Consider the following 71312-nt stretch of genomic DNA (forward strand, 5'->3'; position numbering starts at 1 on the left):
AAGTTCCTTTGAGCAAGAAACACATTTCAGTACAAAGAGGTTGATAGATTAAAGAATGAACACACAAAATGAGTATTACAATTGCATGATGTGAGAAAGTGGATAGGTTATTGCATATTTATATAGGATACTACTCAACTACAAATATGTTTAATTTTGTAAACGTTTTTTATATATGAAAAGTTGTGCTCTTTCAAGTTCCAGAGGATTAACACAATCATAAATTATATGAAAAATTTCCGTTTTGTTTTAGGAGTATTTAATTTTAGTTGGTCCCTTTTAATTTAATTTTTCATTTTTTCATTTTTTAGTATTGATATATCCTTTTGTAAGCAATTTTATTAGATGTGCCACATCATCACAATGAAGGCTTTGGAGCAACTCAACCTTCCTTTTACTAGTAAAAGATAAAAGATATGTAATTGATTAATTGTTGATAAGTGTATTCAATTGTGAGGGATTTTTTTTTCGCTACAACATATGAAGCCCCGATACGATACGATATCGATACGGTGATATGGAAAAAATTTCAAAATTCCCGATACGATATGGTCATAATACGTTATTTAAAAATTAAATTTAAAATTAAATATATATAAATGCACAATATACAAACATAACTAAAATCGATAATGATAAAAGATTAATATTCAAATTACTCAAATTGAGCAAACAAGTAACAATTACATATCTTAAGTTAAGTACTACCCAAAAAGGGGATATTTTTCTATAAACATGGAGTGCTTTATTCATAGAAAAATAAGAGAGTCGAGATGTAGGGAATCAATTAGGATTTCCCACCGACACAAAGCTAGGGTTTTAGAAAAAACAAAAGGGGTTGTCTTATGATATAACTCTAGGGTTCGGCAAAGGGGATTGATTACACATTGGGAAACACTTATCAAATTGAGTCTCTTGGCCACAGGAAGAGATTCGGGATTTGGGTAGAATTAGCATTAATTCTTGTAACCCAATTGAGAACTCTTTGTAAACCTACTCTTTGATAGTGGAACGGAGGGGCTGCTCTCTTCCTAGAGTATGTCATTGTTGGACTGAACTGGGTAAACAAATATTGTGTTCTTTCTTCTCCTTTATCGTTTTTATCGGTTGTTATTATTATTATTACTTATTCCGCTTGTTATTGGTTGTCGTTCTATTGCTCCGCACATCAAGTTCTTTTATTTGTGTGATTTTAGATGAATTCACAACAATTGGCGCCCACTGTGGGGCAATTGGAACAATTTGAAGTGAGCACCATGAGTTCCAAGTGGAAAGCAATTTGAAATTGTGGAAAGTGAAGAAGGAAACAATTTTAATGTTCGGGATGATGGATAAAACATGGAGTGTTGTTATCCGGTGCCTCGAAGATAGAGAGTTAATGGAGATCGCGAAGAAGGTCGACCTGGAGAGGCGGTGATAATAATACTCGACATCAGCCTGGAGAGGCGGTGCTAAGAATACTCAAGTTACGTCTGAAACAACAACGTTATTATTGTGTGGTGGTGCTAGTGGAAGTTGTGAATCGGTGGAGTGTTGAGTCATGGGCGTTGGATGCTCCTATCACATGTAGTCAAAGAATGAATACATTGAGACTCTAGAGCTAGTTGAAGGTGGAGTTGTTCAACTTGAAGACGGGAAAGCTTGAAGGTTCAAAGTATGGGTTCAGTTTGTCCTACGAAGTTTGACAATCGTGAGTTTCTTTACACGATGTGAGGTATGTTTCTGAACTTAGATGCAAAGATAGTTGGTTCTACTATTGGTCATGCATCTATAACAAGTGGTGATTCTCATAATATGATTGAGTTGTGGGACTTCGGGTGGACCTGTTAGTGACATGCGTAGATTATTTTTTTTTTGACAAAAAGTGTGAGTAGCTTAAAAATTGCATTTTTTTGTCAGTTACATAAAAATGTCGTAGCATTGTGAAGATCATTTAATATTCAGAGTGAATTTCTTAAAAAATGACCATTGAAAATGTTCTTGGAATATATTTAGTGTAGGTTGGATTCAATTCAAGTGGAATATATGTTGGATTACCAAAAAAATTGTCTACATGAAATAATTGAAATATGCAAATAATATAAGAAAAACTGAGAATAGCCAATTATATTTGTGTGATCTTCCGTTTCAAAAATATTTGTGTGATCTTTTTCTTTTTTTATAATGTATATATTTGTGTGATCTACTAAATATATATTTGCCCCATGCTTATTATAAAGTCATTTATACATAGATTATAAAAATATAATAGCACCATATATTTCCATTAATATATGTTGTGAAACAGGGGAAAATGATTAACAATATTATTTGGTATTTTTTGGTCAAAAAAAAAATAATTATTTGGTCTATGACACAATAATTAAGTTAAGTGGCTAGCCTCAAGTGGATAATCAAATTTAGCTACGATAAATTTCTGAGTTTTAATTAGACTTTACTTATCCGACAACCGATTTGATAAAAGAAAAAAAAAAAAACACTATTAAAATTGTTCTAAAGAACTACTCAAAACTTAGTTGATTCAACAATTCAAACCTTCGAGAATATGCTTGCATAATTAACACTTCCAAGATTTTGTTGCGTTGGAAGAATCTGTGATTCATTAGTAATTTCATCTTCAAACTCCACCCAAACTTTGCTTATTTTAGTCTCTAGTGTCCATGACAAAAGAGTTGGTGTTGTTGAAAAATTTAAATCAACTTTTTCTTCATCTTTTTTTCTTTCTTTTGATGTTACTTCCAACTCTATTTCTTTTGAGATATTTGATTTAGAGACCTGTGAAGCTTCAACTTGATTTTGTTGACAACCAAATTGTTCTAATTCCATTATATGATTCATACTTATAATTTGAACAAAAGGGTATTCCAAATTCTTGTTTTCAACTAACTTTTTGCAAGTTTGATACAAATCATGAAGCTTTTGACTTTGAATAGAACCTTTCTTGAGTATTTCACAAGCTAAGCCTCTAGCTGAAGATTCTAAATCAAAAAACATGTTGACAAGAGCTTCAATGCCTTCACAAAATATCATGTAAACTTGGAAACTTTCTTTCAAAGTATTACTCATAGCAACATGAGCAAGACTATGATGATTATTTGACCTCAGAATATCATATGGTAAACATTCCAAAACCTTATCAATAAGAATTTGACATTTAGGCAATATTCTAAATGTCATATCAAATGATTTCTCATCATATCTTCTAAATTCTAACCCTTTAGACATAATTGGTTCAAGTTTTCCACCTTGGTTAATGAGCCAACTCATTCTTTCTTCAAGATAAGATGAATACTTGTGTAAGAAACAAATTAAAGGGTTAGAAAAATTCTTTGTAACACAATACCTTATAATAATTTGTAAATGGCCAGAAACATGTGATTTGCATAATTCTTGTTCAAATGATCTATTTCCTCCTCTAAGAAGTCTATGAATCAAGACAAGAGTCTTAAAGGCAACAAGATTGTCCTTAGTTTTGTATAGGCGGCGCGAAATCCTTTCGGCGAGAAAAGGGATTGACCCTTTTGAGTTTGATACATGGAAAAGGATTTCATGCATGTATTTGTCATCAATTGTGCTATTGGCATGACTAGTTGCACGAAGGATTGCAATTTCTATGTTGGAAAATCCATCATGTTGTTGATGGTTATACATCATGGCCTTGCCAATTGAAGCTTGATCTTTCATTGTACCAAGAGCTACACGTAGTTTGCTTTGTATATCCATAACCATTCTTCTTCTTTTGAAGAAAAAGAGAAGAAATTCAACTATATGCTAGAAGACTAATTAATGGAACAATTTGATGTGGAGAATTAAGATGTTATAGGAGTATGCACATATAAAGGTGTGTGGGGGGGAGAAGAGTGAGAAACAAAGAGGCTTTAATTAAAAAAATTGAAGCATAGGGCAAACTAATAACAGAATCAAATCTTTCATATTTTAATCAAAGAATTTTTTGGTTTTTTTTAGGGTATCTTTCACGCACAACTATAGAGACATATTCTTTCGAAACTTTATGTATATTGTTAAGAAGTCTCACATTGGTTGTGAGTGACTGGATATGAGTTTATAAAGTACATCACCTTACAAGTCAATTTTGTAGGGTTGAGTTATGCTTAACTCTCAATTTTAAAATGGTATCAAAGTCTCTCCAAGATCTGTTGGGTTGTCTGCTATCGGGTCACGTTCAATAGTGTTGGACGTGAGGGAGTGTATTAAGAAGTCTCACATGGGTTGTGAGAGTGCCTGGATATGAGTTTATAAAATAGATGCAATGATCACCTTACAAGCCGGTTTTATGGGGTTAAGTTAGACCTAACTTCCAATTCTAAAATATATTTAAGAGATGTCAAATCCAATATACACAACTCAAACGCTTTAGATCCAACTCAATACAATGCCCCCGCAGAAATTTCTCAACATTTAGTGTACGTACGTAAGTTTTATTGCTAATCTATTTATAAAATGAAAGGAATCAATTTGATATTTTAAATAGAGAAATGTAATATGGAGAAGAACATTCATCATTTAAAATAGTTTATAGATTGTTGTTTTATTATGTGACTAATTATTGTTTTGCTGTGTACGAACCAAATGCAAACTATAGAATGTGATTAAAATAGTTTATAATTGCTTATGGTATATCAAAAGGTAATAATACTAAGTGCAAAGTCAACGGGTATAATCGAAAAGCCTATTCTTGCTTTTGTTCCTTTTGAAGTGACTAGAAATGAAAGATTAATAGACAAATGTCAAATTTACTTTCCTAATCGTTATTTTCCTAACCACATGATCATAAAGGACAAAAATATAAAAGCAAGGCACTCACCAAAGATGCTAACTCCCCTAAATTAATTTAATTTGATTTTTTCTGTTTGGTCGTGAGGGGATTAACATACTGGTACTTCAACAACTATACATAATATAATTATATAAGTACTTTGACACTCGTGGATGATTGATTAGTTAATTTATATTTGATGGTTAATAGTTTATAATTGATAATAATCATTTGGGTTGGTGCATTGGTATTGGCTTGGAACCTGGGAGTATGCTTCTCTTGAGATCTAAGGTTCGATTCTCTCTTGTGTCAATTTGGGTGAGCTAATTTAACTTCTTTAAAAAAAATAATTTATAGTTGATAAATTAATGAAGTGTTTTGTAAGATGGGCGGTTCAACTAACCAATAAATATAGAATGACATAAAAGTATATTCTTAATTAATAATAAAATTTATATTTGAGATAATAATTTAAATTTATTAATGTAATATGTTTTTTTATACATTATTATTAAATTAATTTGTGTATGCTTAAACTTTATTTTACTTTAAATTTATTTTTATTTTAATATTATATATTTTTCACCATAAAGTGTATATATACATTTGCCAACTTAGGATACTAGAAAATTGAACATATGATAATAAAAAAGGTAAACATATATAATAATAAAATATATTCGATACACTTATGTAAATTTTACAATAAACATATTTAAAGGATTCAGAGCAGAGTGTTGTATACATAAATGAAACATCCTTGTTGATTTTTATTAGATAGAAAGAGATGGTTTGTAACTTTTTATTTTATTTTATGGAAGATGGTTTGTATTCTAAGTAAATAGTTATTTTATTTTAAATTAAAATAAATTATAAAGGATAAAAGTGAGTTTAAAGAATAAAAATGAAAATATATATATATATATATATATATATATATATATATATATATATATATATATATATATAAAAGCTATAAACTATTTGAAATAGTGTCTGAAAATTAAGTTATAAATAGGTAAAATAAGTTATAAGTTCTTTATGAAAAGATGGTTACCAAACAGATTTTTTAGCTTATAAGCTATAAGACATAAGCTAAAACATATTAATATATGGATTTAATTTAAATACACCGACGGTGTAAAATAATTTTACACCGTCAATCAATACCAACCATGTTTTCCGCCACATCACCCCACTTCACCCCACTTTCTTGATATGACATGGCAAAATGGTGGTTGTTTATTGGACGATCGTGTAAAACTATTTTACACCGTCGGTGCATATCAATTAAACTCTTAATAGATCTCAATCGTTGATTTAAGATCGGATGGTTCAGATTTTAGATTTTAAATAAAGTTTTATAAGTAAATGATATCAGCCATTAATCATAAATCAGAAGGACCACAACCATTGCATTCCCATATTATGCTCCCCTCGTCTCCGTCATCCACAGTGGCATGAGAACATTGCAAAGTTGATGGCAAATGTCGTCATTATGTACTAAGTATGAATTGAGCAGATTAAGAGTAAAATAGTTAATATCATGTAGCAATTATTTGAAACAATCCGTTGTAGTGGGCATATGCTTGCATAATTAAACAAGGTATACGGTATATCCTTATTTATTACAATAAAAAATAAATAAATCTTTTACAGCTCGTTTAATCTGGTTCGGGAGTCGGTTCTACCATCAAGTGATTTCAGACTCATTTCGATCGCAGTTGTGGGGAACCGGATTGTGATCTTCCCTACCAAGTTCAACGTCAATCACCACCGAACCAACTAACGATTGGTAAAAAAAAATGTCTTTTTTGTTAACGAAAATATCGTTCTTATTTAATTTGTGACGAGAGATGAAAAAATATATTAACCTCAAGTGGTTAATAGATTTTGTTTATAGTACGAATTATTTTGAAAGAAACGAGTTTGAATACTAGAAGTAACTCATTAGAAGTGGTTAGGCATGGCAATTGGGTGGGGCGGGAACATATTTTGCCCTTTCAAAAATTCATAAAGTTTGGGTTTCCTCATACCCGTCTCAATTCTCAATGAAGATGAAAATTAAAACCTCAAACTCATACCTAACGGAGAGTTACGTTTTGAAATTGATTTTTATTTATAAAAAAAAGGTAAAAGTAAAAAATTATTTTGTTTCAACAATATTTATGCAAAGAAAATAAATAGAGAAAACAAATTGTTTACTACTCAAATTACGAATATGAATGTTATCATCTATTAAAGAAAATGTAATCTAGAGTTTGTTTAAGAGTTTCTAATTTAAGAGTGATAAAATGTAATTTGATATAAACGGTGCAGGTTCAAGGCCGTGTTCGGGATGGGTATACGATTACTCATCTCACCCTCATCTTTTAAAATTGGAAAAAACTCAAACTTAAACCGAAACTTAGTCAACTCAAAATTTCTCTGTCAAAATCTAAACTGGACTGACGAATATCCATATGTATGGGTTATTTTTTGAAGTGGTAAAAGGATGGGCTTGTAGCTAATCAAATCAACTTGTCAAAATCATTAAAGATTGAATTAATAGCTATCAAAATCATACATGGAATAATAAAGTTTGGCCAAGAAGGATTATAGTGCATATTTAGACTCTATACATTAATTAATGTCATAACTTGTAAGAGTCAACGAGTAAAAAAAGTGAAGAATGATGGAAAGTGAAAAAAGAATCTTATTCTCTAAGAATATGATTCTGTTGCATCTAACTCCCTTGCCATTCGAAACATACAAAATAATTTGACTTTGTGATGAAATATTTCATATCATCCACAGGTTCACCAATATAATCATGCAACTTTCTTATTGCTTTTGGTAGAAGAGTTAAAGCCCCACCCACCGGCATAGAGATCCAAAGAAGAAAAATTTCGTTTCAAAATTTTATTCTCCCATCGATTGTTAGTTAGTTCAATGGTGATTGGTGTTAGATTTGATAGGGAGAACCAAGGTTTGATCCCGCAACTGCGATTGGAAGGATGTTGAAACCATTTGATGTCAGAACTGACCTCCGAACCAGATTAAGTGGTTCAATGGACCGGATACCGGTAGTGAAAACAAAACAAAAAATCAAATTTTTTTAAAAAAAAAATTAAAAAATTTGGATTTCGTGTACTCACTAAAATCAGGGCATGCCTCCAAATGTATTTACATATTACCCACTAAGGATGTTATCACACCACAGCCCGGCCTAGACACATGTGCAACATGTGTTGTGGCATAGGACGTCCTAAAAATAAGGCCTCAATTTTTTTAAGAGTAGTAGTATTAGTAAATTAGGGGTGCAAAAATTAATATATTATACAGCAAGTAAACTGCAAAAGCCCAATTGTAAGATTCATTATCTCTTTTATGGAGTTGTAGTTTTAATAAATTAGGGAGTGCAAAATTTAATGCAGTACTTAATTGACGAATTTCCTTCAAAAAATGTTCCAAAATGACTCGTTTTAATTAGTTAGAAAATATTTTATTGTTATTGATTAGACTATGACTATTTTAATGTTAATTGCAGTGATGATTATTTTTTTTATGCTATTTGTAATTTAAATCATGGATAATTTTTTAAAAAAAAAATTGCATTTTATTTATTAAAGGGCCACTTTTTATATTTACATATGGCCTCTAAAAATTCAAAGTCGACCCTACACCGACAACGGAAGTTGAATTTATATGTCATTGCAGAATATGAATTAATTTCTTATCAACCGTAGCAATCTTTGTTGGTATGTATGTTAATTTTCTGCCTCGAGGATAGTAGTAAATAGTATGGTCATGCCATAATTTCAATTTAGGGTTTAATAAGATGCACCTATAAAACAAAATATCCAAGTCAAAAGAAAGAAAATTTATGCTCCCATTTTGTCAACAAAATAAAAATTTATGCTTCCTCTGAATCTAACCCTTGGAAGACCTTGAAAGCTAAAGTTATATCCAAATTATTTTTTGATAAAATGTGATATTTATCTAGTTATGTACCAAAAAAAACTTTCCAATCAGATACAGTATGTATGCTGTTGGCAGCTGCGAATATCCATGGATGTATTTAGAATTCTTTGTGTCAATTTCCAACTTGATATAGTGCTTAATAGAGAATCTGTACCATCAATTTCAGAGTTGACAAAGTCCTGAAAACCAATAAGCAGATATATCAATGTTATACCCATGAAAATACTGTAAGGAATTTTCTTTTGCCACCTACTTTTTCTCGCGCACCCTATAAATTTATCAAAATATCCTTGTTCGCTATTTAAGTAACGGACACTCCAAAAAAAAAAATCATCCTACCTGTCCTTTCAAATGAAATGGTGACTTCATTGGTGTCGCTTTCCTTTATTTTTGTCAAACTAACACTGATCGTGTAGTTTTTCGGTTTTAAGGATGAGAAAGACTATGAGCTTCTACTTTCGAGAAACATAATCATCATTAAAATTGTGGACAATTATTAAGTATTGATCCACTGCGAACCATGTATTAAGGTGGTTCACCGTAAAACTTACCTGTTCAACATCCTTGGTATGCGAATGTAGAACTTTATCTTTTTTTCTGATTCAAGAATTTATCATCATAAGATGGCTATTTGACCTTGTGAAAGGTGAAAGGTGAAAGGTGAAAGTTGAACAGTGTCAAGTTAGTGATAATGATCTAAAGAGTGAAGAGAATCATATTTAGAAAAATCAAAGCAGCTATTTTCTATCAACCTTTGTAATCCAACACCAAAAAAAGGTGAGGAAAAAAAAAATCAAGGTTTCTTCCCCATGAACTCTAAATTCATATTTACAACAGCTGCACATTTACTTGCAAGAACTCAGACAAAAAAAAAACAAAGAGAAAAAATTAATAAAGAAAAATTCAAAGCATCGTTAACCAAAACATTGTGATTTGCTAAACATGTTAAAAAAATAAATGAGAATCTTAAAGTGCTGTTCATGCATTCATGGTGAACAGTATCACCATTGAAAAATTGGAAGAGAACAATTCAGGGGAATATTATTAGATTACATGTATGTTTCTTAGCCACTAAATTGGGGTTGTATATTCATCTTGTGAGTGGATGCCACTATAAGTGTATAAAGAAATTGGATTATAATCAGGAATTAAAAAGAAATCTTGTTGAATTCAATAAAGAATCGTTTAGATATGCTTATTTGAACTTGTATATGCTGGCATAATGAAAATGTTTGTGACAATTTATGAAAATAGCTTCTGACATGTCCATATGTTTTCAGCTTTTTCTTCATTTTTTGGTATATTTTTCAGCTTACTATAAATTCTTCAGGACATTGGTTAAGCTAGAAGAGACCCGCGTCATTTCATCTGAGCACTCTTGGGTGGCATTGAAGCAATTATCCTGTTAAGAAAATGATAAATATAATTTTCATTTTTATAAAATCTATAAATATCAGCATCTTGTGTTACAATTTGCCAACTTTATGTTCTGCAGAAACAGTGAAAATAAACAATACATAGTGACCACAGAGGCAGTGAAATGAAAAATTTACACATAGCTAGCTATCTTGAACAAAAAATATACACTCCAAATTGTGACTTCTATTTTAGGTTACCATCTTGATATTCCTTCAGGCACAAGGTTTATCCAACTCGAGTGATGATCTGAAAATTCACCTCAAACCTTACTCTCGAATCTCGTCAGCTTCTATATCATTCACTTTCAACCCCTGAAATTGGGTCAGGTTTACAGGCTTCTACTTGAGAGGCTTCATACCCTGTTCACTCCAAAAAGCAGATTCTCAGTTACAGTTTGTTAGATAAAACAAATATAGATCTTTCTCATGAAGCTGAGAACAAAATGTAACAGTACTTCATAAAATGATAAAAGCAAGCATTATAGAAGGATTCTTGTCTTTTCTTTTTCACTGTAACAGAAAAACTCGTATTGTATGTAATTCAAATGTAGCTTAACTATAAACATTATGGAATAAGTATAAGGATTAAGGAAGCATATTTCACAAGGATATTTTTATTCGTTTTGGATAAGAAACAAAGAAGGGATTGCTTTGCATTTCCAAATTCAACGACATTTCCCAACATTCCTTAGAAAGAAAACAGCTGTTCTTCAAATATGAAAGTTATAATTTTCCATCAAACCCCGAGTGTTCTTGACACTGTATGGAAATCTGAAAGTTGTAATGAAATCAGCAACAATATAATGGTTGAAAACAGCCATTTCTTTTCAAAATATGAAGGCACGAGAAATCCTTTATAAGGTACTTTTTAGTTGTATATGGTGGATCTGGTTACTTAAAGAGTTACTAGAGCACAGAATTATAAAAATAAGAGTTGTTTCCTACAATGAACTCTGTTTGACGTAAGAACATTTTATAAACCAGACCAGATAAGTTCACAAAATCACAAGGTTCACAACTCAACACACAAAGATGAGCATACCAAGTATAAAACGATGGACAAATTGACAAACAAAAGGTTCAAAATTACAAAAGACTTAACGACTATGGGACTAGGTTCCCCTTATTGAGCTAAGTGTTCATCAAATTGGGGGGATTCATTTACTCTGTTTTCCAAGTAGTTCAATGTAAACGTGCAACAATAGATTTGTTCATGATAGGAGCTATAGGGTTGAAACTCAATACAGCACCAGTCTCCTCTTTTGCAGATGGATTCGAGTTTGGATATAAGATGCATCTACGGAATCAAGTGCTATAACTGTGAGGTGAATGTTTAGAGGTTTACTAGCACCACACTCTTTAGCACACTTTTCAACACACTCTTTAAGTATATGAGTTAATCAAGTGCTATAACCTAGAGTTGTAAACTAACATGATTCTATTAGTTAACAAGACAATGTGACAATCATAGTTTAGCATCAAGTATATATCAAAGAAATCAACATCCTTTTATTGTTGTGATCAGTTACTCCGTCTGGACTCAATTATAAGCAAAAAAACTATTTACACACAGATTAAGAAAAATGGTTAACCTCATTTAATTTTCTCAATGTAATTAAAATTGAATCTCCTAAGCTACTCTTTCTTTACGTTCAATTTTGTATGAGAACTTGTTTCATTGAGGATATTTTGAAAATAATAGCATTAAATACGGCAAATTTAGTTACATTTTATTTATATTTTGGTCAATCAACTATGACTACTTTTTAGTTTATATTCGAGTCCAAAGTAGTGTTACATATTGCATATCCACCCATTCATGATGTTAGGAGAATGGATCATGGTAGTCAAGATCGCGATCTCGAATGTAGGATTGCACGCTTCTACGGTCTTGCTACCCCTTGTTGTGTTTGTGTATGGTAAGAAACGTAAATGGGTGGGAGCGGCTGAGATTGTTGTGCAAAGACGTAGGAAAGGCAGAATCGTGCGATTCTTCAGATCCTATTCATCTTCCTCGCAAACCTGGGTTTGGGGGTTGGGTTCGTGACCCGGTTACTTAAAACGACAATTAACCTTCAAAAACCCTAAACAATCACATTTTTGTTTAGCTCTCACGTGGGAGACAGTTAGTATCTCACCCATTATACCAATAAATTTGTGGAAATCTTCCCAATACACCCACTAAGCAGTAATTTGTGTAAACTTTCCCAATACACCCAGATTCATTGCACTCCCTCTCTCACGTAGTCTTTGAATACTCTGTTTTTTAATGGTTTTGACATTTTGGCATTATGAATCTTATAATCCTAAATTTGAGTTTATTTAAGTATTTTGGGTGTGTTTTAAAGTATTTTTTACTAAACTATGTTGTTTTATATGCATATGTATGAATCTATATGCAATATATGAGTTTGTGAAATTGATAGGAACTTACGATCCGCTTTACGATCCCCCAATTCACCATCTTGCGACCCCTCCCCAATCTTGCCTAGGATCTCGATTCTGAATACTTTGGAATGGATGATAATCAAAAAACCTCTCTCAGTCTAGCTACAAGAGTTTCAAGGATCTGCGGCTATACAAGCTAAAACTAATTTTCTCAACTACCAAAGTCAATCAATCACTGAATAAGTATATATTTTGTATACAAAAAGGAATCTAAAACAAAAATGTAAATTACTACAGTCAATACATTGTAGAACACTATAACTGTATGTATTAAGTGCTCCAAATAAAAATCATAGCCTCTTGGTTTCTGTCAAAACTTTAAGTATGTATTAGGAAAATATGCTGCAAATTTAAAATACTTACTGTTCACTAAGAACCCCAAAAAAAACATACTCCCTCCATTTCAAATTACTTGTCGGTTTAGAACAAAAAACAAGAAATTAAGAAAGGGACAAAACTTAGGTCCAGTACCATAAGTGCTGTTGGTACTGTTCCCCAATCAAATTATACCAGCTGTATTGTTTTATCCACGTCACTTTTCAATCAGTTTCTATTTTCACGGAAAACAAAATAAACGAGAGATATGCACCGATTGAGGGTGAGCGGCCATGGAAAGTGGATTGAAGAGATGCAAAACCTCACATTGTTGCCATCTAGATGGAAAGAGCAGTTTTCACGGTGGCGGTGGCAAGGTTATAAAAAACATTCATGGTGACAGTGTCACTCATCTAAGAATGGTGGTTATAAATGTGATTTGAAAGATTTGTGAGATTGTGAAACAAAAGTGTATACATGATACTCCCTCCGGACACAAATATAAGCAAAAATGCACTTTTTAGATTCATTGAATAACAGATGTATCTGGACTATAATATAGACTAGATACATATGTTATTCAATGAATCTAAAAAGTGCATTTTTGCTTATATTTATGTCCGGAGGGTGTAGTTGTTAATGATTTGGGATTCCATGATGCTTGCTATAGAAAGTTGGTCTGTAACAGAATTGGAAGATAATAAATGAGATTCATTCACGATGCTTGTTGTTTCTCAATTTCAAATAGACAAAAACAAAAACTGTGAAAACAGAGCCGCTTGGAAAGTGACGCGGATATAGCATTACACGTGTTATAATTTGATTGGGAACAGTACCAACAGCACTTATCGTAATGTACCTAAGTTTTATCCTTAAGAAAGTGTATTTTTGCACCTTATCTTCCTATTATACCCTTATTTTAATTCACCAATAATTTTTTTTTTTTTTGCACACACTTTCTGTTTCCAAAAAAAAATATAAAAAAAAAAAAAAAAACTTTAGTTTTCCAAATATATATTAAATCTTTTACGGTTTCAACAAGTACTCCTAAATATTTGGAATTTACATGAGGGTATAATAGACAAAATATAACCTTAAATTATCAAAACGACAAGTAATTTGAAACAAATTTTTTTTTCTAAAACGACAAGTAATTTGAAACGGAGGGAGTACCATTTATTTATCAAATGTGTGCCCATAGAATGCATCAATACATATTCCTCTAACCCTCTGTTTTGCTGATTTGTTACTATTTAAATACTTCATCAAATCAAAAAATAAATAAAATACTTCTTCAAATCACATTATTAGATAATCATTTTAGTATGTATATATATAGACACAATAACAAGTTCATTAAACATGAAGTGATGAGAACCAATTAGGTTTATTGATTAGTTCAATAAACATCAGAAGGTATACCTTTGATGCTCGCAGATCATTTACTTCCTTTCTAAGTGAATCATCAGATAGGATTAACCGAGACACTGCTCCAGTAGATAACCTGGAATATAATTAGCAAACACCAAAGCAATTATAGAACTGTTCAAATAGCAAGTAAAAGATTAAAATAATATTAATAATAATACTACTTAAAGCATATATCAAATACCCGAGATATTTTGCAGCATCTGCAACGGATCCCTCAACTGCAAAAATGAGATCCAAAAGAGCTTGCATTCCCTGTTGAAGGACCATAAGTAAATGTAGTTAAGTTGGATATGGGTTTTGAATTTTCAGTAATAGGTTATTATACAAGGATATAGAAGAAATAAAAAATAAAAAAAAAAAAAAAGGGAGAGAGACAACTGGGTATACCATTGCAAATTTTGGGTTATTGGGTCCAATTTGCGAACCAATATCTGACCCTCTTATTGATGACTTGGGAGGAAGGATCTGAAGAAGCTCTCGAGGTGCTGAATAAGCATCAAGATCCACTGGTTTCCTGACTAGCTCGAGAAAATCACAAGCTCTCTATTAGAATTAAGACAAAGCATTGTTTACTATAAGTAAAGGGACTATTTATCTCAAAATACAAACATTGTTTTACTAAATTGAAGCTGTGTCTGGTGTCCGACACATGTCAGTATCATGTCTGGCATTTGTGTTAGTACTTCACAAAGTATGACAGCTCAAGCGGTAAGACTGTGAAGTGTGAACCATCTATATCGCCAGTCTAATTATCCTTTGTTACATAATACATTTTCCAGTTCAACCATGGTTCAACCACCAATTGTAGTTGCCTAAACCAATTGAACCACAAACTGTACCTATAGCCATATCAATCTCCGGTTTGGTATTCCAGCATAATATTCACAATACAAGATCCAGGACCACAAAACGAGGGAGAGTGCCCCCTTAAAAACATAATTCAAAGTAGGAAAAATCCACGCACAAACCAAGGAAAACAAAGTCAATAGAGGTATTGATACATCCTAATTACAAAAGTTAATTAAGTACTCAACTTGGATACACCAGTTTATGCAGTAATAATTGGTGAATAATAAGCACTAAAAGTCTAAGGTTACGACCCAGATCAAACAATTACTACAATCAACAATTACTACAAGTTAATCAAGGAAAACAAAGTCAATAGAGGTATTGATACATCCTAATTACAAAAGTTAATCAAGTACTCAACTTGGATGCAACAGTTTATGCAGTAATAATTGGTGAATAATAAGCAAAGTCTAAGGTTATCACCCAGATCAAACAATTACTACAATCAACAATTACTACAAGTTTGTCTGTTGTTTTGAATCCAATTTGCTGAAATTAATGAGTTAATCGATCTTTGTCCTACTAATTGGCATCTACAAGACTAAAAGCATGTTTGGATAATGTACCTTATCTCTAGCCGTATAGAAGCCCACCTATCCAAGGTGTAGCTTTGTGTTGACCGCACGAAATCACCATTAAATGATGATTTCCAAACACACACTAAAGTGACTGCACCATTTTTCAACGGCAGCTAATCTGAGACCCTGAAGTTCCCAGTTCCCTTTGTTAGTATTTATTCCTATCCTCCACTTAAAAAAGAAAAAGAATTCGTCACTAAACAAAAAAGATATTTTTCTCTCTTTAACATCACCATTATCATTCTTAATTGTTAATTTTCTTAATGTTATTTTTTTTATAATTAGAAGAACAAGGAAGGATACATCATAAAATGGTAAGATTAGGTAAACTTTGGTTCCCAATCAATAAACCAATGTTTTGAAAACCAACCAGTTTTCCTGTTGGTCCAATCCTATTTGAACTGTAATCTAGTCAAACTAAACTAAATCAGATTGAATCAACTAAACCACCAATTTGAATTGTAAAATGGTGAAACCAGGTCAAACAGAGGTCAAAGTTGTCAAATATCAGCCATGGAAAATTGCAGTGACGGAATTTCTGACAACTGCCATGGTCAATTTGTGTAGGATTGTGATGCCACATTGTTTTAAGACGGATATGGCCGCTTAAAATGGCAGTATTTTGACTTTCCAGCTTCCGCCATGGTCTGCCATCTGCAACTGCAATGGATAAAACACTGAGCACTTTTTTTTTTTTTTGGGTTTTTAACCCTCTAGTTCCCAGCGAAGGGGGCCTAGTAATCCAGAGTTCGGCCGCAAGTTAAGTAAAGTCTGGCCAAGAATTGTTCCCACCAGGAATCGAACTTGGGTTCTCCCCAACAATTCGGCTTAGGGGAGTTCATTAACCACTTGAGCCCAATGTCTTGGTTAACACTAATCGTGGTTTACTCAACAGGATTTTTTTTTTTTGCATTTATATTTACTCCCCTAATCGCGGAGTATTTATTAGTCACCTAGTTCAACCAATTGAATCATAACCTAAAGGGTCTCACCAGTTCAATCTTAGATCCGGTTTTTAAAACATTATGACAAACTCAAAATGTAAGTTGCAATGTGGCACTTCTAATTATCTATGTTTAGAATCTGTTCTGGACTAGACTAGCCTGTCTCAGGAAGAGAATCAATTCTAGAGTCAAAACCAATTATACTCATGGCAACCAAACGAACAATAAAGAAACAACAAAAATGGGAAACAAAATAGAAAAGAATGAAAAACCTTTGAGAGCTATAAGAGCACGAAGTCGTTTAATAGCAGAAGCACGGTTCATATGCTGTGACCGATCCTCAGAAGCCTAGAAATTCAATAAATAAATAAATAAATAAAATTAATTAAGTCATAATCTAAAAAAAAAAAAATAATTGAAAATGAAAAAGGTAAAAAGAGATTATAGAACCTGAGCGATGATACCAGTGGGTAAGTGTTTGAGTCGCACAGCAGATTCGCGTTTGTTACGGTGCTGACCACCGGGACCAGAGGTTTTGAATGTTCCCATTTCACACTGTCGCATTAGGTCATCGTCGGTTAGGTCTAGGTAACCGCCGTAATTGGTGGTGGCGGTGGTGATTGTGGTGGTTGTTGGTGTTGTTGTGGAGTAATTTGAGATTGGGTGAATGTTGTTGAGGTTTAGAAAGGAAGAGGATTGTTTGGATTGAAAAAATGGATGATAATGAAGAATGTTGTGAGTTTTTGTTGTTGTGAGTTTTTGTCTGAGAGTGAGAATGAAGGTTGGTTTGAAGAGGATTTTGTGTGCCATTGAATTGTTTGTTTCTTCTCAATTCACAAACAATTTTGTTTTCAAGTCGCAGCAGACCTGTATGATGAATTGATGATGGTGCCACATTGATTCTGCCATGTGGCAACTAACGTGGAAAGCAGTGTTATTAAACCAAACATAGCAACAAGCTATAAAATCAAAATCGGATAAAGCACCGGTATCCGATCTACCGGACCCCTAACTAGGTTCGGGATCAGTTCTGTTATTAAGTAGTTACAACATCATTTCAATTGTACTTGCAGGAGATCAAATTGTAGTTCTCCCTACCAAGTCCAGCATCAATCAGCACTAAATCAACTAAGTTTCATTACAATATTGTTGTTTATTTCATTGCATCAACGATGCTTAATAAATATACAAGTAGTGTACGATCATTATCCTATATATGAAAGGAAATAATGTTGTTGACTATATATTATGGAATGATTCATTTCTTTAACTCCCCCTCTCAAACTTGGTCACTCACTGACATCAAAATTGTCTCTCATAATGTTGAATCTAGTGTGAGCGAAAGACATGGTTAGATGGTATGTTATTTGGTCTGCAATAGGAACATAGCCAACTGGGATTTCATTGTGAATAACTTGGTCACATATGTAGTGGATATCTATTTTAATGTGTTTAGACCTGATATGCATAACCGGATTGGAGGCTAGTGCCTTAGCACTCAAGTTATCACACCACAAAACTGGCTTTCGAAGTATTGGTACTTTGAGTTCCCTTAGTAGTGACTTCAGCCATGCTACTTCAGCTGCTAGATCAGCTAAGTCTCTGTATTATGATTCAGTACTTGATTGGGACACCACTTTTTGCTTTCTTAAGCCCACGACACCAAAGTTTCACCAAGGAATACACATTGTCCTGCCATGGATTTTGTCTATCATCTATGCTTGTGGCTCAATCTGAATCTGAGAACCTTGTTATGTCAAGATCCATTGAAGGTTTGATGTGCAAGCCTAGGTTTGTGGTACCATGGAGATACCTCAGTATTCTCTTTATTTCTTGTCCGTGATCTATTTGTTGTAGAGCTCATGTATTGGCAGGAGCTTGTTGACTGCAAAGGTTATATCAGACCTTGTGTTGGTTAAGTGTTGTAGAGCACCTATAACCTGTCTATAGTGTGTAGGATTGGACATTGGCTCTCCTTCTATTGTGAATTGTCTTTCGGTTACCATTAACGTAGGATATGATGGTGCATTTTCCGTGTTGAATTTCTTGAGTAAATTTCTTATGTACTTTGTTTGTTTCAAGTACGTCCCACTGTTGTCTCCATAGACTTCTATTCCCATAAAGTAGTGTAGATTTCCAAGGTCTTTTAGTGAAAAGGCAAGATTAAATTGACCGATGAAAGCTTCTAGGAACTTATTGTTCTGCCAGTTATTATTATATCATCAACATAGATGTGTAGGAATGTAGTGTGATTAGCCTCTTTTAGGACAAATAAAGACGAGCAGTCTTGGTGTTTCGGAATCCCCAAGTTAATAGAGTGTGTCTCAGGCTATCATACTAGGCCCTTGAGCTTGCTTTAAACCATAGACTGCCTTGTTTAATCTACATATGTGATGTGGTTTGGTTTCATCTATGCACCCTTCAAGTTGATGCAAGAAAATATTTTCGTTGAGATTGACATTCAAAAACGCATTGTTTATGTCTAATTGTCTGACTTCCCAATTAAGATGTACAACAATTGACAAAATGATTCTTACGATACATGCTTTGACAACTGGGTTGAATGTTTCGTCCTAGTCCAATCCCGCTGTTTGTTGAAAGCCTCTAGCAACAAGTCTAGCTTTCCTCTTCTCAATTGTGTCATCTGCCTTGTATTTTGTTTTGTAAATCCCCTTTGAGTCAATGATATTTTCTTGCCCATGAAGTGGTACCAAAGTCCAAGTTCAATTTTTCATCCTATGTTCAAACCAACCAAACCCACCACCATTTGAATAAGGCCGGAAAGAATGTCCGCCAAGTTTATATAAGAGAATATTTCCCCTAACCATTAAAGGAAAGACTCGACAAAGGGAGGGAGATGCGGCGATGGAAGGAAAACGCTTTCGAAGATCGAGATTTTATTTTATTTTTCTTCGAAAACGAAAAATGACAAAATCACCTTTTTTAATTTATAAAAAATAAATTTTACTATTTTTAATAAAATTATCATAAAATTAATTTAAAAAAATATAAAGGAAAAATTACTTTTTATTTAAGTTTTTTGAAACAAACACTCACCTATTCTCTTCTCTCTCCGTCGCCAACAGTTTCTTTCTCTCTACAACTCTACCGTAAGTCCAATTTCTTCCATCCTAAACAGCGACCTCTCACAACGCTTCTTATTCCTTTTCATGACATTCGAAAACCTTTGATTTTGCAGTGTAATGGAAAAAATTGAACCAAAACACCAAAATTTAGCTAATTTCAAAGTTGGGTCATTGCCAACTCTATTTTATATCCCTAACTTTATCACAGAGAATGATCAAACCCTTCTACTCAACAATGTACCAATACTATTCATTCTTCAACCTAATGTTTTTATAATTTAACTATGTTTCTTTTTTGTATGCAAAAAACTGATTTTATTTATTTTTTGTTCTGATTGTTGTTAGATTAATGGAGCTCCTTCATCAAAGTGGAAGTTGTTAAAGAATAGAAGGCTTCAGAATTGGGGTATGTATGAATATGATTATTAATTTATGCACCCCCAAACATAGAATATATAGATCAGTGGTTTTACAAATTATCAAATACTTTAATTTTTGGTAGGTTGGGGTTGGTAGAAAGTGAAGAATTATAAGAAAATATAGATATTAGGAGGTGAACTTCCCTTTATAAGTATCATGATCTATGTAGAACCGACATTCTAGAAGGCGTGTCTGATGTCTCATACTAACACTGTGACACATGGGGTTACATTCACTTGCTTCTAATTTTTTCTATTTGTTAGTGTAGTGTAGTGTAGTATCTGGTGTTGATTTCGACTTTTTATTTTGGAGGGGGGGATTTTCCAAGACATAATCCTCATTTTGTATTGTCATGGATATGAAATTTGTCTCATGATAGCCCATTTCATATAACCTCCGTGAAAATCATAGTTGAAATATTGTGGTTAAGCATTCCTCGATTACTATGAGTCAAAATAAAAATGTCCCGTGGCTTGGAATGGACTTTATTTTTTCACATCTAATGTAATTTGAAAAAGGGCCTTGTCATGAATATTTACTTCTTCAGTGTTACCAACCAAATTAGTAATGATTACCAAAAGTGTTTTGAAAATTGGTCCATATTGATGTTGATCAGTTACTTCATGTCACTTTTTATTGTAGGTGGTGTTGTTCATGAGAAGGGGCTTCTACCTCAAGCTTGTAAGTGATCATATTTTTACTTTTATAATTTGAATATTGTATCTGAATGGAAACTCATAATGTAGTCTATTACAAGTGTGAAGCCACTATGTTCTAGGTGTTTTTGTGGTCCATCTGCCTTTTGATAGTTTAAACAGCGACTACTCGGCTGTAATATTACGCCAGTTTTTGTTGAAGGTGGAATGCTAGCAAGTAGCAAAAAACTTTTCTTAATATACTTTTAGTCCATTTATTAGCTGCCTTGTTAAATAGAAGCTATAGCGGCACTACTATATAGCTATAGCATAGTGGAATTCGAACAAATCTCCGATCCTCTATTTAGTACAAAATATTGACAAATAGTGGGCTGTAGTGGCACTACAGCACTGTTACGTGGCAGAATCAGAACAAACTGTTATATTCCGCAATAGACAGCAGTAGCACGATAGCCCCGTAAATTGATTACTTTTAAAAAGAGTGTGTTCATGAGAGTGGCTTGCTAGTATCACTCTCATTGAAATAACGTGATTGTTACTTCTACTTTACACATGTTATCTACACGCTGCAAGATGATAAAATAGTCTGGTGGACCTGAAACAGACTATTAGTTGTTAGATTAGATACATGTTTCATTGTAGTTCTTTCTACGTGGATACAATTGATTTTGTCATGTCTTTTTATGCATTGTTGGGTTTGTTTCTGTAATTTTTGCCCCTTTCATTGCACCAAAAATAGATAGGTTTAGAATTTGTAGAATTAATCTTTAAGTAATTGATCATAATCAAATTGATTTGTCTTTGTAAAGACATTTTTAATGTGAGTAAAGAATTGGTGTTGTTTGCATAGTAAATAAGCATCACCTTTGTAGTAAAGAATTGATATGTTCATAAAAATTAGTCTCACACTTCATATCATATCTACTCTCTGGTAACTGACTTTTATTGAAATCAATTTTTGCCATTGCAAAATTGATTTTTTTTTCAACCTAATGTTAACCAAACATCTTATATTACCTTACAACCACATTATCTCTGCCAAAATTTGATTTATAGCCAAAACAAACTGGCACTGCCTCTAAGACATTGTTATATCGTTGATCTGCACTTGATTATTTTTGAAATTGATCTAACCGTGGAAAAGAGGGTAACATAACTAGGTCCTTTTTTAATTTACTTAAGTTTTATTTATTGATTTTCCTTTTGCAGTGCCTCCATGGTTGACAAATTTCACACAAAAAATATGTGAAGAATCAGGACTATTCCCATCACCAATCAATCATGTTCTCATAAATGAATACCAACCTAACCAAGGCATAATGGTTTGTCCTGAACCTCAACCCCTGCTTTTGACCATTCATTTGCCCTGTTTTTTCCTTTTAGATGTGAAATGTAGATTGTTAAGATTTCATTGTTCATTATTTGTTCTTAATCCTTATGTAGAGATGATAATAATCATGATTTATGAGCAAGATCTAGAGGCTAGCTATGTAGCATCGACACTTCACATTGAAGGCGTGTCCGACACAACATCGACACGTGTTTACATTCAATTATTTCATTTTCTCAAATTATTATTGGTGTCAACATGTCAATGTCAGTCTATGAAGCACTGACACGGACATTGGGCACAACATTAACACGTCAACAACGGTAATAAAATTTAAGAAAGATTAATTCATTGAATATAATATCACACGTGTAGGTGTCGGACACCATGTCACACACTGGACACGCCTTCGATCAGAAGTGTCAGTGTTATAGAGGTGTTAATATCGTGTCCGGTATCTGTGTCGGTGCTTAATAGGTCTAGAGTGCATTTTCATGCATGTTTCTACTTGCTAGTTTTGAATGAAGATTGTTTTATTCTACAGCCACACCAGGATGGACCTTCCTATTTTCCAGTTGTTGCTATTCTATCACTTGGATCTCCTGTTGTCATGGACTTCACTCCCCATGCAAGATTAAAACTTGATTCACAAGAAGTTATTGACAACGAATCAGACGGAGAAACTATTGAGACTGGGAAAGAAATGTGGCTTGATGATCACCATCCATTCTCTATTATATTGATGCCTCGCAGTTTACTGATATTCAAGGATAAGGCATACTCAGGTAAGGTTATTGTTCTCAAGTACTATAATAAATCATTATATTGATTTGGTAATTTAATAAGGGGGTGTTTCGAAGAGTTTATGTAGACTTATCTTATTTATGAAAATAGCTTATTATACATGTATAAGTCATTTTAAGATTATTTTCTTAATCTCATCTAGATAGTTTATTGGCATATCATATATAAATTGTTTTCAGTGTATACAGAATTTACCTTCATTCTCTCTCTTTGATTGTAGAAACAACTTATACAAAAACTATGATAACATTATTAAATAAGAGTATAATTAAGTTGTATAGTCAAATGCCCTCTAAATCATGTAGCCGTAATCTCTTTTGGCTTTACTAAAAGTTGTTTACATTTGCATGTGATTGCAGATTACTTGCATGGTATAAAAGATTGTGCTGTACATGGCTATGATGGGGTAAGGCTACACAGATACTAAACTTTTATGCCATAAATTGATTGCATTTCTAATTATTTCTCATGCTTCAAACTGTCTTTTTCAGGCTGTAAATGAAATTGAAGCTTTGAAACACAATGAATCAGATAGCCGTCTTTTTGGCTCAGAGGAAGTGGTGGAAACAATAGGAAAAGATGAGTATAAGAATATATCAAGAACTTCCAATAGAATTTCATTGACTTGCAGATTGGTTCCAAAAGTTCACAAGAATTTGTTTAGGTTTTGAAATTATATACATTTCATCTTCCATTCAATCAAAAGTTTAATTGTCACCTTGTTTTTAGTTTTTCTTTTTCTTTCTCTGTACAATATTCTCGTTGACTCAGTCGATCTATGTTGTGATTATGAAACAATTGTGCAAACCTAGATCTCACTAGTAGCGGTCCAAACATATACTTAGCAATGGTCATACCAAAAACCTAATATCTACTATGTACAATAAAATAGAGTTTTTCTTATGATTGTTTGTTCGTCAACTTCGACAGTGAGTGAGAAGTTCTTTTTATAGAGCTTGAGAGTAGAGTCGTCGTTAATAAAGTTGTGTGTTGTAAGAGCCTTTGTATAACTTTGTTGTCACTGCAAATGTCATAGGGAAAACCCTAAGTTGATGATCAAAGTAGATACATTATTTAACAGATTGTCATTTTATGATTTCGCGTGATTTAAAAAATTATCTTTATCAGACAATTGACTTTCACGCTCAAATCTCATACCACTTCAATGTGTTTGTGAAGAATATTTCTTTAGTAATAAGTAATGAAAACACCTTTGTTGCATTAAAGAAATAATAGATGAAGAGATGATCAGATGCAAGCTCGATCAATCGTAAGACGCATTTTACCAAATGATGAGCTCCTTTGTGCCACAAGCTTATGTGCTTCTCTTTGTATCAGTTGGAGAACTACTAGATGATGTTGCTTCCTTTGGTACTAGACACACTTTGTGTTCTAGTTTATGTTAGCAAACAGTGAGCACTAGACGATTTTTGCTCATTGTGACGAACATGTTATGTGCTATACTTTGGTGTCAATATGTCAATAGATAGTAAGAGCATCTCCAATGGAAGGAGAAACTTCGTACTAATATCATGGTAATCCTAAAAAATTACTAGAGGAAAAACTTCGTACTAATATACTTATGTGACTGGGCCATCGGGGACATATTCAAAAGTCAATTGAATGAGATACAAGATGTTTTTTTTAATAATAATAATAATAATAATAATAATAATAATAATAATGATTATATAAAGTTTAATCACAACTGAATCATCTCCACTCTTCACTCTCAAATCCAAACCCCTTTCCATCAAGAGTAGCCAATTTCGGCAGTGGTGCGACGAGGTGTCGTGAACCTAACACCACCCTCCATATCACCTACAAACCCCAATTAGGATTACAACTCCTATGGATCTCATAACCGCCATCTTTGGCGGTCGTTTCTCACCCACCTACTCCGTTCGTTGTTCGCAATTTGAGTACCAGTGGGTTTCTCCTTCTACTTAACCTACAAACGTGAATCCACTTGTTCCCTTAATTGCCAGCGGTCGTGCTGGTGGTGGGATTGAATTGTTTGGCTATAAATGGTTGTGTTACCTTGTTGTTTGTCACATAGGGTAGTGGTTTGGATGTTGGACATCATGTGTTTTTAAATATCATACATGATGTGTCAGTATATGATAGGATGCATGTGTAAAATAACTTTACACTGACGGTGCATATAAATTAAATTCAAAAAGAAAACAAAGAATTATTATACCCAAAAAAACAAATAACTAAAATTCTTTTTATTTCGACTTTTTAAATTAAATTAAATAATCTTTTTAATTTTACCGTTGAGTTCAAGTTTTCAATTCATTCTTACAATATATATTTTTAAATAATTTATTTACTTTGGTAAAAAAATAAATAAATATATTTATTAAAATTAATAAATTAATTGGGCCTCTGCCCTCTTTTGTACAAAAATATATTAATAAATTAATTAAAAAAATTAATATTTGAGTAGCAACTAAAAACCAACAACGGCAGTTTCATTCTTACACTGTTACACACACACTCACTAACTTAACCATCCTTTTCCCGATTCATTTTCAATTTCAATTCAACACCGTTTCTTCCAGGTTCTCTCTCTCTCTCTCTCTGAATTTTTTCATATTCCAATTTTACCCTTTTAGATTCTTCACTGTACTTTTTCTGCTTCCGCGATCAACTCCCTTTCTAGATTCTTGCTGATTTCACTCAAACCCTTTTCAAATTCTTCACTGTACTTTCTCCCATTCACCACAATCTCTCTTGGTTTTTCTTCAAAAATTCAATTTTGTGATTAAATTTTCTTATATTTAATTAATTAATTAATTAATAAATGTGGTGACTTCACTTGATTTCTCCACATTGTCTTGTGATTCAGTTCAGTGAAAGAAAACAGCGGGAATTCAAAAGTTTGAATCTTGCAATTGTTTACTTTGGGGTTTTTTTCTTGTTTCAGTAGAATTTTATGTATATGTATGTTGGATTTTGGATTTCACATTATTAGTTTCTCATTAAATTTTTAGAGTTTTGCATCTTATTTTATGTATGTTTTAATGTTGAATTTTATTTTATTTTGTTTTTGGGGGATTTTATCTTGTTTGATTTGGATTTCACTTTAGTTTCTCTCATTAAATTTTGAGAATTTGGTATTGTTATTTATTTTATTTTATTTATGTTATAATATAATGTTGAAAATATAGATTTTATGTTGAATTTTGGATTTTGAATTTCTGATTATTTTGTTATTAAATTTTCAGAATTTTGCATCCAATTTTATGTAGATTTTATGTATGTTTGAACTTTATTTTATTTTATTTTGAATTTTATTTTCTTTTGAACTTTATTTTATTTTCTTTTGGGTGAAGGGAAATATAGAAATTTATACATGTATGTTGAATTTCACATTAGTTTCTCTTGTTTGGGGGTGAAGGGTATGTAGAATTTTATGTATGTTAGATTTTCCGAATTTTGAATTTTTATTCAATGTAAAGGGACGGTGAAAGTGTTGGACTTTAAAGTGTGACAGATAGTTGTTTGGTTTATTATATTTTTGTGGCAAATTGGAAGTGATGCATATTCACCTGTTGAGTGCAATGTAATAATAATTTATGAGGAAATGTTTGCAACATTTATAACAAGTTGGGGTCAAGAAGTGTGAAGAATCAGTCCCGTAAATATAGGTCATGGTTTAGTTGAATTACCGGATGGTATGCAGAGACTTGCATATTGGGAATTTAATTATTAATATTTTTTTTATTGCAACTCCAATTGCATAGAATAATTTGTTTTAAGCATTGAGAATGGTGATATTTCAGTAAACTAAATTGATCCTTTCTAATACAAACTAAATCCTGTAGGACCTGTATTGTTCTTCTATGCAGACACATGTTTCTGCATTCAAAATTGATTAATTGATTAACTTATATGAAGTGGTTATTGGAAGTTATAAATAGTTATGAAAAGTGGTTATTGGAAGTTATAAATTGTTATGAAAAAGTGTTTATTGATTAGCATTTTATTTTCATTTTAAATTTAAATTTAAATGAATTTGTGACTTTCACCATGCTATAGGTGGAGTATGCCTTTCATTACTTTCACCATGCTATAGGTGGAGTATGCCTTTCATTACTTTACTTAATTCTCACAAATTGTTCTTCATGCTATAGGTGGAGTATGCCTGTCGGATTCCATCATGAAAAAGGTTTGTTGATTCTTAATTAAGTCCTTCTCTTCAGTTCTTTATTCATTATAATATAGTTATGTAGCAATATTGAACTTCTTTGGCAGAACTGATTTGTATTTATATCATTCTACTGGCACAATTCTTAGAAATTAGTCAATTAGGATTTTATAATACCTGCTGTATTTATTTATATTATTCCTACTTCATTTTCTTTGATCTTTCTGTTGTATGAATTTTAAGTTGAAGATGGCCTTCCTAACGAAACAATAATGTATTTTGGTTCTGATAGGGCTTCGTTATATGAATGTGTCTGAGTTATGTATTTTGACAAAATGTTGTGCTAGGCTTTTCCTATTGTGCAATAAGTCAATGAAAAATTATCTTTTGAAAATTATCTCTGTTTAACAGAATTCTGAGCAGAATCGTTTTGGAGCTGTATTCAACAAGCTGTTGAGCCAGATTGGGGAACCTGTTGACTTTGAGCTTCCAGAATGGGTTAAGATCAGAACAACACAGTACACCCATATTAAGCGCAGTATCCTTTATAAATGTTGGACCGTCAGATTGTTTACAATAACTGTTTAGCTCTGATTTTTACAGTATTGGCCTTCCTTTATGGATTTCGGTTTACTTTGATAAAGCTGATATGCAGTCTTTGGTTGCTTATAATTTCCTCATTTCTTCTTATTTGATCCTGTTGTACAGTTTGTCTGTTTGCTTATATTTCCGATAATCTTTTTGTTGATTCTTATTTAAACTTAAGATATATATCTCACCAAGAAGAACAAGAGAAAGTTTGATCATGGCATATTCTGTTCCTGCGAACCATCATCTGAATCTACTGGTGTATGTGGAAGAGATTGCCACTGTGGGTAAGTAACCAAGTATTCTTTGTGTATATACTTCAGGATTTTTTTCATGTGTTGGCAAGCATTTCTAGCCTACTCCATGGAAAAGTAATGTTTTCGATTCTGCCTCATGTCCTACTCCATTGAATTTTGTCATTATCAGATAACCTTCCTAACTCACCAATATATAGTCACCTTGGGATATCATAATGTGGTGGTGGTAGTTAGTGGTGTTATGTTGAAAATGAAAAAGTAGTTTCTGTTTTATTTGCTCATAGTCTCTGCTTTTATTTTTTTTATGTTACCGTTGTAGCAACTAGCAAGTATATATATGAACATAAATCTGCAATCATAATTATTCATTCGTTATGTTCACTGTGTCCCTATAGGATGCTTCTGTCTAGCTGTTCTTCAGCCTGCAAATGTGGGATCTCGTGTCTCAACAAAGCTTTTCAGAATCGTCCTGTGAAAAAGATGAAGTTGGTTAAGGTACATATTTCTGGATCAGGGTTTTGTTTTGGGATTTTGGTGTACTATCATTTTCTTTCGATATTCTTTAATATTGTTTGTAACTATTCATGCTTTACACCATGAAAATTTTTAATGCAAATTTTTCCTGTATTTCTGTTCATTTTAAATTTTGTACTTTAGAAGCATTTGAAATTTATTTAGGTAATGTTTGATTGTTTCTGCTTGTTCATAAGCATTTGAAATTTATTTAGATAATGTTTGCTTGATCTGCTTGTTCATAATATCCACATTTGACATTATGAGTTGTAATATATTGCTTGTAGACTGAAAAATGTGGTTCTGGAATTGTGGCGGATGAAGATATCAAGCTTGGGGAATTTGTCATTGAATATGTTGGAGAAGGTGATGATTAATTTGTTTTTATGATAAACTTTAATAGAATGATAATTATATTATTTTAAAACCTACTTATGGATGTTATTGTTACCACCTTCTACAGTCATCGATGACAAAACATGCGAACAGAGGCTTTGGAATATGAAAGATCGTGGGGAAACAAACTTTTACTTATGTGAAATCACTCGAGATATGGTGATAGATGCAACTAATAAGGGAAACAAATCAAGATATATCAATCATAGCTGCTGCCCGAATACTGAGATGCAGAAATGGTTTAGTTTACTTTCTAATTGTTTTATTCACACACATGGTCTTTTAGGATTGTTTTGTATTATCTAACATTACATGATAGAATAGTTTGGCACATTTTCTAAATTTTTTTTTCTCTTTTTGTTTTCCATATCTTAAGGATAATAGATGGCGAAACCAGAATTGGCATATTTGCAACTCGTGACATACAGAAGGGCGAGCATCTGACTTATGACTACCAGTATGTGCACTTTCTTTTATTACATTCTTTAAGGCCCTGTTTGGATAAATAGATTAAGGGTCTTGCTAATGAGTGCCCCGGGGCACTCTTTAAGCATTCCATATAAAGAAATAATTTATCCAAAAAGTGTAACATTTTAATTTCCAATGTGTTGACTTCACACATTTCCATAAAAATTTCACAAAAACAATTTCATTAGTGCCGTATGTCAGTAGATAAACTCAAATGGGCTACTCCAAACAGGCAAACTCTCTTCTACTGAAAAGTTTTGGTGTCTGGAATGATATGATATATGTATGACTCTGTTGTAATGATGGTGAATTCTAAGTTTCTAACTGCATAGCAGGTTTGTTCAATTTGGTGCAGATCAAGATTGCCACTGTGGCGCTGTTCAGTGTAGGCGTAAACTGGGTGCGCGCCCTACCAAGCCTAAAGTGTCTTCAGATGCTGCAGTAAAATTAGTTGCATATCAGGTGGCTTCATCTTCTCTAAAATAGAGTAGATATGTTTCTAAATATCCATGACTTTTCAATAATATCATATACTGAATTTCAGCATCTTTCTATCATTCAAAGCTTTATTGTGAGCTTATGCTTTTTTTTGCATTGGTTGGGTAAATATACATTGTCAAACCGTATAGTTTTGACGGTTGGAAGTATAATTAATATTTTATGTTATACTATATCATCATAAAGTTATTACTTAAGTTATTGAAGACTGTTGAAAAATAAAGATCATATACTCTAAAATATGTTTCCATTGTCAGTAGCTATGATTTTTGTACTTTTGAAAATCAGTCTTCTAGTGTGCAATATATATCTGTCTAAGTAGATCACTGTAGTGATTTGTTAATTCTAACAGATAGATTTGCTTGTCTGTTTTGCTTTGAATTGTGAAATCCTTATTTGGACCGTGAAGGGAGGGGAGGGAGTATATTGGTTATGTCTTACCACTTATTTCAAAATCATTCAACCCAAGAAGTGAGTTAATCATTTTTTTTCCACCATATGTATATTTTGTGTATTATGTGTTTGTGTTTTGAATGCGTATCAATTCCCTTCTTTATCAGGGGAGAGTTATTAGTGCCTATTTGTGTTACCGGTGCCAATGGTGTCACAAACCCTCGCCATGGAATTCGTGAAATTCTGATGGAAATGCGACAAGAAGCAATGCAAACACAGCCTTACTAGGTTCCACATTAGGCATTTGATTTCATTTCAGTGCTTTTGTATTAAATGTATTAAAATAACTATATCACCAAATAACAACTATAAATTGTTAAGCCAAAAGTCGCCAATCATTACAATAAACTAACCATATTTTTTAGGGTGAGCAGTATTTAATTACGAGGATAAATTGGAAACAATGGTGCTTACAAATTAGGTGTCAATAGGTGTCAAAGTATGATTTGGTGTTTTATCCTCTTCTCTCCTACTTTAAATAGAACTTATCAACGGGTGAACCATATAGTATGTTTGAAACAATTGTAAGATTTATAAAATTTTGATAATTGGGGATATATAAGTAGACTAAAAATGCTTGAAAACTATAATATAATGATCTGTTAGCCTGGCGGTTCAGAGGCTGAACCTTGTCATGATGGTAAGGTTGTTGTGTCGTGAGTCGTGACCTTGAAAAGTGGTCACAAGTTCTATTCATGAGTTGCCTTGTGACCATGTGGTCATGAGTTTGTGTCATGACCACCTCTTCCATTAAAGCGTATCGGTTCTGTACATCGGTCACTGCTGGACTCCTTACAGTGGTGGGAGCCTAATGTACCTTGAAAAGTGGTCACAAGTTCTATTCATGTGTTGCCTTGTGACCATGTGGTCATGAGTTCATGTCATGACCACCTATTCCATTAAAGCGTATCGGTTCTGTACATCGGTCACTATTGGACTCCTTACAGTGGTGGGAGCCTAGTGTACTAAGCCATCCTTTTTTACTTTCTTAGCTAATGAATAGGCACCATAGAACATTGGAGTTTTGATAAAAGCATGTTGAAGTTATAGACCTTTAGGTATAGTTGGAATAAAAGGAATACTATAACACAAAACATTAATCGTTTAATTTATATAAAGGTAACGTAAAAACAAATTCTTAGTTGATGAAAGTACACCATAGAACATATAAGTTTTGATAAAGACATGATGAAGTTGTAGGGTTTAGTCCTTTAGGTATAGTTGGAGGAAAAAGAAAACATTAACTTTATATTTATACTAAAACTAGACTCTGTCTCTTTAATTTAAATAAGGAAACAAATCATATAATATATGAGGTAGCATAAAACTAATCAGAAAAGATAATATATAAGATATTCTGAATTACTCCTTGGGCTACCTGCCAACTCTGCTCCCTGCGCCAAAAAATTTAATTGACGTCGAAAGTTCTAGAGATCTTCCTTTCCTCTTCCAATTGTCTTCTTCCAGGAGAGAAACCTCTCCTGTTCTGGAAGGGCGGCTTGTTAGGACAGCCCACGTGAAATCGGGTCGGGGAATCTATAGATCATAGTAGTTCGCCTACCCCCATGTCTGAGTAAGACTCATATTGCGAAAATCCGATATTCCTAATCCTCATTACTAATGGAATTGGGGCTGAAAGTGCACAGCCCGAGCCTCTTTAGGCTGGCGAAATTTAGGCACAATTAATTACAAAAAACAAATGCACTATATTCTTCGATCCATGCTTTTTGTTTAAGTTATGATCAAAATATTATACCATATTTTTCATATACACTAATAGTCTCCCTCAAGCTAAAGCTTACTAAGCTTCGAGCTTGCTATATAGATGTAACTTCTAAAATAAGTAAAATAAAAAAATAGAGATTGGCTGCCGGCGAGTCCATAACACATTTGGGAAAATGGTGGGGGTAGGGGTTTCGTTTGGAGCTATGGCACAATTGGGGTCAAATTGCATGGTGAGTCCATATCACATTTAGGAAAATGATGGGGCTCGAGGCTGCGTTTGTTGGAGCTTTGACACGTTTGGGTTCAAATTGCTTTTGAATAGCTAAAGCAAAGATTATTTCTCTTAGATAGCTGGTGTCAAATTGATTTTGCGAGATTGTTGATGCCTGACTGCATTTGCGGAAATTGGGACCAAACTACTCGGGCAAAAATTGGTAGGGCCATAAAGGTTGACTTACGAGGATATCGGAAGGAGGCCATGGCAGTTGGACAAACTGATAGTGTTATCGGTGGAGGGTGGAGAGATAACTTGAGAGGAGAGGGAAGCTTCTATTTATGCTCAACCAGCGAAAAGAAAAATATCGTGGAGATAGTAATAGATATTTGAGAATTCGTCTACGTCTACAAAATAATAAGAAGGTCAAGGATAGAGATACTTGAGAGAAGATGGTAGCTTCAATTTATGCTACCAGCGAGAAGGAAAATATTGTGATGTTGATAGTCACACGAGTAGTAGATATTTGAGAATTTGAGAATTCGTCTACATCTACAAAATAATGATAAGAGGGGCGAATGATGTCATGAATATCGAGGCCTAACTCATCCTTACAAAACCGGCTTGTACGGTGAGGAGTGCCTCCTCTTTATAAACTCTTCTCAAGAGTCCTATCTATCCGATGTGGGACTAAATCCCACCGAGTGTTGGCCGCTAACAAATGATATGTTGGATGTTATTATTACTAAAGGGGCACCGGAACTTATTCTACTAAAGCTTGATAACTAATCTTAATTAAAATTAAATAATGACAAATCATGATACATAAGAAAATATGGAAACCAATCCTTAAGAGATAGTGTAATTTAATCTAAATTACTCCAAGATACGATCTGTCGAGATCCCTTTATCGTGTGAGCTTGGGCTTCTCGAGACTCAAAGGCACCTTGGTATTTGAGCCCAAATGACGCAACAACCTACATCTTGGAATTTGGGCTTACTTAATTCAACCCCACCAAACCAGCTTGTAAAGTGAGGAATGCCCGATCCCTTATAAGCACTACTTATACTATATCTCTAGTCGTTGTGGGACTCTCGATACGATCTAAGTATTATAAGATATTTTTCATATATTCTATTTTTTTTAGAAAATTTGATTACTATTATATCTTGTATTTCTCAAAAAAAATGTCTGATACCCTATTTAATGTTGCAAAAAGTGCATATGCCAGTGTTATCAATGGCAGGCGATGGATTATGGGCCTGCCCTAAACGCACCCTAAAATGCAGCGTTATAGGCTATGGCAAAACAGTACAGATTAATAGGAATTGCGGCCTATGTCAGCTGACATGGAATTAACTACGCTGTCAGAACATGGCTCCGCCACGAAAGACATTTGATAACACGTGCACGTTGGACATTTACATGGGCTGGCCCTGCTCAGACGACCTAATTAATAAAGAATGGGGCCACTGATTATGAAGCACCTGGTCATATTAGCTTTGATCCATGAAAACCTGAGTTATTAGGTTGTGAAAGAATGTGGAAAAATTGATCCATCAATGATTTTATGTCACGGTCGAATAGAAAAGTTGTAACGACAAGTGGAAAAATGGGGAAAAACAACAAGATTGTCTGTAAGATGCTTAGTGAAATGTTCTGAAGATAGCTCAGGAGCACGTCTGAGATAATTATCATTCCTCTGGTTGTGAATGTTTAGGCTGTGTTGCTGCATTATCGGGGATGAGTCAAAAGAGCTTTGCTCTTGGTCATCATGTAAAAAGCATGACTAATTAGAGAGAAAATCTGTATTACTGAATTATGAATTCTTGATCTTCATAGATTAAGTTATAGGAATTATGAGTACTGCTAACCTACACTTACAGAAGAGCTATCGTACACCATCTGATTACTAACTTAGAGGCAGTTACAATCAGTTTACATTGATGTGGCTGCGTGCCTGTTTCATGCTTTACAAGCTGATTAGAACAGCTGAACTGAGCAAACTCTGATACACTCACATGGTTGATTCGGGATTTATTAGGATAATTACTGGTTTGGAAATATATAAAATGTAAAATAACAATTAGGATGATTCTCTAGAGAATGGAACTGGTGATGCCTTTCTGGATGGGATGACCATTACTTTATTTGATTAAATGAACTTTTCCTTTCTAATGATGCTACCTATTAAAGGATAGGAGTCAATACGATTCAACAACTGCTTTGTAACTGTCAAAACTGTGATAGGACTCGATTAACTATGATTTAGTACCTTGCTAACTGTTTAGTTCAAAACTGTAAACAATTTTGACTGCTCAGCATTCTGAATGCTTAGCCTATATTATAAATGATAGTTTCCTCCAAATCTTGTAACTTAAAGTTATTCAATCAAATTGAGTTTTCATTCTTAGCATTCTCTCTAAGCTTTCTTCTATAAAGATATCTTTCTCTTTCCCTGTTCTCATTAGCTCAATCACTGTTGTTGAATTTAGTTATGCACTGCATGCATATTTTTAATGTATAATGCCTTGTCAACTAATTGTGGGTTTTTTTGTTTGGGAAGCTTTGTCAGAATGGAGGCATGCAAGGTGTGCATATTGGTGAGCTTATTTCTTCATTTCCTTTTCTTTGTCTTCTACACTATGAAATTTTCATTTTTGTGTTGGTTTTACAGGAAGTTCTCGGATTTTTGATCAATCAAAATGCTTACACAATTGTGTTGATGAAGTAATCATGATAAAACAACTTGGAAATGTGAGGTATATCGAAATAGTCTATTTTTGAATTCTGATACTTGCAAAGTTTGTGATACTATCCTTGATTTCATGTGTTATAGCTGAAATCGAATTTAATCTTTTTATTTATTTTATTTTAATTTTTATTTATTATTTTATAATGCTTCAGATTTGGGATTATTAAATGGTTTGACGAATATTCCCGAAAACACAAGGTAAGAGATTATTTGGTTGTGTTTTGACAATTTAGATGAAAATTGTGATTAAATATGAATATGAATATGCATTTACTTTTTCAGATCATGTTTGAGGATGGTGGTGTTGAAATTTGTGACATGTCAAAAGAAGATTGGGAACTAGTGAGATTGTGATGCAACTATTAGGCAGGAATCACTTTCATGTGAGTATTTCTTTTGCATCTATTTATATGACCTTTGGGTATGTTTGAATTGACGTATTTGAGTAAGTACCTGTGAGACTGGTTAGGAGAGCTTATGGAAATAGCTTATGACATGTCCATAAGTTGTTTTCAGCTTATTTCCATAAGCTCTCCAGGATAGCTTTTGAAAAGAGCTTTTAGGGTTATATCATATGAAAACAGTTTGACTTAATTAAGTTGTTTATCCAAACAGGACCCTTGTTAAAATTTACATAACAAATTGCTCCAAAGTGTTCCATTATTTATTCTGTTGTTACATATGTTACCAATCATAACCCTTAATTATTTGTTGCTACAAGCAAAAATTGGAAAATTTATGGAGAAAATAGGATTGCTAATTATTGTGTTATTCAGAGGTGCAGGGTGAAGGAAGTAAAAATTGGAGACACTATTCTTTCATTGCATGTGCATAGTTCTTGTACTAATATCAAACAGAATATGAAGGATACATCAACACAAGTCACATTGATTGAAATTTCAAAGCAATAATGTTGTCAAAAAAAAAAAAAATCAAAGCAATAATAAGTTTTTTTTCTTCTTCGGAGTTCAAAGTACTGGAAGTAGTAATCCTTATATTCTATGCAAATCCTGATTGTACTCTAAAATGAGAGGACTCACGTTGTGTCCTTTAAAGGGATTTTGCAATTGTTGTAATTGTATTCTATTTTTTTTAAACAATTTTTTAGTATAAGAAATTCAAAATTTAGTGATCAATTAGGGAGTTCCTAAGAGGTAGAAAAACTTTTTTTTTTTTGTTTATGCATTACTCTTGATTAATGCATGTAGGTTTGTATCCAATAAAGTGAGAATGTCACTGGTGGCTTATAATGTTGTACTCATAAATTAATAGTCATTTTGGTAAAGTTTCTGAGAGAACATTTTTTACCTTGTTTCATTTTTATTTATGTTGAACATTATACTAAAGACAAATCAATGAGGCTGCTTTTAAATTGATTGAGGTTATTAAGTTATTATTTTTGTTCATGTACCAGATTTGTAGTTGGTTCTTGTACCATGTGAAGGTAGACATGACAAGATTTCATACTTGCAGTCTTAAATTTCTTACTTAGTGGATTGGCTTCTTTCAATGGATGCACTTTCATATGATCTAAGATCAAAATTTTGATGACATTTAGGTAATGGATTCAGATGTTTGAAATTGAGACAATGATCCAATTGAAGTTTTTTATTTATTTATTTTTATTTTGGTCAAGTGGCATAGTAGCCAGAAATTTCACTTTTAAGGTAGATAAGTGAGATGACCGGGGTTAGAATCCCGGCAGGGACGGAGACGGAGCCACATAGTAACGTATGTGGGCACATGCCTGCACAAATTTCTTTAGAATTTTTTATATAGAGAGCATATGTGTTCATACTAGTATATATATTGACACTAACCAAAACACACCAATATATATAATGTTGTTATGAGAGTCCAAAAGTTAAACTTATTACTGATTCCCTGATGTTTATACAAAGGATATGGTTTTTTGAGAGTTAGAATTAGTGTAGCAAATTTAAATCCCCTGTTTTATTTTTATTTTTTTGCTTTTGCATGATTGATAGGTTGTTGGGTGTAGGAGGTTCTGTTCGCTAGCAGCTCATGGTAGTGGTGTCGACCAAGACTTTCATGGTCATGTGACCATATAGACATAACATGATTTTTTGATTGTTTATGAAATAATCAAAAGAATAAAATGAAAAGTAAATTTCAGCTATCAGCTAGCCTATAACTTATTTTTACCAAACAGACCCAAAATTTTCTGGCTCCGTCACTGAACCCTGGTCCCCTGCATATATGCAACGTCCCTTGTCAATTGAGTTAAACTCATGAAACCGATCCAATTGATGTTTATTTAGCAAAAGAACAAGTAAAAAAAGTATTTGTGCCTAAAAATTGATCATATATTTATTATATCTTGTTTTTGTTGAATCAACATTGAAGTGTCATCATTTTTTCATCCGCAAGATGGAGAATCCTAAACTTATAAGTAATAGTGGCTGTGTTAGAATGATGGTGATTTCTCTCAAATAATTAATGTTTGGCCCTCAAATGGTCCTTGAACCTCCCTATTTATAGAGATTGAAGGGGATGTTACTGCAGTGAGTTATCCGTAAATCATGGGTTGATGGTGCCGATATAATGGGAGCTGGGAGATAGGGCCGAGAAAGATATAATTATGACAGTGCAGGGACAAAATTATCACCTCCTCTTAGATGTTGTTATCAAAAGAAAAGAACATAACCATAAAATAGTACTAATTTCAAATTCATATATGGTTTTTTAATGCCAGAACCTCAATTATGTAAAGAACTCTTGCAAGCCAAAGTTGAAACTTCCTAATGCCTACCACTGCATCTTCAATTACTGAATATCATAATCCATTAAAAATGCTCTAATGGGTCTTTAATACAAATACATTTATTATGATTTACTGGTTAAGGCAGATATAGTCCGAAATGGATCAGTAGCATTCGGTTCCCATGCAGTCAAGGTGCACTCAAAGAGTGGCGTAGCAGGGACTTTGGCTTAGCGGGTGCAACTATTAAATCATAAGCTCAAAATGTGGTGTTGAGAAAGCTGGCTCGTTCGTTGTTCAATATCTCACTAAATTGCACTGTACTTAAATTTTGTTCAATTGTCCTAGCATAATTGCTTTATAATTTGTTGAATATTCATAGAGAGTACAGCACACATGTATAGTAAAAAACAAAATTATACAGACATTGCACAGAAAGAAAAGTCAAATAACATAAAAGGAAGGGTTCAAAATTAGAAATCACAACATAATTGGTGAGAATTAAAATAATTTCAATACAAGGACAATAATAAAAAAAGTGCAGTTATATCCCTATGTGAAAATAAAAATAAAGAAAATAGTTTCTACCACAATGCAATATTACAACTCTATATCAGATAAAACAACTCTCACTTCACTTCCATGCATAGGGTGTACTTGAATTGGTGTAATCAGATCAAACATAGAGATTCAGCATAAATGAGCACTAAACATGGAATTCTTCTGGTTAGACGGTTGATTCGGCTGGCATACCTGTAACAAAGTTTTGAAGTAAAGGAAACAATCACACAATATATCGAAGCAAAGTACTTAAATTAACATAAATTGAAACAAGTATATCTTTGATCGATAGAGAAGAACTTAACTTACTTTCAACGAGTTGAAACCAAACTTTCGACATAATTGTTCATAGATAACCAACATATTTTTTTGTTAAGTATAGATTTCAATGGTGTTCCAGTTGCCAAATGAGCGAGAATAGCTTTGTCGTCTTGTAAGAATAGCATAATACCACGATTGAGATAAATATTGAAAGACGAAAAGAGATCATATTTAATGTTCAACCCAAGAAGGTCATGGCTGCTGAGTAGATGGTGTCTAGTCCAAGACTTATCATCTCCAAATTTTGTCATAATCCATATAACAAAATCGGTTTTGTTGACATCATGATATAAATAAAGGTTATTCATCATGGCACAAAGGCGAGGAAGTACTTTTAACTCCTCAAGAGAAAATCGAGGGACACAGAATATTTTGTATGTCTCTGTACTTAGATCAAGCGAAACAATCACAAATAGATCAGATCGACCTCTCCCAATGGCCAACCAATTAACAGTGCCATTCAAATGCACACCATTAAACCCAAACCCCCTGCTGATTTGTGAACTTACTGCTACCTGAAGAGGCTTAGCAGGAAAACTTGGAATACTTCTCCAAATATTATCCCCAAAATTAAGAACTCGTACCACCGTTTTCCACGGGCGATTCCCCAGAAGTAATGCCACAACCTTATAAGTGTCGGTTGAATTATCATAACCAAAAGTAAACCTCCAATCTGTCAATTTATACCGATACTTGACATTATGAAGAAAACCTAATTTATTAGATATTGTCCTAGTGGCGGGGTTCCAGAAACGGAACCATGTTTGATGCTCAGATGAACCGAGCAAGCAAACCAATCCATTGCAAGAACCAACAACTTTACGACAGTCCTTGTCAATCAAACAATAGTAAGGATCATCGAGACTGGGAATCATCGAAGGATTTTTAACTAAATCACCAACCGAGAAGGGTACAAAACTGTAATCATCCTCCGCGGGGAGGTTGTTGTGTAAATTAGTCATGGAGCAAACCACTGAATCCTCATCAACCTTCTTGAAATCGTCTTTGTAACAAACTAGATAGGAGAGTGTGTTTCGTGAAGATCGTTTACGGTGCATTTTCACGAATTTAGGATCACAGATAAGACTGTTAAATGACTTACTAACACACTTCATCTTCATCAAAGGTTTCACTCTAAGCCAGGATATGATCTCCACGATAAGGTCCTCGGTCAAGAATGCTGTAGGAGTTGGTTCGGATAGACCGCGGCAACACCGTGAGTTTTTTGGTTCGGTATTCATCAGAGCAGCAATGTGGTGCAGTTTTTGATTGGAGAAGAGAAGAAAATTGAGGCTGTGACTTCAAAGACTTGTTGTTGGTCTTATCATATAAAGTGTTAGAATTAACCTTGCATGAGCATTCTTATCAGAAAAACCTTGCATCAGCATTCTTATCATAAAAATCTTGCATCAGCACGGATCTGATTTTTCATTATTGCAGGATCGATTTTTTCTCTTTTTATTACAAGATTTGATTTTTATTTATTACAGGGATTTGGCTTCTTTTCCAAGGAATAATAATGTAGATGACTTTTTTTTTTACTAAGAGAGTGTATTGAATTGAGATTTTATGAGACAATTTTTTCAAAAAAAATCTTGATGATTTTATGAGATTTTGTTGGACTATATTGATTTTTACAAGATTTTTTTACAATCAAGATTTTTAACAAATGATTTGAAAGGATTTCAAGAGATTTTTTTCAAAATAATTTTTACAATCAAGATTTCATAATACTTTATATATTATGAAACTTTTGTATATTTGAAAAATTTTAAATAAATTTTAATAAAAGAAATTATATTTTTGTGGTAATCCAAATATTTAAACAAAAAAAAACTATACGTTTTGTTTTTACATAATTTTTCTAATCACCAATAAAAAGGTTATCACCATCATTGATGGGAAACAGAAGCAGATGAATGTGACGAAAAAAAAATTGTTTCTGTAAAAAGTTGTAATGAATCAAAAGTTTGTAAAAAAGATGTAGAATTTGTTAAAATATTTTTTGCAAAAAACATATTTGATAGGTCTTGGAGAGTTTGACAAAGTCTCAAAGGCTTTTGATGAGATTGTTGAAAAAGTGAACAAAAGAAAAGAAAAATCTTGTTTATCTTAATTGAATACCACAATTTATTGAACTTTTGTAAAAGTTTTGATTGAATACCTCAAAAAAAAAATGTCATAAAAAAACCTTTTAAAATCCCATGAAATCTCAATATAATACACGCCCTAAATAAACAATTTCTTTTTCCATAAATAAACAATATTTTTTTCGTTTTACGGACACTAAAATTTGAGTTGGGTATGCGTGCTAGTCTGCCCCGTTTAACCCGCCCAGCATAAGCCCGCATATTAAACGGGACGAACAAGACCATCAGTAAATGTAAACGGGTTATGATATGTAAGCCCGAGTTCAGTCAGCATAAGTCCGTGGATTAAACGGTTGACCCGCGAACTACTAAAAAAATATTAAAAAAACACTTTTTTTTAAAAAAATAAACTAAAATATTGATGTCATAAATGCTAAAAAAAATTATATTTTTAGTAATTTTATATTATAACATATAAATTGTAAGTAACAAATAAAAATAAATAAAATTTGTGATATTTTTGAGTTTATCTATCTTCTTTATGCGAGTAATGTAATCAAAATCAAATTTAATTAGTTCTTATCGTCATTGGTTGTCGAGGTTTGACGTGGAAGGTATGGATATCACAATGTCATAGTGTTATTTGGATTTGGATGCTAAGGATATCACAAGCTAATAGCGTGTATTCTGAAAATCTACGTTTCATATTCCTCCAAAAAAAATTTGTTTTTTCTGAGAGTGTTGGATTTAAACATGACCATGTTTATAATTTAGAAGTGAAAATTTGTAATTAATTATATATATCTATAAAAAGATGTGTCACAAGCCAACCCGCGAACCCGCAGATTTCACCCACATAATCCGCGGTTTTAACAGTCCTACTTGCACGAGCAAAAATATAAACGGACAAAAAAAATTGGTCTTAAGTTCGGGTCTACCCACGGATCTTAGCCCGTATATACAACTCTACTAAAAATTAAAGGATCTGTGAACAAACTTAGAACATCCATGACTCCATGCAATTTACATAATATATTTGACCAAGTTGAAGTGTCACACTGTAGCGTTTATGACACTAAAGTCAATGATTAAATTTGCATTTGATCGAACTTAATCTTTTAACCTGAAACAAATAAATACCGTAACAAGATGAAAAAACAAAAAACAAATTGCACTACCACGAAAAAACAAAATACATACTATGACGGGAAATATAAGACGACGAAATCACAAAAAATACGAAAGAAACACTAAAAATATGTGAAAACCATATGTATTTAACTAAAATAGAAAGGAAAAAAAAAAAGATTAATTAGACTTAAATTGACCATAAATTCTACCAATTGAAGCCTTCCCTTCACCACCTCCGTGTGGATGGTCTACGGGGTTCATAGCTACCCGTCTTAGTACTTTTGGTTGCCTTATAAAAGGACTTTTACAATCAATGATAAGTTTTTCACACTTGTTCTGCTTTTTTAATTAAGTACACATCGTACAAAACTTTAATTTTCTAATATACAAGTTAGTAAGAAATTTATGTAAGTATTAAGTGTTTTGTACAATGACAATCTAATGGATTTGGTAGATTGATTGTGGAGTTGGCTTCCTTTTAGAGCAACTCGATTGATTGAAAGCAGGAAAAGAAGACAACGTCCTAAAGTCATACTCGATACTTAGTGGTAAGACTCATCAGTTACATGAAAATCTACGATTGCACACCGTAGGGCAAAGCCAAAACGAGAGTGAGATGAATTCACACATAGAATAGATCATAATGCAAATAGAATAAAGCATCAATAAACATCGTCGTTCGAACGATCAAACATATTACAAGTAATAGCAAATAATTCATCGAAAACACAACAAGACTCAACATTTAAAATCATAATTTCTCAACGTAATTAAAATGTTATCTCGACATAATTTTCAACATAATTTCTTCAATGTAATTTCCTCAACGTAATGACAGAATTATGAGACATTTAAACCAAATACAATAATAGTAATTCCATTAAGCTTAAATTATACTAGCACTTTAGACACTCTAGAATCATTACACCTGTTGTTTTTTATTTTAAAAATAAATTGTTTTTCGAAAAAAGCTACTACTGGAAAAATATATCGGCTGAGTCGTGGGTGAATACGTTCTCTTTAAGACGTTTCATGGTACTACCCAAAATTGTACAGAGTAGACTATCAACCGTGAAGTCTCCAGGATAAAACAGCCTTCACAATTTAAATACTGAATTGCTACTGCACTGTAGAATTCGGGCGGTGATACACCCTTCTCTATTGATTCGATGAATTAATTCTATAATTGACACAAGAGTATCAACTCATTATGGCTGCAAAGCCACTCTATGAAACAACAAGGAAAGGAAAAAAAATCGGTGAAGAAAGCAAGCAGAGAGAAGGAAAAACTTAATATTCAGAATATTTGATGAACTGATGAATGAATAAAAAGAACCGCTATTTAACGAGGAAATGGGGAACTGAATTTGAGGAATCATTACACCTGTTGTTTTTTATTTTAAAAATAAATTGTTTTTCGAAAAAAGCTACTACTGGAAAAATATATCGGCTGAGTCGTGGGTGAATACGTTCTCTTTAAGACGTTTCATGGTACTACCCAAAATTGTACAGAGTAGACTATCAACCGTGAAGTCTCCAGGATAAAACAGCTTTCACAATTTAAATACTGAATTGCTACTGCACTGTAGAATTCGGGCGGTGATACACCCTTCTCTATTGATTCGATGAATTAATTCTATAATTGACACAAGAGTATCAACTCATTATGGCTGCAAAGCCACTCTATGAAACAACAAGGAAAGGAAAAAAAATCGGTGAAGAAAGCAAGCAGAGAGAAGGAAAAACTTAATATTCAGAATATTTGATGAACTGATGAATGAATAAAAAGAACCGCTATTTAACGAGGAAATGGGGAACTGAATTTGAGGAATCAATGGAATTTCAAACTGACCTTATCAGCTGAATCAGATAAAACGTGGATCAGTAAAAACAGGCAACGCATAACTGATCGTATGACTTAGTCTCGTAAAGAAAAATAAATTTTTCTTTTTCTTAGCATTAAAAAATTAATATATCACCAAGGCTGACTGGACGGCAGCGGCGCGCGTGTGTGATATTCGACAAGGAGTGTGTGGTCACCTGCTTACAAAACAAGGTACCCCTTGGGGCACACCCCAAGAGGACACTTTTCTATATATAAACACTTCTAAGAGTTGTGTTCCCTCCAATGTGGGACTTAAAATTGCTTTTTTCAATTCACGCTTCTCTTAGTTCATACTTGTGTTTATTTCTATACCAAGTTTCTTCCTTCATTTTCACATCATGTTCCAACAACCTAATAAGAATTATATCCAGATCGATTAAATGTTGAGAAGATAGTCCTCTCATCGATAGAGCTTTAAAATCTATGTTTTCTAACAAAATTGGTCGTACTCTATTTGTGCACATAACATCTCAAAATGATGGAAATTTATAAAGTATTTTGTCCAAATTAAATTTAAGAAATTTCAAATAACATTAAAAAGTTATGAATTTGAAATTTCTTCCGCACATATATTTCAAAATTTTCAGATTGACCCCTATAATATTTTTTACAATTACAAATTGACCTTTAAAAATTGCAAATTTGTCCCAAAAATATTTGAAATTTTAAATTGGACGAAAAACTTCAAAACACACTCAAAGTTCCTATTACTCTATCCAAAAATATACATTTAAAAATAAACGTAATACAAATACAATTATTTAAATTGATTAAAATTTCAAATTTGTTAAAATTTCTAATTACTTTATCGAAACACACTCTAAATAATCACTAATTTGAAACTCTAGTATGTCCCCAAGTAATGCTAAACTCTCTAAATGATCACTAAATGCTAACTCTCTTTCAGTTCATGTATGAGCCACATTATGCTATATATTGTCAATAGCGCAACCAAACTTTTCAATTGAAGCTATATAAAGATTAGTTATATACAAACACCCTGTTTGTAAACCATATACACACTTGATGAAACTTTAACCAAGTAACAATATTATTTTACAGTCACTTCAACATAAATCCAAGCTTTGTACAGTTTTTCCCTTCATCAACAGTCAACCCTGTGAAACTTATTTAACTAATATAGTAAGATTTAACTATACGGTTGAATCACCATAGTAACAAAGTTTTGAAGTAAATCGCTAGAGAAGAACTAATTACTTTCAACAAGTTTTTTATTTATTTATAATTATAAGCTTTACTTTCAACAAGTTGAAACCAAACTTTCAACATAATTGTTCATAGAAAACCAGCATATTTTTTTGTCAACTATAGATTTTAATGCTGTTCCATTTGTTGTATTCGGATTTAAAAAACCGTTTAAAAATAATTTTTAGCCACCGAAGAGATTATTGGGTTGAGTCGCGGACTAGGTCGCTCTTTTTAAAACATTTCGTGGCACTACCCAAACTTGTGCAAGCAGACTATCAGTCACGTCATCCCTAGGATAAAACAGTCCAGTTACAACTGTATACTGATATGCTACTGCACGGTAAAAATCGGTCAAAGAATACACCTTCTTGAATGGTACTACAATACCACTCGAATTGATTCTACGACATCAATCTATGATTCATCGGTGATTCAGTGGTACTATAATACCACTCAAATTGATGCTACGACATCAATCTATGAATCATCGGTACTACGATAAAATATGTGGTCCTACGATACCACTCGTATTGATACTACAATATCAATCAATATAATGACACTGAGGTCATTTTAATATGGTACTAAGACTAATTTCAAATTAAAGAGATAATGGTGCAAAGAACATTCTTATACCACTTTTAAAATAAATTAATACTAATATCTTTTATATTATAAGCTTGTATACACAAGCAAACTCTAAACCCTAATTTGTTTTCTCTGTTTTCCCTCCATTTTATCTTGCAATTTTTATTAAAAAATAATACAATTTTGTCTTGACTAGGATTCGAACCCGCAACCATTCAATGCAAGCCAATATTTCCAACCATTATGGCAAGTATACCAATTGTGATTAAAATTATGTGCAATAATTGATAAGCACCATCAATTTTAAAAGTATATCATATCAAAATTATTGTTGACTATATTATTCATCACGAAATATTTTTATGTCTTTCCTGATCAATGATTTTTTTTTACCGGATCATAAATTTAGAGAATAATTATCATGTGAGATTTGGAAAGTTATTATCACGTGTAATTTGGAAAGTTATTATCAAACTCAATTCTACTAAATCAATTTTTTTTGCAATACAACTAAACACAACCATAGTCATGTCACTAATCACATTCATTATTTTGTTTTTAATATTGCTGATTTAATATTAACCGATGATCAATTGATATAATATGCACTAGCAGACCAATTGTGATTTAAATTATGTCCACAAAGTGTTAAGCTCCATCAACTTTCATAGGAAAGATTTCATACGACAATTAAGCACCATCAATTTTCATTGCACAATTTAAACAATTAAAAACCGATAATCTCTTATATTATAAGCTTGCTAACATAAGCTAGCCCTAAACCAAATTTTTTTCCCCTCATTTTCTCTTTCTTTTTATTGCATCTTTATATTAAAAATATACAGATTTGTCAACGAACCTGCATCTCTTACTTACAATAAAACCTTTCAACCGCTAAAACATGTGCTTCAATTATGAAACAATTTAGGAATCCTAATATGTTAACCCTGTTTTTCAATAAATTTGAACGGCGGAATTAATCACAATTTTTATTTATTTATGGATGTCTACTTAAGTTTATGTTCTTGATTACGTCTTTATTTTTTTTTTTTAACCTTTAATTATCATCAATTTTTTAACCTTTAGTTATCAGCAATTTTTTTTAATAAGTAAACAAAACGATGGGGTTCAAAAATTATTTAAAAAATATATAAAATATAAAATAAGCACACAAACAAATATAGAATAATTAGTCCATGAAATTCCCTATACTACTCTTATTGAAAATGCTCTTAGAATTTTTGTATTTTATTTTTTATTGTTACATATTACACCTAATTAGACACATGCACCGCATGGGTCAAAGTTCTAGTTACTATTAGTATCCTTAAGGCACTTATGCTGATATAAATCAACAAACGCCGCAGATTTTACATACTCACTAGTGAGAAGCTACTGCGCATTCACTCTTGAGAGCAGTGCAACCGTTATATTGCAAGATTTGATTACCAAAGACCATAGCTTTGGTTAGGCAATGAAGTGCACTGAAGGAAAGAAGAATTGCCAGCCGTCTTCAACTAGGTTTTTTATATTTGTTTGTGAGCTGCCACTCTTAATTTTTGTGTTATTGTAAAAACAGTTTTTTTCTTCCATAAAATTAAAAGTTACAACTGCGGCCTATGCACGCTACATCTGCGGTTCTTCATCTTTTCCATTCCATTTGGTTGGCAAGAAATGACATTCGTTTCAGCAATGCAAAGATAACTATGCACGCCGCACAATCGAAAATTTTAATGGCAAGCAAACTTAGCGCGACGTTGGCTCCCGGGCTGTCAAACCCAACAGACTTTGCAATTTTGTAGAAGTTCCATCTTGCGCCTAGACCAGCAACTGCATCATCGAATAAATTGGTGCTTTGGCGGTCTCTAATCTTCGGATGGATGAAGGCAAATACAGATGGATTCATAACGAATGTCTCGGCTGCTTGTGGCTGACTGTTTCGCGGCCACACGACAAGGTTTAGGGACTGTTTTGCACAAAAATTAAGTGAAAACGATGGCCTCCCTGTCATTCACACAGAGCTCATTGCATTTACCATTGCTATAAAAATTGCACACAACAAGAATTGGAACTTTCTCTGGCTCGAAAGTGATCCCAAAGTTGCACTCGTTGCCTTTAGTAATATAGATATTGTGCCATGGGACTTGCATAATCGATGGTTAAATTGTTTAGCATGTGGAGTTACTTTGCAATGGTCACACATTTATCGTGAGGGTAATTCGTGCACCGATAGAATTGCCAATTCGGGGAATGCTTATAACAACTTGTAATGGTGGGAGTCATTACCATCTTTGCTACGTGATGACTTCTTGCGGGATATGCTTGAAATCCCCCAATATTGTACTATTTAATTTCCTTTTCATTTTGCTCCGGGGTAAGGCCTAGCCCCTATGTGTGTGTGTGTGTATATATATATATATATATATATATATATATATATATATATATATATATATATATATATATATATATATATATATTCTATTTCTATTAATACATATGAGCTAATAGATAGAGGAGGGGGATAGGTGGGGGGTGCCAACATAGTTGTGATGTCCACTTATAATTTCATATCTAGAGGCTCTTAATTTATAAAAAAAAAAAACGCTATTTCTGTTTGGATATGTAAACTTAAAAATATGTGTCATCATTACATAAACAATTATAAATTTAAGATTAAGTGGGATACCAAGTTTTCAAAAAAAAAAATTAAGATTAAGTCAAAAAGACAATTGGAATACTTTTAACAAGATACATGAAGAAGAAAAAGATAATCGTTTGATGAGAGAAGATTCCCTCCCGTGACATGAGAGGATAGTAGAATCCTGTCCATAGATTAAAAAGTTGAAAATTAAAAAATAAAAAGTAAAAATTGAAATTTGAATGGTGGGATGCTTAACTGCTCCCCCTGCGGTGGAAAAACAAATTTAGAGGATCTACTCTCTCGTTTGATGTGTCATTATACAAACAATTATAAATTTAAGATTGAGTCAAAAATAAATAAATTTTAAAAAGACAATTGGAATACTTTGGACTTGGATCCTCTCAATCAGTTTTTCCCTCAATTTCTCTCAACCATAAATATTGACTCTTTGATTAATCCAATGGCAAGATTATAAAAGAGGATCGATTAAATTAACCACACTTTAACAAAATAGTTCGGAAGATAACAACAACAAAAATTTAAAAATGCAGCGGCGAAGCAATTAGGAATTGTGATTGTTGCATCTAAATCAAATTGAAGCTAAAATGACATAATAATATAGAAGATTTGTTTTACTTGACGAGATGATTTTATATGCTAAAATCACAATAATATTTTGACTATATTTCTCATTTGAATCAAAATATTTTACACTTGTGTGTGTGCGTATGATCATTTCGTTCTGATGCAAGTTTTGCAAAATAAAAAAAAAAAAGCAAAATAAAGAGAATACTGGATGAAGAAGACACACAGTCAGTGGAGAAACAAGAAATGACAAATATGTGTGCTTTAGTTGCAAATTTTTGTTTTTTGTTTTTTTTTGTGATTTTTCGTTTCAGAGAAAAAACACAATTTTTGGATTTTTTTTCCTACTAATTGCTTCAACGCTGCATTTTTTTCATTTTGTCGTCCGAACTATTTTGTTAACGTGTGGTTAATTTAATCAATCCTCTTTAATAATCTTGCCATTATATTAACCAAAGAGTCAATATTTATGGTTGAGAGAGATTAAGAGGATCCAAATTAGAATACTTTTAACAAGATACATGAAGAAGAAAAAAATAATCATATAAAAATAAGAAGATAAGTTTAAAATTGACTAAATTTTTTTTAAAAAAATACTCTAATATTGTGTACAATGAAACAAACAAGTTTCCAAGTATAATACTTTTTCATAAACTCTTTGTTTTTTTTGACACATGATAAACTCATTGTTAATTATTAAGTCTAATAATAAACATATTATAGGGTCCATAAGTCCTCACTCAAAAACCCTAATTTATCATATATTGTCCTGGTGACGGGGTTCCAAAAACGGAACCATGTTTGGTGTTCAAATGAACCGAGCAAGCAGACTAATCTAGTGCAATAACCAAAAACTATACAACAACCCTTGTCAATCAAACAATAGTAAGGATTAAGTAAGCTAGTGCGTTTCGAGGGGACGTTATCCTGTAAACTTAAAAATACTTACATAAATTGAAGTGTTTGGATGTGTCATTACATAAACAATTATAAATTTAAGATTAAGTCTAAAAGATAAATTTTAAAATGACAATTGGAATACTTTTAAATAGATAAGTATGAAGAAGAAAAAAATAATCGAATAAAAATAAGAAGATAAATTTAAAATTGACTAAAAAAAATTTAAAAATACTCTAATATTGCGTACAATGAAGCAAACAAATTTCGAAGTAACAATCCTTCAACAAAAAAAAAAAAACAATTTCGAAGTTACAATACTTTTTCATAAACTTTTTTTTTTATGCAATCATAAACTCATTATTAATTACTAAGGTCATATTTAGATTAGCTTATTTTTGAGCTTATGCAAACAACTTATACAATATAAATTAGGTTTTATGCTATTTCATAAGTTCACACTAATGAAAATTGTATTTTTATAAGCTATTTTATCATAAATTACCATGACAAACTTATAATAATACATAAAAATTGTATAAGCTATTTGCATAAGCCCAAAAATAAGTTAATTCGAATGGGCCTTAAGTCTAATAATAATAAACATATTAAGAAAGCTTATTTAAATACAATATGACATAAGAAATTGTGATAAATTCATTTTCTTAATTTATCCAAATATTAATATAATCAATAAATAGTAAGTCTCTCTTTCGTCTCTATCTCTCTTAATTTCAATCTCTTTTTTCATAAAAAATTTTAAAATAATAAAGAGAGAATAGAGAGGATCCAAATCACAATATTCAAATCCAAACACAAACACAAAAAAAGCCAACTCTTTCTCTACCATCATTCTAGTCATCGCTCCTCAATTCTCAACCGTTCGATCCCAACCTCCAACATTGATTCTAGAACCTTCCATTAATTCCCCACTCTATTTCACTTCACGCACCATTCTAACTTCACCACGCGCTCATTTTCTCCTCCATCATGATCGTAACCGGAGAGAAGCCACTAAAGCGTTTGAAGAGAAAAGCAACCGCCGATTTCCACAACTTTCCACCGTCAGAAGATAACTTCTCCGGCGAACCATTCCGAACGAATGTACGTTCGTTTCTGACGAAACACGCGCTACTTCCTCCTCCATCGGCACTTTTCCCTCACTTGCTGACGTGGCAGATCATGTTCCGAGTCGGTGGTGGTTTGAATGAGACGGAGGATGGATCGGAACCGGTGGTTTGTCTCGATGTTGTTGAAGAGGATGTGGCTAGATCTAGATCCGTGTACTGCGATCAGTGCCGAGTTGTTGGTGAGTTGACTCGTTTGTTGTTTGCCGATTCTCATTCTGTTTCCAGTTATTATGCATTGGTTTTATGATCGCTTTCTTCCGATCACTTTTTTTTTGTTACATTTTTATTTATACGATCACATTTTTATTTATACGAGCTTAGGAGTTAGAATCATGTCGTAATTTATTTATACTTTTTTTTGGTAATTAATGTATTAATTTTTAATAGAAGGATCATGTTTTAATTTTTTATAGAAGGATCATGTCCTAAATATCTCTTGCTTCAAAAAACCAGAAGGAAAGTTATAAAATAATTAATTTTGTCAAACAATGATTAATGCAGAATTTATACTATTAATTAATTAATTAGTAGTAATAAATTAAGTTATATCTAAGACTCAAATAAAAAAATCAATCAAAATAATTAATAATTACAACTTAAACTAAATCAAAATAATTAAGTTATAGAAGCATCATTTCTTTTAGTCATGTGAACTTAGCTCAATTGGATTGTATATGCGGGGGCCGGGGTTGTAACCCCGGTCATCCCATTCATCCACTTTAAGGGTGGAATTTCTAGTCGGTATGTTACTTGACAAACCAAAAAAAAAACTAATTTCTTTTTGTTGTTACAACATGATTTCTCAAAAAATTCTATAATTTTTTTTTATTCCCTAGTAATTTTAAGATTGTTTTTTTTGTCAGTGTAATTTTTAGTCAGTATGCTACTTGACAAAAAAAAAAAAAAAAACTAATTTCTTTTTGTTGTTACAACATGATTTCTCAAAAATTTCTATAATTTTTTTTTATTCCCTAGTAATTTTAAGATTCTTTTTTTGTCAAGTAGCTGTAGCTTGATCACCAGAGTTTCACATTATGAAGTTGTGATGAATAAGTGGAGAATCTCAGGATTAGACTCTTTACCTCTGCATATTACAATGTCCCTTCCTAACTATGCTCATGGATATATTAAGATTTTATTTATTTAAAATCATCAAATGAACAGTTTAGAATAAATTATTTGTGATTGACTTTATTATGATTATATTTAAGAGTTTAATTTTGATAAGAGATAATGAATGTGACCTATTTTTTGCTTAAGGTGCACATGTGATTCTTAATGTGACTCTATATAAGCTACTAGTATAAGTTAAATGAGCCCCACTTAAGGGGCTGTAATGTGACATCTATTATTTGTGGTCCAACTTTTTTTTTTTTTTGCCATTTGTTTAGAATTTCGCCATTTAACATCTTAGTTTTTAGTCAAGAAAATGACACTTTTTTGCCATTATTATTATTATTATTATTATTATTATTATTATTGTTTCTATTTGATTGTTGATTAGTTTTTAAGTTTCAATTATGTTCTTTAGTGAAGTAAAAATTTGAAATATATGGTGATGGAATTAGGTTGGAGTGGGCACCCGGTCTGCGGGAAACGTTACCATTTTATCATAAAGGCTGATGGGAGCTCTATTGGTGGGTATCACAAGCCATGCATGTGCTGTGGAGATATCTTGCATTTGTCAGAATCCAAGTTAGTACTATCCCACGCACCCACCAATAAAGCTTATTCTTTGTTTCATGGAAACCCACTTTGTTGTTTGTATCTTTTAATGGTGACTTGGAAATCTTAATGACTGCTATGTGGTACTTCTACTATCTTCTAAATGGGATTTGGATTCCAAGCATTAAATGTGTGACACATTAATTCATCTTAACCGTTTGATTTGAGATCTCAAATCTAACGTGTAGATTATTTAAAGATGATTGTGTGAAGATGTATTGTGAGCTTACTGATCCAATTCAATGTCTGAGATCAATTAACCTGTGTAAATGAGTGAATTCATAAAATGTAGGGATTCTGGAATCTGGATCCCTTAGATATTTTCAAAGATGTTGAAATGAGGTTAATTGTTGAAATGTAAGGTTTATATGTACCAAAGTTGAGAGCACTTTGCTTTTTCATGTTTCAGTTTCGGTTGACTGCATATGATTAGCTCTGTTAATATGAAACTAGGATTAATGACCAAGGTAAAGGCCTGTTACCTTTTTTAGTTGACTCTTTGATTATCGGTAGAAATATTATTTATTTTTTAAGTTAACCCTAATATTATTTATGTTAGGACCCCAAATGAAACTCTAGCTCTATCAGTTTATGATGTGAACGGTAGTAGTATGGAAATTATTAGTGATTGTTTGAAAATTTAACTCATTACGTGAGCAATCATTATTGGAATAGTTGGAAAATATAGTTTGATAACGGGATCATGTAATTGGAGGCATTTTGTTCATCCTATTTAACCTTGTTGGGAAGGTGCTAATGACTACTCTATGATGACCATGAATTTGATATTGTGGATGTTTGGTAGTGATGGATAACAGTGGTCATGACTGACAAGAATGCAATAAAGATGATTTATTTTAAGAAATTATAATTTTGCAGTTATACTTTGAAATTATAGCATTCTTATGGTTTGCATAATGCTCCAATCTTCAGGTGCAAGTCTTGCAACCATGTGACAAGTACAGATGTTGTTGAAGATTGGGTGTACCAGCAATTGGAGAGCACTACTCATCTTTTACATGGTGTGGTTCATACCAATGGTTATGGGCACCTTCTTCGTGTTAATGGCAGAGAGGGAGGCTCAAGATTTCTCTCTGGCTGCCACATCATGGACTTCTGGGATCGGCTCTGCAAGACACTTGGAGTCAGGTTAGGATTCTTTTGATTCTAATTACTGCTTTCAGATTGTTTATGGGTAAGTTGTTGGTCTTGGGTTGGTATATTTGTAAATGTACTTTTTTAATATGATGTAGCTTTGAGTTAAACTCTGATGTGTGTTTACTGGGTCTTTCTGGGCAGAAATGTTAGTGTGATGGATGTTTCAAAGAAATATGGGCTGGAGTACCGTCTGATCCATGCCATCATGAGGGGGCATTCCTGGTATGGTGAATGGGGTTATCAATTTGGCTCTGGTAGCTATGGTCTCACACAGGAAGCATATAAGATTGCTGTTGAAAGCCTGTCTAACTTACCCTTATCCATCTTCCTCTCCCATGACCAGAAGCCCCACTCTCGTGTGCAGGGCATCATTTCACATTACCAGTCTTTGTCAGAACATCAGCTTGTAAATATAAGAGACCTCTTCTGTCTTCTGATGAGTTTGATTCACGATGTTGCCAAGACTTCATCAAAGGTTGGTGGCATTACCGGCAAGAAGCGCAGCTTTGATGCCACCGGAGCGTCATGTTCTTGGGAGGAGAGTGATGTGGTACGTGTTGAGGAAGCCATTCTCAAAGTGCTGCGTGCTGTGTCTCGGTCCAATTGGGTGAGCTGGCGTGCTCTTAGGGGTTCTGTCTACAAGGTTGCCTCTGCAGAGCTGCTTGATTACTGCCTTGGAGAACTGGGAGGAAAAGTGGTATTGGGTTCAATGATTGTTAATACCCGATCCAATCCTGAGACCGGAATTTTTGAGTTCAGGTTAGACTTTATTTTCTTATCGGTTTTTTATCCTTCTGCATCTTCCATTTCTGTAACTTAAAATGATGTCATACACTCAGGTACCAGAAGATGTCAAGATTCATTAAATAAGTATATGAATGCATCAGTTTTATGAAACAACTATTACAGTGCTGTCTATTTTACTTTAATAGAGTCATGGCGTAAGTTAATCTGATGCCTTTTATTTGGTTTTTCATGCATAGATTGAACATTTAACAATTTAAATACATTTGATCTATTGTTTTCTTAATTTGTGTCTGTAGCGAGTTATATGGTCATACCCTTTCCTATTCTGGATTATTATAAAACACTAAATGATTAGTTGCCTAATATCGTTTTCTTAATATTGAGTCCGTGTCTTGAAATATTGATGTTTTTCTTAAAAGCATTTTTTATGCAATTGAGTAGTACTTTCTGGAAGATTATCGTAAACAACTGAGCAGTACTATTTGGAAGATTATTGTATGTTGACAAATGCAATTGAGTAGTACTATCTGGAAGATTATGGTATACAACTGAGCAGTACTATTTGGAAGATTATTTTATTTTTTATTTTTATTCTTCCAGATGTAGGTTTTTATCTTTGAATTGGTTCTTCTGTGACATATCATTGTGCTTCTATTTTTCTGCAGACTCGAGGGTGCAAACAGTTCTTGCGACGGAAAAACATCAAACAATTATTCTTCAAGCTCAAAGAGTCTATCTAAAGAGAACCTCCTATATGACCTGAAATATTTGTATGGGTATTTGCTTAACTCTCAGATGATGCAGAACTATGACCCCCAGGGAAAAAGGACTCCTGTAATGAGCTCAGCTCAGAAACTTCTGAACTGCAAGCAGTTAGTAAAAAATTATAGTCCTGAGATGTTGCCAATTACAGATTTGTATAAAATACGCCTCTCATGTCAAGTGGAACTTATGGACGAATCTGAAAATCCCACAATTCCAACAGAACTGGTTGTCCTACCAATAAATGCAACAGTGTCTGACCTTAAAATCGAAGCAGCAAATGCTTTTCAAGATGTATATCTCATGTTCAGAAGATTTGTAGTCGATGAGCTAGTTGGCTATAGCAGTGTAGATGATTCCACTCAGGTCAAGCTCTTGTTAGGATCAGCAGAAGCAGTTTGTGTCCGCGGAGAATGCATTGGAAAGAATGGATTGAGCATGTTTCGAATGGAACGGGGAATCGAGAGGTGGACTGTGGATTGCAGCTGTGGGGCTAAGGATGATGATGGGGAGAGAATGCTGGCTTGTGATAAATGTGGAGTGTGGCGGCATACTATATGTTCCGACATTCATGATATACAACCTGTTCCTACTCATTTTATTTGTCTAAAATGCCAAAACTCTGACTTGAAACCTAAATCAGTTGGGAATTGCAAAGAAGAAACTCTGACTAACATTAGTGGTAGTAGCAGTTGCTTTAAAAAGGGGTTACCTGTGCCTTCTGATGTTCACTAAGCGATGATTATATTTGTATATAAAATATATTATTTGCTTTTTGTTTCGGCCTGAATGAAGTTTGTATATAACAGAAAAGGCCTAATAGTTCGTAGGGCATGCCATGTTCACATTTCAGGTTCTGCCTTTGTTTATCATGTACATATTCAATTAACTTTTAGGAAAAATGTTTATTAATATGGGGGTGTTATGAAATATAAGTAATAGTAATAATATATAAGTATAGAGGAGAGAAGAAGAGAAGAGAGAAAGAATAGAGATTGTATTATTCTCATCAAGGTGTATCTTTAAATGACAATACAAGTCCTATTTATAGGATAATATAATGAGCCAGTGGAATGAGCCAATGCTTAATGGACATCCACCAAATTATTCATAACACTCCCCCTTGGATGTCCATCGAGGATATGCCTCGTTAAAACCTTACTAGAGAAAACCCATTGGGAAAAAATCCTAGTGAAGGAAAAAGAGTACATCATCCTTTGTGTGTGAACTGCCTCATTAAAAACCTTACCAGGAAAAACCCAGTGGGACAAAACCATGGTTAAGGGAAAAAGAGTGCAGAACATATTTATATCTCCCCCTCATAAAGACAATTATATATGAGACGAAGAAAATCAAATAATCTTATGTAATTGTAGTAGTTGCTCAAAAGTTTTACTTGAAGCTGACTTTGTAGAAAGACATGTCTTATCTTCTTTATCATATAATCTTCTCCAAATATGTAGTTTGTGCGACATTATTTTCATGTTGAATCGTTGCAAGAACCCTTTAGAAGAAAACTCACAAATTCTTGTATCTGATGAATGACACACTTCAACCAAATCACATTCTTGATTTATCTTCTATACTCCTCAACTTTCCTGTCATTTTTTTCTTCATGATATTGTTATTGTCGTTTGTTTCATAGATCTCCATGAGTAATTGTACTTCTTCATGTGAACATATAGTTTGTTTGTGATCTATACCTTTACGAGGATTAAACAAATTACCTGCATATCTAAAATAACAAAATATATATACTTGATGATATATTGACAACAAATAATAGGTCCATAATATATTTGGCCCCAATTGAACTAAAATGTGGTACTTCATGACCAATTAGTTCTTCATCATTTACTCGAACTCTAAAATATTCTTCAAATACTTATTTTGTAAGAAATGACAATATTTTAAACTCTCAAGGAGTGTCTTGATGATATTTTTATCATCAACATAGATATATATAAAAAAAAATCCATTGCCAAATATTTTCTTAAAATGAACAAATTGTCATTTTTCATATTTCTCACTTGGAAATATTCAACAAGAATATTATACAACATGCATATATATTGCTCGAGTATATAAGGAGACTTATTCATGTTTATTAAGTCACCTTTCCAATAGTTTGATATATGTGCCTAACGAAAATTAAATCCTTTTGGGATTTTCATATAATTATCAAGTGAGATGATTTTCATGTAATCATCATTATTACGTGAGTCATTCAAATACATATACTCCCTCCGGTCCTTTTTATAAGAAACACTTTGGAATTTTTATCTGGTCCTTTTTATAAGAAACACTTTGACACAATTCCATTTGTACCCTTATTAAATACAATCAAATAATTCATTATAATGCTAGTGCATTAATTAGAGAGACTTATTTCCCATGCTAGTCAAAGGTTAGTTTTGGAATATAACATAAAATGTTAGAATCATTAATGAGAAAATTTATCTTCCTTGGTCTGTGTGATTTTGTCAAAGTGTTTCTTATAATAAGGACCGGAGGGAGTACTAAACTTAATCAATTATAAAGAAGTTCTGAATTCACTTCAGGTGAATATGCCTCTTGAAAATTAATGATAGACGTTTATCATTATTCTTTAATAATGAGTCAAACTTTAAATATTTATATATTTTCTTTTCTCAAATAGTTTGAAATGTATGTCTCGTGGAAATTAAATCCTTCAAGGAGTTTTATATAATTCACACTAACAAGTGAGCCATACAAATATATCGTGACACATTTTTCAAATAAATTGAATTTTTCATGTGTTAATAAACTTAATCAAGTAAGACTTAATCAAGTAAGAGAATGATTTTGATTTCACTTCAGGTGAATATTTCTCTTCACATTCAATGACAAACTTTTACCAATATGCTTGAATAAAAAAATCAAGCTTTTAATGTTTGTATGTCAACATTTTCTATTCACACGAAAATTAATTCGTATCTATCATGTTTTACATCTTCAGGTGTATGGACTGCTGGTCCAAAAATCTTCACTTTGCAAAGTGACTTTAATTACATAGCAATTGCGTTTTCATTTAGACAATCATTGTCTATAATTCTCAATAGAATTTATTTCATGATCCTCATTAACTCTTTTCACAAATAACGCTATATTATATATAAAAATATCATCAACGTTGACTTCTTTTCGGTTCCATCATATTCCATTCATGACATAATTTTCATTCATGACATAATTCGTCAAGATCTCTTTATTATCATAAATTTCAGGTACCTGAGAAGTTCTTCTGGAACTTAAAACTCAATTATGTCAAATATTCTTTTGAAGTTTTCATATCCTCACTTGGGTCATCTTTCTTTTTAGCTCCTTTTCTTATTTGAGGATTTTTATCGTTGGAACCAACTGATCTACCACACTTCAGGGTGGTTAATACTGATTTGCAATATAAGATTGTCCAACAGGGACATCCATTTTGTTTGGAGCATTAGCAGCTAATAGTTGATTTCATAAATTTTGCAAATGATTTATATTTTGAACATTTGATTCAAACTATGAGGATCAATGTGAGATAATAACATTAATTTATTTCAAGTGATTCATTTCAACTTCTGGTTCATATTTTTCAGCTGCTTATTCTCCCCCCTAATATTGGGAAAATTAATTCATCACTTGAAAATCAGCCTACATGACTGTAAATAATTCTCCAATTTTTGGCTCAAGATGATTTATAATAGATGGAGATTCATATCAAATACATTTTCCCAATATTCTTTAAGAACCGTTTAAATGCATTCTATTGGAGCAATTGCACATACACAACACATCCAAAAATGCTTATATGGGAATCATGTTTATAAACAAAGTTCAAATTGTAAATTAGGAGAGAACTTATAATAACTTGTTGGCTTGATACGAATTAGTATCTCAATATACATGTTTGAATGTTCCCAAAATATAAATTAGAAGTTATGATCTCATAAGTATCAGTCATGTGCTTACTTTAGACGTCTAAAGAATGGATCTTCTAGTCCATTTTTGTATAATCATATTCTATTTGATATCGATTTCAATTGACATACGATACTTATCAAATATTTTCTAAGAATTTAGAAAATGAGATCTTAGCAAAACTATTTGAGGAAACAAACTCACAAACTTCTGGTTGTGAGTAAACATGCATGTGACCAATTTAGTTGATGCATCAATTCAAGTCACAAAGTGTTTAAATGATTCATATTCTCAAATTATCAATTTCTTTTGGGAGCTAGTAACACATAAAAATTATTGGAATGAAGGAACTTCAGGCCCTTCAATACATATCTATAGATTTTTTATTTTCGCATCATAATAAATCCGGGATGACCCAACCGGTATTGCCAACAATAAATTTAATATGATTTGTAAACTTCTGGTTTACAATAATTTGTACTTCAATTGCACTATTATATATAAAAGTGTAGTATAAACTTCTGGTTTATAACTTTTTCATTACACTTAATTTATCCAAAATATGTGTGGTAATATATAGAGATATTCAACATCTCTTCATTTCTTGTTTCCATATTGATATTCATATATGAATGACAAGAAGATTAATACTTATGCAATCAATTGTTCTGCAAATCAACATCTCCCTTATTATTGGGCTGAATTATTACTATTGTCATTTATGTCCGTTTAAAAACGTTTCATCATATTAGCGAGTGAATGCCCTTACCAATCATTTGTACATTTATATAAATGAGATCCAAGCAAACTTCAGGTTGCCACTCGAATTCTTCCTTGCAAATGGAGCCAATAAACTTTGATGACTTTACAAGTCATCTCAAATAGCCACAAATCAACGGCAAACCAATATATAATAATAATAATAAAAAAAAATCTAATAATAAATCAATGCAAGGATAATTTAATACTCAATTATCTTAATAGTTCCTCAAAATAATAATTTCAATAACAATTTGCAAGTGAATATTCAAATAACAACATGACAATATAAAATTTACAAAATATTTACAAATATTCACATAAATAACATTTGGTGTAAAAATTATCGTAAAAAAAACATTTGGTGTAATAATTAACAAAATTGAGCCTAAAATAAATTTCCAAATAGAACACTTTAACAAAATAATTAACATTAGTGTTACACCTTTTAAAGTAAAAGAGAGTTTCTCATATAATATTTTAGGCTCAAATCGTGAGATTATATAGTTTAAAATTATATATGATTCTCAATTCTCACATTCAATCAACACTAAATATTTAAAAATTTCACAAAATAAATTCAAATCCCATCAACCAAGGATATGATATTAATATTAAACAAATATTCTTGAATTGAATATATATATATATAAAAAATATTCTAGGTATAAATTATAATTAAATTTATTTCCAAAAGAAAAAAGATATGATTAAGGTATGAATTATAATTTTATTTCCAAAAGAAAAAAATATCAATTAAATTGATTTATTATGGAAGAAAAATATTTTCTTAATAAGACACAATTCATACTTTAAGCATTGTAGTAGCTGAATTAATTCATAATAACACAGAGTACAAAGTTATCGTATAAAATAAATGAATAAAGTATTAAGTCATGCACACCTTTTATTTTAGTAACATTCAAACTTAGTATATGAAAATAACAGGAAACATCACAATTGTCAAAAATAATTTAAATAAATAATCCCTTAATTCATGATTTAAAAGGTCAAGTTGATTTCATCTTGCAAAAATCCCAAAAGTAATAGGTAGTATCACCTGACAAATTGTGGGACTAATAGAAATCACAAAAGAAATTAAACGATATGATATTTCAATTGATATTTGAAAATTTGTCAAATCAACTAGTTTTATTTTCAAAACAAATCATTTAATTTCAAATGAATCAATCATAATACTTCCTTAACCGATAATGTAATAAATTGAAAACAATAAAAGAAAGAAATAAAAGGCATTCAATTATTTTCAATGAGATTGATTGACCAAATTAACATATGAATGACATTTTTTTTTACGGTACATATGAATGACATATGAATGTATTAGTAGTGTACTAAATTATTGAATTCTTCTGGAATTCACACGGAATAATCTTGAGTTCTTCATGAACTACCCTTTTGAATTCTTAGGAATTCATAGAGAATAATATGAGTTCTTCAGGAACTATGCTTTTGAATTCTTCAGGAATTGACATAGAATAATGTTGAGTTCTTCAAGAACTATGCTTTTGAATTCTTCGGGAATTCATAAATTAAATCTGTAAGGCCGTAAAAACGGTGCGATTCATGCTACATGCTTTTGTGAAATTTACTTAGCAATTGAATTTTACAATTTTATCCATTGAGTTCTTCAGGAACTATATAATAAATCACTATCAATTTACAATCCTTCAAGGATGTATGAATATTGAATTCATCTAGAATTCATTGAAGAGAAAAAGAAGTTGTTTTATTAGATCTTCAGGAACTATATAACACATAAAAATATTTTTGATGTGCAATCCATTAGGGATGCATGGTGATAAATGGTGATATTTCGTAAGTTCTTCAGGAACAAAATTAATTTTTTTCTAAGTTCTTCGGGAACTAAGATTATGAATTCTTCGGGAATTCATGTATTAAATGTCTAAGTTCTTCAGGAACTAAGAATAGGTTCTTTAGGAACCAAGATTATGAATTCTTCGGGAATTCATGTATTAACTTTCTAGGTTCTTCAGGAACCAAGATTATGAATTCTTAAATATGTTTATGTTCTTTTGGATGATCGAAGTGTCGATGTTTCACCATACAAGTGTCGGTCACGAAGCATAATGATGCTTCACCAGACTATTGTCGGTCACGAAACTCAAACAATATCAAACATCCAAGATACATATTATAAATAAATAAATAGTTGATCAACATTTTATGTAATATTAATGATCAAAGTGTTATGCTTCACCATATAAATGTCGGATATCACGAAGCGTAAACAACATTGAATCAATTAAATACATAAAGAAATGATGCTTATTTATTTATTTAATTTTAATTATTATTATTTGATCTTTATAAGTATACAAGGTTCAAACGATTCATAATCATATAATAATCAAAAATAAAAACTACTTGTGATTTCATAGAATAAGAATTGCGTACCTCAGTTGGTTAGAGCATCGTGCTGATAACGTGTTATTGAAATATAAGTAATAGTAATAATATATAAGTATAGAGGAGAGAAGAAGAGAAGAGAGAAAGAATAGAGATTGTATTATTCTCATCAAGGTGTATCTTTACATGACAATACAAGTCCTATTTATAGGACAATATAATGAGACAGTGGAATGGGCCAATGCTTAATGGACATCCACCAAATTATTCATAACAGGGGGAACTTTTCACATGCTCCAAGATCATACTTCCAGGCGAAATATATCGTTTGGAAGTCCGATTATAAGTAAACATGTATTATTTTTAGAATTATGGTAGGTGATAAAAGTTACTCACATTAATTCGGATTACCATTTCAAGCCACACGACTGGGCACCATATCTTTATCAGGGCTGGCATTGGCCAATTTATCAAGGGATCTGTTTTTATTTCCCATAGTTTTCTAAAAATCACACCTGATCGGAAGTACATTTTTTGATGGGTAAATCCGGATAGAACTGTGTTTTTTCTCATGGGTGCAGTTTTTTCTAAGAAACTAAGGGAGGAACAAAAGTAGTTCTCATTTATTTACAGACAAATAATTTGCTAGTTCAGCCTCAGCTGAGTATTTCAAAAAAATTTAAAAAGATTATATTTTCAATACCTTTTAAATTTAAAACTAATTTTAGAACCTTAATGTTTTTAGTATTTAGGGATTTAGTTATAAAAGTTTATAATAATAATAATAATAAAGTCTTGATTTGAAATGCCAAATATTACTGAACAATGAATATCCTTCATTGTAATCCTTCATTGCTATCTTCACTCCAATCAAAATAGTACCAGTTAAAAAGTACATAAGATAACATAGTTTAATGCATACCCATTTTAATTTGCAAGCAGAAGTTCAATAATTCTACCTGTACATTTTAGAAGTTTCGTGGCACCTCATGTGCAGACATCTGAGATTGTCAAAAAGAGAAAGAAAAAAATGCTTAAATGTTAAACAATATGCAAAAGCAATCAAGTACAAACATGTTTAGTCTTGACCTCTAAAGATAATGGAATGCACAACTTGGTCCTTTCAAGTCTTCCATCTGGTACAAAAGTTCACTTTCTAATACATGAGAGGTATAATTCCGATGTCCAGTTATTTTTATTTTTGTTTCCGGTATGTCACTTTACTGGAGGTAATTTTGTTTGACGGTCAGACACTAAATGCAGACACCTCATCAGGACAATTTTGTTTGATTCCACGTTTATTTTCAAGTGTACTCCCTCTGGCCTTATTTATAAGCAAAAGTTATTTTTTAGATTCATTGAATAACCAATGTATCTAGCTTAAATATAGGCTAGATATATCAGTTGTTCAATGAATCTAAAAAGTAATTTTTGCTTATAAATAAGGCCGGAGGGAGTATCTTCTGGTCGTTACTCATCAGGTCAATTGGCTGCATAATTACACCTACAAGCATGATATAAAAAATGTGTAGTATCACAAGCTTGATACCATTCTGCTTCTATTACTGCTACTTTCCTTTTGTTACCACTTTATCATCCATGCAGAAGATACTCTATTTTATCTCTTCAATCTACTTGTACAAAATTGAATCGAAGTTTGGCTTGAACTTGAGGGAAATCCTAATCAGCCTGTAAACAAACATCGCAGAGATTTGAAAGGGAAACACGAAAGGTTAGTAAGAGATTAAGAGTACTTAACATCTTGTAGCCTTTTGTTATATATGTTGATAACAGAAAAATGAGTAACAAAAGAGAATAAAGAGTAACATGGACTAGGAGCACACATCTAAACATAATCTCTAAAATCATTAAAAATATAACTATGCACCAATGTATTAAAAATCCTGCTAAATATATCCCAAAAATTCATGTAAATCCATGTAAAAGATGCTAGATTTGGTTTAAAAAGAAATGCCAAATTTTCAAATATGAGACCCGTCTTCCGTTGATTTGAAACAGTTAATTCCTCAATGTGTTTATTTATGCTAATCAATATACTTTTGGTATTAACCCTCTGGTTCCTAGGGAAAGGGGGCCCTGTAATGTAAGAGTTCGGTCACGAGGTAAGTAAAATTTGGCTAAGAATTGTTCCCACCAGGAATCGAACTCGGGTTCTCCCGAACGATTCGTCCTAAGCTAATCAATATATAGTGTACAACTAAAATCCCATGATGATAGGGATACAATTATTTGAATCTATCCTATTTACAACAGAACATTCACTGAATATCATAACAGAATTTCAAATATCTCAACAGAAACATAAAAATGAAAAACCATTCAGTTAATAATAATATAGGCCTCAAATGGAATTCAGACTTGCTTGACTAATACTCGTGCATTTCCTTTTTAAATGTCGCTTTTGTAGAAAACATTTGTTCATATTTTCTACTTTTAACGCAATTTTAACTATTGTTTTGTCAATAATATCCTTAACTATTTTTTGGATACACTATCCTTAACTATTTATTACAGAGAGGGAAATAGGTTTAGTGGGATAATAAATAGTTAAGAGTAGTGAAGGAAACAGAAAGATAATCTCATCAAAAGTAACAAAACTTATTGATTTTCTTGATATGTGAAAATAATCGTAAAATGACAACTAAAAAGGAACGGAAGTAGTAAAAGCATTAAGTGTAAATTCATCTACAAATGTATAAACACGATAATGCTATTACCTCTAAGCTTGTTGGCAACAGCTGCAATCCAAGCTCTGTCTTTAATGCTAAATGCATACCTCACAGTCGAGACTAGCAGAATAAATCCAACCGGTTTTTGCGAATCAGTAGCTGTCTCAATAGAAACTTGTAATATAGGTTGCACCAAAAGTGAGCGAGTCCCTTTAGGTACCAGATCCTCAAATTCAGAATCTGAAACATTCATCAAAATTCTAGATTATTTGATTTGAATATATTATTACTATTATTATGACTATCATCATTACCTGCATCTTGTGGAAAATATAGGGTGTCCTTCAAATCATTGAGGCCTGCATTTTCAATTTTGTTCCTAAACTGTCCAAGAAGAATTTCTTTCGACGAATCCTCGATTACGTTCCAGTAGCCCCTTGCACATATTTCTCCTTGAATAAAAATGAGCTGATAACATTGGAATTGTTCAAGAGTAAGGTAAATGAATAAAAGCTAAAGAGCAGAAAAGTAGATTGAAAGATTCAGAGAATAAATAGTAGTACTGAATAGCACTGAGAAATGAACATAGTTTGATGTATATATTAACACGATAAACTCTAACCTTTAACTATAATGAAAGTAACCATCTAACTATATCGCTAACTATTAACCTATGAAGCACTAACACAAACACAGAGATTGGACATGAAACTGACATGTTGACACCGGCAATAATTTGAGAAAATGAAATATTTGAATACAGCTACATGTGTCGGTGTCGAACACACCTTTGATATGAAGTGTCGGTGCTACATAACTATAGTAACTATTTTCACCAATCCTAACAAGAACAGCGTCTGCCAGCACAGAAAACTGAGTAATGCATGTCCACTAACAGAAATCACAAGTTTTACAATGATTACTTTTGAAAATTTTACACTTTGAAACATTAATTTCAAATTTTGATCCTAAACATACATATTTCATGTCAATACAGCAAATACTACTTTATAATAACATCGTACTGTCCATATGATTTTTCCTTCTTTTCTTGTTTTACGAGCAAAATATATAATGTCCAAGCCATTATAAACTAATAATGATAATCTATGCTACTGACCGCAGCTATGGCATTTGTATTACGCAGCAAAATATATGATGTCCAAGCTAGGTCCTCTTTCAGACCGTCCGCTATATCGGTTGACATGACGAATATTTGTTGTGTTCCATCTGGTAGAGTTGCTTGATCCACTGGTTGAGCACCCTAACAAATTTCCAAACATGGTAACGATTCAATATCATACGTGAAAAACTTTATATTCGAGTTTCGTATACTAGAAGCAAGAAATTAGGTTATGTTTAGATTGACTTAGAAAAAACTTATTTGGGCTTATCTACTAGAGTAAACACTTGCGTTAGCGTTTGAGACAAGTTATAGAAATATTTAATGACATGTTCAAAAGCTGTTTTCTGCTTATATGGAAACAATTTAAGCACATTTTCTTTTTAATTATAAAAAAATAACTTATATATGAGTGCTTATTCAATAAGCACTGATTTAAGCTGTTTTCCAAATGCATTTGATTATGACAAAGTCGTATTGAAACTAGAAAACTTATTGATGTTATGGAAGCTCCATATATATGATATATCTATAAAGTCTTAATGAATTTATTCAAATTATTCAAGCCGAAAGCAATGTAACTATACGTCGATAAAGTTACCTTAAGAAATTTACCAAGGTATGGCAGCACAATAGAGAAGGAAGCCAAAGAAAGACCCAAAACCTCTGTTCTCTACATATAACAGAAAAAACACAGCAATTGAATATCATCACAGAAAAATAAAGGTTAAATATGGTTTTTACTATCGCAAATTAAATTTTATAGTAAATACTCAAATTAGTCCCAACAAAAAATATCAAGACCTACTAAGTACTAAGAAATGAAAATATCAATTTAGTCCTTAAGAAACTCAACACCAAGGGTTTTATTTTATGTCTCCATAAACGCAATGAGACCTCAATTGAGGTCACATAAACCACATTTAACCGCAAATCTCATCAGTGTCAAGGTATGATTTCAATTTAAGACCTTGTATTAGTATGGTCAATCGCGGAAAATAGTAGTTTGTTTAAATCTGTGTGCTACAACAAAATAGGACATTGCAGAACAATATTGATTTATTCAAATTACGCTATGCTATCCTATAGCGCTGCTATTTGACAACATTGCCTTGTATTTAACCCCAAAGAAAGAGTAATTGTGTATTTAATTAAAAATACAAAAAAAAATAATGTTATATTTGCATAACCAAAGCACTTTTTTTTTTGGCACATTTAACCCATTAAAGAAATTTAATTGAATAAGAAAATGAAAAAAAAAAATGAAAAATTATCTATATATAAAATGAAAATCTTACAAGCTGGGGTGATGTAACAGTGGCAGAATCAGAACCAAGGAAGTGATTTAATAGGATAAGAGAACCAAAAGCATAACCAATCCATCTAGGCAAGTAGGATTCATCAAAACCAGGTATCCCTAAAATCAAGCAAAAACTAACATCAATGAATTGAAATAATAATAATAAACTATCCATTTAGTTCCTAAACTACCACACTCACTTTAAGGCTAAATTGGACAATCGGTCTCTTAACTTAATTATAAGTTTCACATTGGTCCCTAAACTAATTAACATTACAAATGGATCCTTAACTTATTTATTAGTTTCATATTGGCCCATTAACTAATTAATTAACGTTACAAATTGGTTCATTAACTTCAATTTTGTTTGTCATATTGGTCATTTTCGTTAGCTTTCCTCAAAAAACTTTAACATTAGAAAATAACTATTAACATATTTTCCTAATTTATTAAAAAAATAAATTCAAAAGTGCACACATTAGAGAGAGAGAGAGAGAGACCTAATGTGAAGCGAAGAACAGAGAGGTTGAGCTGCTGTTGCTGTGTTGTGTTGGTGGAATTGGGTGGCTGAAGATTTGCACGAACTACTGTTGTGGATTTTGTGAACAAGTTGGTTTTGGGATAAAGCAGTTTGTTTCGAGGAAGACAAGGTTTCAAAGATATTGTGGTTATGCTGTTCATCTTTTCTTTTCCGGCTAATGTTTTTGTCAAGTTACTTACTACTTTACTCATACATGTGTTTGCAGTTGCAATGATTTTCATAGAGTAGTCCTGTCGGAAAGGAACACACTCATATTTGTTCCTTACTTTTATTTAGGTTTCAATTTGTTGTCTTACGGTTAAAAAGTACTCCCTCCGGTTCTTTTTATAAGGAACACTTTGAAAAAATCACACAGACCAATGAAACACATTTAACATAGTTATTTTCATTTAATACTCTTATAAATTTAAATTTATTCCATGTATACCCTTATTTAATTACTCTTTATTCAACTAACTTACATATTTTTAAATTCTCTCTCATAATAAATAAGGGCATAAGTGAAATTGAACATTTAAAACATTTGAAAATTGGTCAAAGTTTCTTATAAAAAGGACCAAATTTTTTGCCCTAAGTGTTCCTTATAAAAATGACCGGAGGGAGTATTAATTTGGTCCCTTACGTTTATTTTAGGTTTCAAGTTAGTTTTGTCACTAATACCGTTTGAACAATACATGTGTCCAAGTGTCACGTGTCACTCCACATATGCAAATTGACTGTCACATGTGACAAAATTGAAGGAAATGACTAACTTGAAACCTAAAATAAACGTAAGGGATCAAATTGATACTTTTTAAACGTAAGAGACCAAATTGAAACCAAAAATAAATGTAAGGGGTCAAATGTGTAGTTAAGCCGATAAAAAATTAAATTTTTATAAGTTTTGTTTTCAGACTTTAAGTAGTAAACCGTATTGTTTTTCTAGATTTTGTGTTTTTACACACTCGTTGCTTAATCTGCGATGGGATAAAATTGAAAGACAAGGTGCATGCAAGAAAGGCAGATTTTTATTTAACTCGCTACTGAACTTGTGTTTTTTACTTAGTTTAGTTCGGCTTAAACTGTTTTGGGCTTAAGTTTTAACTTTGGTAAATTTAACCCACCTTTACGATTTAGAGCGAGTTTGAACGAGTTTAGTGAGTTAACTCGCAATTACAAAGAGCAAAATCAGCTGCAATTCTGATTTTACTAAATTTTGAGTTTATAAACAACTTTGCTTCTTGCAACCAAACATAGCATTAGGGGGTATCTTGGATTGATATTTCAAAAGTTTTTTTACGAAAAATACAATCGTGATATTTAATTTAGACAATTAAGATGTTTTTTTAGGGCAACCAAAAGTATTCAATTAAGGATTGTTTTGAAGGACTAGATTGCTCTAATTTCTAATGTTAGATGTAACCCGGCCAAACATATTTCATATTTCTGACGGGTTGTTCGATAAGGTGAAAGCAAATTTGAGTTTCATATCAATGACCATCCCATCATTGTTCTCTAGTAGAATACCGACTCCACGTGAGTTTGAGTTGGATGATTTGTTGACGAAGATGGTCCAGATTGATGATTGATCTGCCTCGTTATTTGTTGTCTCTACTACGAAGTCCGCTAAAAATCGGGCTTTGAGTGTTTTTCGTGATTCATAACTAACTTCAAATTTTGAAAGTTCGAAGACCCATTTTGTTATGCTTCCGACTAGTTTTTCATAAATTCTATTTTTAACACACTCTCACGGTCGCACCCCAGAGAGTGAAGGGGAATTTATGAAAATTCAAGGTGCGCACAAAAAATAATAATTTGAGAGCTTCATTTGGCGCCCCCTGTACTTCTCGCGCACCCTTCTCATTTCCATTTTACCCTTCTGCTACTTAAGTAGCGATATTAAAAAAATGAGAAATTTGAGGAAAAAAATGCCCCTAACATGAAAATGTCAGGATTTTACATGTCAGTTGTTCACTACTTAAGCGGCAGGCGTTATTAAAATGAAAAATTTGATAAAAATTACACCATTTAACATGAAGTTTCAAGATTTTACACGTCAGAGTAGCTGACATTATTAAAATGAGAAATTTGAGGAAAAGAACACCCGTGACATGAAATATATTTTACACGTCCACTATGTCTACAATAAACTGAATTCGCTACTTAAATAACAGAAAAGATCGCGCAAAAACTCGGCGAACCAAAAGAAATTATCAAATAATTTACCAATGATTAATCGGTCTTATACATGGGCCTTGTCCCTTAATCACAAAAAAGTAAAATTGGAGAGAGATCTCTTAATTCCCGTCAATGACTATATGAGCTTGGTTTCAGTGAAGTTGAGTCGTTGTTACATCTCAACCAATCCAATTTTTTCCTTAAAATATAAGCAACTTCATTTTCATTACTTAGTTACTCTTTCTTACTTTCCATAAATCACAGATCCACTGTTTCTTCTTTTTCGTTTTTCCATTTTCCCGAGAAAGTGTGGGAAAACAATGGAAAAAATGAACAAAGCCTTCGAGAAAGTGAAAATGATGGTTGGAATGGAAGTAGAAGACGAAGAGCAACAAGCTGCGGCATTGGATAACGAAAGCTCCTTCGCTTTCATGGATGATTTCAATCGCAACTGTACCTTAACTACCAAACAGGTATTTTCTCTTCAAATTCCATTGCTAGTTAATTGCTTTGTTTCCGAAAGTGAAAAACCATAGGATTAGCTGAGAAATGAATTGGAATTTCTGATTCAATAGGGAATTCAGATATTTAGGTTTTGATTTGAGCATTGATCTTTGATACTCTAATCTCGTAGCATTTGATTCTTTATTTTTGTCATTTTTTAAGTTCGAGATGTTTTTCTGGTTTGATATGATTTACTGTTCTATGAAGCACATACACAAATACCGGACACAACACCGACGCCCTGCATGTAAACGCCGATAATAATTTAGGAAAATATAAGTGATTGTGTGTAGGCATAAGTGTCGGTGTTGTGTGTTAGGTTCTGTTTGGAATGGGGAATACCAAATTTTGAGCATATAGCTTAATGCTAATAAGTTCATATTGAAAAAGGAAAAAAATACATGTTTGGTAAAATTTTTCTCTCATGAGCTTATAACATATTTTGTTAAGCTAATTCAATTAGCTTATGGCTTATCAATTTTTTTCCAATCTTACCCCTGTCATCTTACTTAGAAAAACTGTAAATATTAATTAAACATATCTTTATTATGTCATTTAATATTTATCAGCTAGTTGAATCGCTAACTTTACCAAACACTGCAAATTCAATCAGCCAGCTTATCCGATATAAGCTTGCTTATCACTTATCGACTATCTGCTATTTTTTTGTCAAACAAAGCCTTAATGTCGTGTGAGATATTGATATGTGTCAGGCACACAGA

The 71312-nt window shown here is 32.3% G+C and overlaps 8 protein-coding genes across 18 annotated transcripts in view; 4 read left to right on the forward strand and 4 right to left on the reverse strand.

The window, feature by feature from the left end:
* Positions 1-2386: 2386 nt before the first annotated feature.
* On the reverse strand, positions 2387-3820 carry LOC123911526 (putative clathrin assembly protein At1g33340). The gene has a single exon (XM_045962954.1). The coding sequence runs from the start codon at positions 3727-3729 to the stop codon at positions 2530-2532; it is 1200 nt and encodes a 399-aa protein (XP_045818910.1). The 5' UTR covers positions 3730-3820; the 3' UTR covers positions 2387-2529.
* A 6323-nt stretch (positions 3821-10143) lies between these two features.
* Positions 10144-17627, reverse strand: LOC123911527 (peptide chain release factor 1). Of its 3 annotated transcripts, XM_045962956.1 has the most exons (7): positions 17174-17624; positions 16996-17071; positions 14740-14870; positions 14534-14604; positions 14344-14425; positions 12593-12660; positions 10403-10518 (listed from the first exon to the last, which is right to left on the reverse strand). In XM_045962956.1, exons 1-6 carry the CDS (start codon positions 17531-17533, stop codon positions 12616-12618), a joined length of 765 nt encoding a protein of 254 aa, XP_045818912.1. In that variant the 5' UTR covers positions 17534-17624; the 3' UTR covers positions 10403-10518; positions 12593-12615. The 3 variants fall into 3 exon arrangements, with proteins under 3 accessions (XP_045818913.1, XP_045818912.1, XP_045818911.1); XM_045962957.1 differs by lacking the exon at positions 12593-12660 and having other exon boundaries at positions 10144-10518; positions 17174-17627; XM_045962955.1 differs by lacking the exon at positions 10403-10518 and having other exon boundaries at positions 12622-12733.
* A 2138-nt stretch (positions 17628-19765) lies between these two features.
* Positions 19766-23922, forward strand: LOC123911528 (alpha-ketoglutarate-dependent dioxygenase alkB homolog 6). Its single transcript, XM_045962958.1, has 8 exons — positions 19766-19833; positions 19923-20046; positions 20155-20215; positions 20872-20910; positions 22095-22207; positions 22760-23000; positions 23379-23425; positions 23511-23922. Exons 2-8 carry the CDS (start codon positions 19927-19929, stop codon positions 23688-23690), a joined length of 801 nt encoding a protein of 266 aa, XP_045818914.1. The 5' UTR covers positions 19766-19833; positions 19923-19926; the 3' UTR covers positions 23691-23922.
* A 1564-nt stretch (positions 23923-25486) lies between these two features.
* LOC123911529 (histone-lysine N-methyltransferase ASHH3) lies at positions 25487-35963 on the forward strand. 8 transcript variants are annotated; one of them, XM_045962961.1, is made up of 15 exons: positions 25522-25586; positions 27067-27103; positions 27162-27196; positions 27587-27713; positions 27942-28050; positions 28416-28515; positions 28821-28899; positions 28997-29168; positions 29306-29386; positions 29733-29859; positions 34855-34891; positions 34966-35050; positions 35196-35241; positions 35326-35426; positions 35820-35958. In XM_045962961.1, exons 3-14 carry the CDS (start codon positions 27188-27190, stop codon positions 35395-35397), a joined length of 1044 nt encoding a protein of 347 aa, XP_045818917.1. In that variant the 5' UTR covers positions 25522-25586; positions 27067-27103; positions 27162-27187; the 3' UTR covers positions 35398-35426; positions 35820-35958. The 8 variants fall into 8 exon arrangements, with proteins under 8 accessions (XP_045818916.1, XP_045818915.1, XP_045818921.1 ...); XM_045962960.1 differs by lacking the exon at positions 27067-27103 and having other exon boundaries at positions 25487-25586; positions 35828-35963; XM_045962959.1 differs by lacking the exon at positions 27067-27103 and having other exon boundaries at positions 25487-25586.
* Positions 35964-38323: 2360 nt separating this feature from the next.
* Positions 38324-39888, reverse strand: LOC123904874 (F-box/kelch-repeat protein At3g06240-like). Its single transcript, XM_045954479.1, has 2 exons — positions 38636-39888; positions 38324-38518 (listed from the first exon to the last, which is right to left on the reverse strand). Exon 1 carries the CDS (start codon positions 39886-39888, stop codon positions 38638-38640), a length of 1251 nt encoding a protein of 416 aa, XP_045810435.1. The 3' UTR covers positions 38324-38518; positions 38636-38637.
* Positions 39889-50425: 10537 nt separating this feature from the next.
* On the forward strand, positions 50426-56110 carry LOC123911531 (PHD finger protein At1g33420-like). The gene is made up of 5 exons (XM_045962967.1): positions 50426-50985; positions 52375-52501; positions 53465-53680; positions 53831-54448; positions 55102-56110. The coding sequence occupies exons 1-5, from the start codon at positions 50667-50669 to the stop codon at positions 55931-55933; spliced, it is 2112 nt and encodes a 703-aa protein (XP_045818923.1). The 5' UTR covers positions 50426-50666; the 3' UTR covers positions 55934-56110.
* Positions 56111-63733: 7623 nt separating this feature from the next.
* LOC123911532 (protein COFACTOR ASSEMBLY OF COMPLEX C SUBUNIT B CCB2, chloroplastic) lies at positions 63734-68225 on the reverse strand. 2 transcript variants are annotated; one of them, XM_045962969.1, is made up of 7 exons: positions 67889-68225; positions 67387-67505; positions 66690-66761; positions 66086-66229; positions 65280-65433; positions 65014-65205; positions 63734-63964 (listed from the first exon to the last, which is right to left on the reverse strand). In XM_045962969.1, exons 1-7 carry the CDS (start codon positions 68148-68150, stop codon positions 63960-63962), a joined length of 948 nt encoding a protein of 315 aa, XP_045818925.1. In that variant the 5' UTR covers positions 68151-68225; the 3' UTR covers positions 63734-63959. The 2 variants fall into 2 exon arrangements, with proteins under 2 accessions (XP_045818925.1, XP_045818924.1); XM_045962968.1 differs by having other exon boundaries at positions 65014-65175; positions 67889-68161.
* Positions 68226-70172: 1947 nt separating this feature from the next.
* Positions 70173-71312, forward strand: part of LOC123911534 (vesicle transport protein SFT2B) — a 6403-nt gene continuing 5263 nt past the window's right edge. Inside the window, exon 1 of the mRNA XM_045962971.1 lies at positions 70173-70559. Coding sequence (XP_045818927.1) covers positions 70407-70559 — 153 coding nt within the window. The 5' untranslated portion in view covers positions 70173-70406. The remainder of the gene's footprint in view (positions 70560-71312) is intronic.

This window comes from Trifolium pratense, linkage group LG2 (assembly GCF_020283565.1).
Source record: "Trifolium pratense cultivar HEN17-A07 linkage group LG2, ARS_RC_1.1, whole genome shotgun sequence".
Taxonomy (NCBI): Eukaryota; Viridiplantae; Streptophyta; class Magnoliopsida; order Fabales; family Fabaceae; genus Trifolium; species Trifolium pratense.

Excerpts from the sequence above, each read along its gene's own strand:
- LOC123911528 (XM_045962958.1), top strand. The coding sequence starts at position 19,927 with ATGGAAAAAATTGAACCAAAACACCAAAATTTAGCTAATTTCAAAGTT. Across the intron at positions 20,911-22,094 it reads GGGGCTTCTACCTCAAGCTT|TGCCTCCATGGTTGACAAAT; the intron begins GTAAGTGATCAT and ends TTCCTTTTGCAG. Across the intron at positions 23,001-23,378 it reads CAAGGATAAGGCATACTCAG|ATTACTTGCATGGTATAAAA; the intron begins GTAAGGTTATTG and ends ATGTGATTGCAG.
- LOC123911529 (XM_045962960.1), top strand. Across the intron at positions 27,714-27,941 it reads GTACACCCATATTAAGCGCA|ATATATATCTCACCAAGAAG; the intron begins GTATCCTTTATA and ends TTTAAACTTAAG. Across the intron at positions 28,900-28,996 it reads CATTGAATATGTTGGAGAAG|TCATCGATGACAAAACATGC; the intron begins GTGATGATTAAT and ends CACCTTCTACAG.
- LOC123911526 (XM_045962954.1), bottom strand. The coding sequence starts at position 3,729 with ATGGTTATGGATATACAAAGCAAACTACGTGTAGCTCTTGGTACAATG.
- LOC123911531 (XM_045962967.1), top strand. The coding sequence starts at position 50,667 with ATGATCGTAACCGGAGAGAAGCCACTAAAGCGTTTGAAGAGAAAAGCA. Across the intron at positions 52,502-53,464 it reads TTGCATTTGTCAGAATCCAA|GTGCAAGTCTTGCAACCATG; the intron begins GTTAGTACTATC and ends TCCAATCTTCAG. Across the intron at positions 54,449-55,101 it reads ACCGGAATTTTTGAGTTCAG|ACTCGAGGGTGCAAACAGTT; the intron begins GTTAGACTTTAT and ends ATTTTTCTGCAG.
- LOC123904874 (XM_045954479.1), bottom strand. The coding sequence starts at position 39,888 with ATGAATACCGAACCAAAAAACTCACGGTGTTGCCGCGGTCTATCCGAA.
- LOC123911532 (XM_045962969.1), bottom strand. The coding sequence starts at position 68,150 with ATGAAAATCATTGCAACTGCAAACACATGTATGAGTAAAGTAGTAAGT. Across the intron at positions 67,506-67,888 it reads TGTTCTTCGCTTCACATTAG|GGATACCTGGTTTTGATGAA; the intron begins GTCTCTCTCTCT and ends GCTTGATTTTAG. Across the intron at positions 65,206-65,279 it reads ATATTTTCCACAAGATGCAG|ATTCTGAATTTGAGGATCTG; the intron begins GTAATGATGATA and ends TGAATGTTTCAG.
- LOC123911527 (XM_045962955.1), bottom strand. The coding sequence starts at position 17,533 with ATGGCACACAAAATCCTCTTCAAACCAACCTTCATTCTCACTCTCAGA. Across the intron at positions 17,072-17,173 it reads CCACTGGTATCATCGCTCAG|GCTTCTGAGGATCGGTCACA; the intron begins GTTCTATAATCT and ends TTGAATTTCTAG. Across the intron at positions 12,734-14,343 it reads ATGATCTGCGAGCATCAAAG|CCGCAGATCCTTGAAACTCT; the intron begins GTATACCTTCTG and ends TAGCTTGTATAG.